Here is a 72,089-nt window from a genome sequence, read left to right as displayed (position 1 = left end):
AAAGTTCCAGAGTCCAAGGATCACACCAGAATATTAACAGAAGTTATTTGTTTTGTTTCTTTCTATGATGTCAGGACAAACAAATGATAGCCATTAGGGAATGGCTACCTGTACTGATGTCCACTGTCTGTCAGGTCCTTATTTTTCTGGGGTTTTTTTTTTTTTTTTTCAGTTCCTTCTCCCCCCATCCCCTGGGGAAATGAAATCCAACTATTTTATTTTAATGAGCTGTGTTTTCTAAATTTGTTTTTTTTTTTTCCTGTTTTCATATAATATTGAATACAAAACACAGCACATTCACTTTTTCCCGAGGAACTGTAAAGATGATCTCTACAGGGATAACGTGGGAAAGCCTGAAGCTCAATCAAATGATGTTGAAAACTCTCAGAGGGAGTAGAGGCTTGATCTGAGTGGTCTACAACATGTACTGCAATTTAACAGCAGAGATGGTTGTCTTAATAGTATGATTTAAACAAACTTCCCAGTCCATTCGAAGAGTACAGTCCAGGAATAAATCAAATTTCTGAATGCATTTTATGCTATGTATGTGTATACCTTGTGATCCTCCAGTGTTTGTGCCAAATATTCTCTCAATAAGTCCTTTAATGCATTTCTTAATACCAACTGGACTGGGTAAGAACCGAGCCTTCAGTTGCTGAGTTACCTCTGCTATTAAAAGATTGTGCTGTATCTTCTTCCAAAACTTCATTGTTCACACTATAGCAGCTTCTATCTCATGTTTTCTGTCATCATCTACTTTCTGTCTTGTTTCTTTCCTTTCTGGGTTGGATTCACCTTGTTTGGCTGCAACTGTTTGAATCTTGACTCTGTGTAGTTTGGATGTGAATTGATCATTAACTGTAAATATGTGGCCACTTTCTATCTCCTTGGACTTGGGTTCTTTTGTGAGGACCCGCTGGGTTGGTTTACCACAGGTGAGGCACTGGAGGGCTCTAACAAGTTCTCTTTCAGGGATATCTGTCTTTTGTTGAATTTCCTCTAATGTTTATCTCTCTGTGTTATTTAAAAGCATTAATATGGTCATCTAGAAAGTGGAGACTTGCAGTATGTGCTTCCGTGTATTAGAACCAGTTACTTGTGCACCACTAACACCCACCTCAGATCCATCCTCTTTTTTTAACTGGATCCTAAAAGGTGGCATTGAGATCTTCAAAGCCCATGTGATGCTGGGGTGTGAGCCGCCAACCACTGGTTAAATTACTTAAAACAAAACAGATGACCACTGTGCGAGCTTTTGGGTTGATAACAAATTATTTGCAACATTTATAATGGAAAAAACCTTCTTTAATCTGGAGCTTTTGGGTTGATAACAAAAGAATTTAATCTAGGCCACTGCTGCTGGTGGCAGCCTACATATAGAAAGCACACTGAAGATGGTAGCACCTTCTCTTTTTAAGCTTGCTACACTAAGGCTAGCAAGATCATTTATGTTTCTGGCATTAGAGGCTCCTCCTTTCAAATTCTGGTACATGCTGAGGACCAGCTGAGACACACAGAGACTACTGTATTCTTCCACTTGCCATCGGTACACAGTCTTTGGTTTACTAGTTGGACACATCTGTGAGCCATTCTTCTATATCCACTTCATGTGTACATGGAGAGATTCATGCTATCAGTTCTGTTCATCTGGAAGACATTTCCTAATACAGATATGACTTTTCATCTTCCCTCTGAGGAAGGTGTGCTGGCTAAAAATAGTGCTGTACTGATCAGTATCCATTTCCTGCTTTTTTCCCAGGGTTCTCTGGTTCGTATTGAAAGGTAAAGATAAACCACATTATTCTCCATAAGGACCTTATTTGTCTCCATTTGGAAGACCAGGACTGGTTTTTATATAAGCCATGAATGCCACCTTCCAGAGTAGACCACAGGTCCCTGAACGTAAGTTATAAGGTGCCAGCTCTAGGAACAGACAATAAAATTCAGAACAAGATCATAAACATCTGCCCCCAGAATCTAGTCTTAGGATACCCACAAGAAAGAAGAAATATCTTACCTCAGAATGTGCCATCTGTATTGGCCCTATTTCATTATATGGTTAAACGTTCATTACATAGAAATTGAGATGACTAACAACCTGTGATCCCTGAGCACCAACCAATGACATTTTAGATTTCCTAATTCTAGAGAGTTCCACCTATTCTCTAAAAGAAGGTGTGCATGCCTTTCTGTGGGGTCGCCATTTCATATCCACATGCTAATGTTTTTTTTTTTTTTTTTCTGTAGAAAAAGTGCTTTTGGTTTTGCATCATATCTTAGTCTATTGTCTTTCTTCGGCAATTTTCAGATCATTACAATATGGAACAGGTGAATATTAATCCCTGTTTTTTCTGATATGAGTGAGAAATCACAAAAACATATATTTTATTTTGCATCCAAAGTATCTCTTGAATTGTTACATCCTTGGGACTCTTCTGCCTGTGGGTCATAAAGTTCACTCTGTTCCAAGATGTATAGAGAACTGTTAAAACTATCTGATTCAAGGGAAGCAGAGTAGGAGATGAGGTGTAATGGGAGGGGGAAAGGAAGATGAGGAAAGAAAAACAAAAGAAGGAGGAGGAGGAGGAGCAAGACAAGGAGTAGAAAGAATAAATTTACTGCTGTGTGTAGGAGACAGAAAAATAGTTTATTGGAGCCAGGCCCATGTGACTGAAACAAAAATCTTGCACATTTGAAAAACGGTCCATTCCTACACTAGAATCCTGAGGCAGGAAAGCCTTTACTGTGCCTTCAGCTCACTCTAACCCCGAGGAAGGTGCTCATGTCACTCAATATTCCCCAGCCTTAAGGACCTCCAGGAAGACCTTCCAATCAGAGTAAGATGGAGATTCTCACAGGTGACTCCCTCCAAACTGCAGATTCGGCACAACCCAAGCCTAAGGGAGGTGCTATTGTCAGTCAAGATTCTCCAGCCAACCAGGCACATAAGAAGACCTCCCAAGCAGAAGGGGAGGGTGCTTCTGGGTGCTTTGCTGCATGCTACAGGTTCAGCTCCATTACTGAGCAACCTTAAGGGGTGGTTATGATGTGATTTGGCATGTGCTAGTGTGTGCCTTAGAGGACGGCCGACTGGCTAAGTTACTAAATCTCAATATGGTGTGCATGTGACCACTGCCCTATTTTGAGAGGTAGTCAGAGAAGAAGAAGTGTAGGTAGTGGTCCCTCACTTGGGTGGGGTGGAAACTAGCAGCCAATCTTGAGGTTGGTTCCATGTGTTCTTAGCCACTAGATGTGCTCAGGGATAGCATCTGAATAACTTGGGTATGGGAGCTGGATCTGCACAAATCATTTGGAGCAAGGGCTTGCATGTAGAATCATCCTTAGCAGGATGCCAAATTTGGGAAGTACTCCTTTGGGTGGTAAATTCTAGACAATGTTCTGTGGCCATTTAGGAACTTATAGGGGCAAGATCCAAAGTATTTTACTAATGCCATTGCCTCTGCTAGAAAATAGCCTCCTCTGTTTCAAAGTCAATATTGCTATGTGTTTTAAGTATAGATATCTTACCCAAAAAAGTATTATTTGCATTACTTTTAAAGGAATACAGCCTAATCCATTGTTTCAATTTTTCTATGTTTCCCAATCATTAATATTTTCGATGTTTTTTTCAATTGCTTTGATTATTTGTCCCTATTCACAGCAATACCTCTGTACAAATCAATGTAAATGGATCAATCTGAACCATATACCCACAACCAATAGAAGTGCAACAGTAAGATGTATTTATATAGGTTTCATTTTCACACATACATAACAAGGAAGGCATTGTGGAGCAATAAGTTAGGATGAAGAGTGGAGAAGTAAGGGGGTAAATTGTTGAAGGATATTTGGTTATAGATTCATAGAAAACCTAATTGGTTGTAAAGTATCCAAGCTTATGTAGATACTGTGTTTTCAAAAGCAGCTAGGTGTGTTCTGGAAAGATGTTATGTGGGTGTCCCTGTGAAATACAAAGCCACAATAGGATGAGAATGCTAAAGAATGGAAAGTTTTGCCTATTTTAATGCAAATGACTTTGGAGGATTCATGTCCTTTTTGCTGCTTTTTTTTTTTTTTTTTTAGTTTCTCCACAAAACAGTGAGAATTTGTACCCCTAAACAGATGCATCTTGGATCCCCAGTACTCATCCACCCACAATAATGGCCTAGTTCATCCTGCCAAGAGTATAGTAAGGGAGCTAAGATCTTTTATAGCAGTTACACATTTGAGAGGTCTCCTAATGGGCATTTTCTTTGGACTCTCTCTCTATACTTAGCACAGCATCATGGAAGAAGAGGCATAAGAAACAGCAGGAGAAAGATGAACCAGGATATTAGGAAGAAGAGCAATGGAGTCCAAATTGGTTTCAAAGAGATCAAAGAAAAGTAGGATTGCTAGGAAAGAGAACATAGCTAGAAGGAGACTCTGAGCAGCTAGAAGGTCAGTCGTAGAATAGAGCTTATGAATAGATGTTTTACATATAGTTAAGAATGAAGTTAACTCACTAGGTTAGCATGTTTTTACCAAACCTCCCACCTCATTTGTCATTATTAAGAATATGTTATTAGAAAAATGTAAAAGGTAAAGGTTATAGAAAGTGATATATTATGTTTTAACTCAAATGTATAAAATTTATTTTAAAAGAACAATATTGTATGTAAGGAGATGGTTTAGTTATGAGCACTGAATATTGTTACAGATGATACAGGTTTTATTCCCTAAAATGATGGGCCTTAAATTAGCTGTTTTAACTGCAATCCCAAGGGATCAAATGCTCTCTTCTGTCCACTGCAATACTGAGCACAGACTAGTGCCAGGAAAACACATACTTAAAATAAAAATAAAATATGAAATATGGAATTTTCTACATGGATGTCACAGCCTCGTGACACACAACATTCAGGATAAGGTACAATGTACTTCTTTCAGGTCATACAGAGAAGCACATTTTCCTGTCCTCTGAACCACATTGCTCAGTAAGAAAAGCATCCTATTGTGAGGTTAGACTAGCACAGCAGACTGTGCTGTTCTAACATGTTAATGTAAGAACAATAACCACAGTACTGTTAGGTGATGTTTTCTTGATTTTTTTTTCTGTAGTTTTGATCTCTGTCCTTTGTATATGGGAGAGTTGTAGCATTGATATATCTGTTGTTCTGTCTTGTAGATCATACATTATGGAATAGAAGATAAGTTTTATTCTGATAATCTCCATCTCCCTCAGTAACTAAACTTGCAATGCTCAGTCCCCATTTAAATTGTTCAAAGTATAATCTGGGGTCTTAACCTAAAAGAGACTTACAGATGATGGCATATGTGGAACTCAAACTGTGTTCTAGGCTGGCCTGCTTTGGGCATCATCAGAGGTGAATGAGTGAACCCCCTGTATGTAAGGAGATGGTTTAGTTATGAGCACTGAATATTGTTACAGATGATACAGGTTTTATTCCCTAAAATGATGGGCCTTAAATTAGCTGTTTTAACTGCAATCCCAAGGGATCAAATGCTCTCTTCTGTCCACTGCAATACTGAGCACAGACTAGTGCCAGGAAAACACATACATGAGAAAGGATATTAATTCTACACCAGCTGTGCCTGGAGCATGGAAAACAAGTTTCTGAGACAGTTTCCCATTGAGTCAGGCAGCAGTCATTCACCACTCTTATTTCCCAGGGCTACGACATTGCTCTCCTATTGATGAAACCAATGAAATACTTGCAATTAATTCTCTACTGCCACTGTGTCTTAAAATTACTTTCTGAGACATGTTTGTAATCAAATTTTTATTGCAGTAAGAGGAAAAGGCTTTGTATGAGGGGTAGAGCTTCAGCATTCACACCGGAACTGGAGGAAGTTTATGTGCACTGTATTAGGGGCAATAGAGTAGGCCATCAACTGCTGGAGTTGCCATCATGAGAAAGACCTAATTATGGAAGAAAGGTGATTTTACAATTTTTCACCAGGTATTAATTCATGTTCTGTGATAAAGACTGACTAAATGGGTGGGTGTTGCATTTGTGAATGTCAGTTAAGACAATCAGTACGCAATTTGCACTTAGGATACTGTTGTATGGATATGTATGGAATCTTCAGGGACATCATTAAGTCTGATCAAGACTTGGAATGTAACCTATTGGGTGTTAAGTTACAGGTCTCAGCAGCTAACAGTCCACATAGTGTAAGTTCAAATAGTATTGGATTAATGTTCTTCCTGCTGTGAGGAAAGGGGTTGCTTTTTTAAAATGTAAGTATGGTTGACTGGCCATTATTCTGCTCCACCGGAAAGACAATCATGAATCTCTGAGTGTATTTTTTGGACAGTTCTGGCCACAGGAAGCACTGGTACTTAAAACATCACTATCTAGTGTGCACACACAAGCTTTTGCTGTGCATTCCAACACATGTAAGGAAACTTGATGTATGTTTTCTAGGTCTGAATGTTGTATTCCATCATTCAGTATCATTAAATAAATTTTACAAATAGTTTAGGAACTAGTAGAATCCTTGTCCTGAACTTTCCTCATACTTACAAGAGAAGAATCCTTTTAATTTTTTCTTACTACAAGTATAGCAGCACAATCCTGAAAAATTCAATTCTGTGGTCCACCGAAAGTCTCTACAGTACAGAGGTGTTTGATGTATGCATGGTGATTGGCTGTGGATAGGTCAGATACTACATCGTGTGCCATAAGGTGTAGAATAGGAAGCAGACGAATTATTCTTCAACATTTTTTATGTGGGCATCAGATGTGTTGTGTTTGACTGAGACCCCTAGGGCCCTTTAGGGGTGTTATAAAGCCATAGCTCAGCTCTCTGATCATTTCCATTTTCAGTGAGAGATCTAGGGAATGGGGACTCTCTGTATGAAAGAAAGATCAGAAGTAGGTGGAGAGTGGGTAGGAATGAAACAACACAGTGGTCACTTTGAGTTCTTTTTTTACTGGGAGTTTTGAGACTGTTTTTTTTTTTTTTTTAAACAAGTACAATCAAAGATAACATTGTTGAAATTCTCATGTTTTCTGTCTGAGTTTCCTCATGGCTTTTGATCGAGATATGAATATATTTGAATCTTTCATTCTTGGCTTTTTCCCTGTACACAGCACGTATGGACAAGGGCAGTGGAAGATGTAGCAGTGGCGGTAACCATGATTATAGGGAACTCAGATAACACTCACTGGGAATGATCCACATGCCCCTGACTTGGGTTCCACAGATTAATTTCTTCACTTCCTTATTAATTTGAGTTTTTGTTTTTGTTAATGTGTGACAGTTTTTTTCTCTATTGGATTAAAGTATTCTGTGAGCTGTGCAGGTCACTCTAGAGAATTTTGCAGGGGATGACATGAGTTGAGATACCAACACCCATATTAACTACCTACTGCTTCAGACCCAGAGGATCTCACACCATCTTCTCTGTGTGTGTGTCTCTCTCTCTCTCTCTCTCACACACACACACACACACACACACACACACACACACACGGAAAGCATTCTTTCACAAAAAAACATAAAAATATGGACAGACATGTTTTCAAATGCTAATGCCTTATAATGCAATTAAAGCAAAAGAAGCAAGTTTATGTGTAGCAGAGAAATCATACTTTTTTCTTTTTTTGTTTAATTTTTGTTTATCAGATACTTTCTGTGTTTACATTATCCCCTTTGCCCTCCCCACTCCCATTCTCTCTACACCTCTACTTGTCTTCAGCACTAGCTCCCAATCACCCTCTCCACCTTAGTGTCTTAGCATTTCCCCACATTGAGAAAACATACCCTCACTGAACCAAAGGCCTCTTCTCACATTGATGCTGGACACTGCTACTCTTTGCTACAGATGCAAATGTAACTATGGTCCTCTAGATACATACTCATTGGTTGGTGTTCTATTCCTGGGAGCTGTGGAGGATTTGGTTGGTTGATAATGTTGCTCTTCCCATGAGACCCTTGCTATTTTTCTTACTCTGGTATTTTATATATTTTTAAAGTTTCCATTTTATAAATATAGTACATGGGTAACACATGATCAGCAACCATAGACAACAACATGGGTTTGGAAAAATCCTGATAGATATTCTATATTCTTCACATAAACAAGTGAGATCAACCCTGTGTCTTCCATATTTTAAATACCAGAATGCTTAGTCTCTTCAATTTATTGGAATAGCCTTCATCCCCAAATCATCTCACATTATTGCCAAAGGAGAGAACCATATGAGCAGGATGAGTGCTGGCATGACCATGATAGATTCACAGGTCTGTGTTTGTATTTCTTTTTGCCAATGCTGCCATTTATGGTGTGTCATTAATTAAAATACTGTTGCTTCCCTAGGACATCATAAACCTTCTCCTCTTTTTTTATTTCCATAATTTACTATATTATAAATTTCTTGAGTTTTTATTAGTTTGGCAACTCTCTTTGGGAAAAAAAGGATTGGTTTTCTCTTCTTGACCTGAAAGTGTTCACTTCTCATTTCTAAGAAAATCTCTATTTTCCAGTTTTTGTGTCAATTTTTGGATTTTTAACACTTAAGTGACTGATGTAATTTTGGGTTTTTTAAGATGTGTCTCTTTTATGTATGTGAATACTGTCCTTGTCTTCAGACACACTAGAAGAGGGCATCAGATCCCATTACAGATGGTGTAAGCCACTGTGTGTTACCTGGGAATTGAATTAGGACCTCTGGAAGAATAACCAGGTTTTGGCATTCTTAATACTTTCTCATATATTATTATCTCTGTCTCCTAATTTGCTTAAGTTCTCAGCATATCAGAGCCCAAAATTACCTGAGGAAACTAAATTTGGGGGGTTGTCTCAATCAGAATGGCTTATTGCTATAGCTATGAGAGATTTTAGTGATCAACAATTTCCTAATGAAGGTTCTTACACAGAGTGTGCAAGAATCCCTTAGGAAGTGGGCCTGGGCTGGATGAGCAAGGTAGCTGAGCATGAGACAGTATCAAGATAAAGAGCAAGCCAGGTAACAAAGTTTGCTCATGGATTTTGATTTTATTTTTGAATTTAAAATTCTATAATAAACTTCCCAAATAATGGAATATGGTCTGAAAGAAGCAACAAAATAAACCTGTGTGGTCCTTGAGACATATGGGTTTTAAAAATTAAACACAATAGTTCAGATATGCAAATTAGACAAAATAAAACAGTAAGCAAAACGTGACTTTGCAGCTGAATAGAACCTAGGAATGTCATTTGCAGGTATGTTGAAAATATGGTATCTTTGGGCATTGGAATTTATATTTTTAATGCACTATCCTCAGAGTACCCTGCAGATTGGTGAGTTAAGGGTAAAGCATGCAAAGGAAATCAATGTCAAAGGATTTCACTGGAAAATAGACTCCATAAAAATTAAGCTACAGGTCATTTTGGGGATATTTTGGCTCCAAATTCTTCTCATTCTGCTTATACCCTGGAATATTGAGTAGGGCACAATTAAAAAGATAGAATAATAAAGATATAACATGTTTTCAAACTTTAGAAGATGTGGCAGTCCATTGACGGTCACAGTATACTCTGGACATTGAGCAAAGCATAGGCTATTGTGACTTTAAGTGTCCTTATCATGGAATGACCATGAGTCTATAGTGACCAAGGTCAGATCATGGTTAGGTAAATGAAAGACAATCCTGATAGTATGTTGTCTATAAACACTTGTCACTTCTTGGTGGCTTTGATGGGTTTCCTATGCTTGGCCTAGGGAGTGGCACTATTAGATTGTCTGACCTCTTTGGAGGAAGTTTGTCACTCTGTGGGTGGGCTTAGAGACACTCCTTCTAGCTACCTGAGGATGCTCAGTCTCTTCCTAGCTTCCGTTGGATGAAGATGTAGAACTCTCAGCTCCTCTTGCACTTTGTCTACCTGGATGCTGTCATGCTTTCACCTTGATGATAATGGAAAGATATATTTCAATGACCCAGTTAAATGTGGTCATTTATAGGGCTTTCTTGGTTATGGTGTCTGTTCACAGCAATAAAACCCTAACTAAGACAATAGCCTGCCCAGCTAAGAATATGGAAACTTTGTAAACAAAGATCTACTAGATACAATTTCTTATTGGATGAGATTTGAGTTGCTATAGACTTAAATCCTGTCCTGTTTTTTGTGATTATTCTTTGTTGCTTATAATTCATTCTTTAGCTTCCTTCTCATGTCCTTCCTTGCTGTAATGCTTTACCCATAATAGACTCTGTCCTTAAATTGCATAACATACAGTAGAAGCAATAGCTAGTTATTCAATCCTAAACTATGTTGCTTACCTAATTTTTTCATTGTTTTACTTTTTTTTTGACTGTCCTAAATTGTTTATTGGATATGAATTTTACAAATACGTGTATTAGCGGTAACGGTGGAGCTGGAGAGTGTCGCGCCTTCTCCAGGCTGCACGGCGAGATCCACCAATAGTGTGGTGGAACTTGTGACCCTTTCCAAGGCCACGGCTCTTGCGGCCAGCAGATGTCAGCCCGAGCATCTCCCTGTGCTTGTGGACTGGTTTGGTGATCCACTGGGTGTCAGGATTTCTTCTGATAGCTTTATGGAATGGATCAATGAGGAGAACCTCACAACATTTATATGTGGAATCTTCACCAACCCAGTAGGAATTCAGGACTCTCAAAGCCCCACAATGGCGCCCAGCTCTCTCCTCAGCAACAGACTGAAGGCTTCGGGCAAATTTCAGCTGGTTAACACCATGGTGGACAGGCTTGCCGTAAGTTGCACCCTTAGGAACTGGGCGTTTGCGACCACCACGTCAGACACGAATCCTGTAGATAACATAACCTTGCTTAGCCTTGTACCCCAGCCTTCGCGCCTTATCTGGCCGGGTGGGGCGGGGAGCCCGGTGCAGCGCGGAGAGCTGGCGGTATTGCCAGCAGCGGACCCTCAGAAGAAAGCGCATCACGTCGGACTGCTTCTTCCTCCATAGCTCCTGGATGTACTTGTATGCGCCCATCTTGGCTCACCTGATGGCTGCCGCCAGAGGAAAGGCATTTGTTTTACTTTTTATTTGTTGTTTTTGAAGACACCTGGCTGCCCTCAGAGTAGGATGTTGACAAGGCATGTCATGATTTTTTTTTATTGATGTAAGTAATCAGATGAGTGTTTTGACTGTAAGAATGAATATACACCTCAGGTGTGCCACGTCCTCACAGTAGTCAGAAGATGTCCTGACACGTCCTCAAACTGAAATAAAGGAAAGCTGTGAGCTCTCTGTAAATACAGGCAATTGAGCTCACCTCTCTAGGACCAGAAAGAGCTCTTTACATAGCATGCAGTCTTTTAATTCTCCTGCCTTATATTTTAGACAGACACACTTTTAGTCCCTACACTGGTTCCCTTGTATCTGTGGATGAAAAGTCACACAACGTCACACATACACACTAATAATTTTAGCCTTCCTTATGTCTCAGTGACTGGGCTTTTCAAAGTCTCCCACAGTTAGTGTGTCCTTTAGTCCTTGCTCAACACTGTATATGTGCCCATAGCTTAGTTGTCCAGTTACCTTTTCTTTATTCAGTGACTTAAACCTGTCCTCAGCTTAGTCCAAATCTGTCCACAGCTTAGTCTGGTTACCTTCTCCTTGATTCATACCCTAAATATGGTCTCATCTGAGTTTGTTTCTAATCTCCCATCCTGGGAAATGACCAATGCCCACTCCACCTGACATTTCACATGTCTGCTGACTCTCCCTCCAAAGCATAGCAAATCTCTCTTTCCTGCCTCCTGCTTCTCTTTCCTCACCTTTGGGAACCTGGAAGTCCAGCCTGTTTAATTTACCAATTGGCTGGTGTCAACTTTATTGATTAGTCAAAAACAACTGGGAAAGACCTTCTGAGTTTATACGCAGATTCCCACTCATAGGATCAGAACATCCACCTACACTTCACTGCTGAGCTGTCTCTTCTGAGCTACGTTGTTTACATCTAATCAACCTTAACATTGCTAATAATTTCTTCTATTCACTTGCAACTGTTAAAACATATGTTCCCTTTCATAATATCTTATTAATGTAATACATTCAACCAGCGCACTTCAGGTTTATGTAAGATGGGTGCATAAACAGAATGTATGTACCATATGTAGGAGTCTATGTAGGAACTATGAGTTCTTTCTGTCCTTCCTGTTTGGTTGATTAATTCTCCAGGGATACAGAATCTTAATGTAGTGGTAAGCACTATTGATCTTGTAGAGCTTGTCGCTTTGATACCTATTATTTATATTTCTCTCCTCTTTTATGTTGCAATTAGTATTTCTCTAGAAAGGCTACATCCTGTTCAAAGGGCTGAGAAATGACAGGGGTGAGCCTCATTTTTAAGTTTCCAACTAAAATAACCTGGTAGTTACATTAGAACTTCAGGGTCAGGAAATAGTGGGACAAGCCCCAGAATTATAGAACACGTTGTCTATGGAGAATTCATACCCATTGTTGTCTCTGTTGTTCTTTTTTTGTTCACATGTACAGGATGATGTAGAATGCAGTGACTTGTGAGGATGTGCATGTGAACTTTACTCAGGAAGAGTGGGCTTTGCTGGATCCTTTCAGGAAGAATCTCTACAACGATGTCATGCAAAACACCTACAGGAAAGTCTATTCTATAGGTAAGACTGTAATTCCGTTTTCTGTTTTAAAATTAGAGAAAACTGTTTCTTTCCTTTGATGTGCTTAAACCATTTCCATTGAGATGGATGCAGAACCTGCTGAGTAAATCATGCAGGACCCTAAGGTTTACTTAAAATAGTAACTCGCCTTTTGTAAAATGTGTATACATTTTATATATATATTTACATTTTCTGTTACTGTATTTTAGGCTTCAATTGGGAAGACCAAGATATTGAAAAACTTCATCAAATATCTAAAAGACACACAAGGTAATTTTCATGTGCAATCTCATACAAATATGCCTCTGCAGAAATTTTAATGTATTCTTAAAGTTAAGAAAAAGCCACAATGTAAATAAACACAGCATTAAGTGTATTGATGATTTTTATATTCTAAATAGCAATGATCCTCAATATCCTATTTCTGATTCGATTTTGCAAAGCGTTCCATTCTGAAAGAGGACATGGGGAAAAAAAATGCCTCACCATATACCACTGTTTGAAACATAGCCCTATTAGAGCAAAACTTTATCACTGGTAATTTGCTTTTCTTACTGTGTAAAAGCTATTGACATTTAATCCTTAATAGGTATATTCCCCAAATCTTCTAAGAAACAAAAAGTCTCTATTAAGGCTAATATTACTCATATATTCGTAGTGACATTGCTAAGTTTGGTGAGATGGGAGGCAAGAAGGATGTTGTGCTATAAACTTAATCCCTTTGTCACATGAATATTAGGAATGAAAACTCAAACTTATTGAATGCAGCGTTCAAATTTTTATTTGTTAGTCTTTCTTTTATAGGTATATCATATATCATAATGGATACAGATGATGTATACAATAGAAATATTGGAAAAAACAATATCCTTCTCTCTTTATTTCTCAAAACAACTAAAAGATATATAATGGTTTTCAGTTGGAATAGGCTTTTTAGATGTGATACAAGTTTCCAGACACAGTATGCTCCAGAAGCACAAAAGAAATCATACTGGAGAGAAACCCTACAAATGTGAACAATGTGATAATGATTTTTCATGAAACAGGTCTCCAAAGGCATAAAAGAACACATACTGGACAGAATCCCTCCAGATGTAATCTATGTGATAAAGTCTTTTCTCAAGAAAATAGTCTCCAAAGCCATAAAAGAACACACACTGGAGAAAAACCCTACAGATGTAGTTTATGTGACAAAGACTATCTGAAGAACAGGTCTCTCCAGATACATTAAAGAGCACACACTGGAGAGAAACCCTACGAATGTAATCTATGCAATAAAGCCTTTTTTCAACAAAGTCATCTTCAAATGAATAAAAGAACACATACTGGAGAGAAACCCTACAAATGTAATCAATATGATAAAGCATTTTCACAAAATAGTTATCTGTGAAATCATAAATGAATATATAGTGGAGAGAAACCCTCAAATGTAATCAAGAGTTTCTGGGGACTAAACTACCAACCAACGAGTACACATGGATGAGCTCATGGCTCCAGCCCCATATATACCAGACAATGACATTGTCTGGCATCACAGGAACCCTTGGTCTTGTGAAGTTTCCTTTCCTCAGTGTTGGGGTGTGCCAGGGTGTTAAGGCGGGAGTGGGTAGATTGGAGTAGGAGCATCTTCATAGAAGTAGGGAGAGGAAGAAGGGCAATGGGAAAGGGAATATCATTTGAAATGTAAATACATTATGTTATCCAATAAAAAAAAAGTCCCCAACCAAAGAAATCTCAGGAACAGATGGATTTAATGCAGAATTCTATCAGATTTTCAAAGAAGACCTACTACCAATACTCTTCAAACTATTCCACAAAATAGAAACAGAACAAACCCTACCCAATTTGTTCTTCAACATCACAATTACCCTTATACCTACACCACACAACGACCCAACAAAGAACGGGAACTTAAGACTTACCTTATGAATATAGATGCAAAAATGGTCATTAAAATTCTTGCTAACTGAATCCAAAGAACATGTCAAAACCTTCATTCTCCATGATCAAGTAGGCTTCATACCAGGGATTCAGGGATTGTTCAATATTCAGAAATCCATTAATGTAATCCACTATATAAACAAATTCAAAGGGGAAAAAATGCATGATCATATCACTGCCAACATTTTAGAATTTTTCACTGATTCATCTTCTTATGAGGGGCACAATGACCATACCACTGGACAGAAGAACATGTAAAGTTGGAAAAACTCAGACTCCATGGGTCAGAATTGAGCATGGTAGGACTGGAATCTTATTTGAACTATCTTTATGTGCTCAGGGCCACATAACCATGACATCCCACTAAGAGGACCATGACAATTAGTCACATAGAAAAAATACAAGATTCCTTCCATATGCAAATAGAGCATCATTTACATCAAACTAAACAAATACAGACCATCTAAATCTTAATGAACTCAATGTTGACACAGTCCTTGTCTACCTGTAATAAAGCACACAAGTTATTTCACTGAAAAAATAAAATTAAAATAGAATACTACTTTGTCTCCCTTTGTAATGTGGCAGTTCAGTCTCAGAAGGAAACACTTATGTGTGGGCATGTTGTTGCTAGATAAGGCTTCTTTCTTTCTTTCTCTTAATGTGGGTAAATGGTTCAGTTTAACTTGTTAGGGTAGTTAAGATACAGGCTTTATCACTAATGCTAGTAACAGAAATCTTCCATCATATACAGCCCTCCTGCCTAAAACTCCACTGTCTTCCAACTAAGAGTGGTATTGTTTCAGTTTATCATTGCAACTGTTATAGTTCACAAAAACTACAGCAGAGTTCTGTCCTTATTCTACAGACCTCTGTGAAACCGAGGCTCACACAGTGAAGTTGTTTCTGAATATACTTAAGTGGAACTGTTCATCTTACATGTGGTGTAATTCTAATGCCTTATTTTTTTTTTTTAAGATTTATATATTTATCATATATAAGTACTCCGTAGTTGTTTTCAGACACACCAGAAGAGGGCATCAGATGTTATTACAGATGGTTGTGAGCTACCATGTGGTTGCTGGAATGTGAACTCAGGACCTTTGGAAGAACAGTCAGTGCTCTTAACCACTGAGCCATCTCTCCAGCCCTCTAATGCTATACTGGTTGGTTTTGTGTCAACTTGACACAGGCTGGAGTTAATCACAGAGAAAGGACCCTCAGTTGGGGCAATGACTCCATGAAATCCAGCTGTAAGGCATTTTCTCAATTAGTGATCAAGGGGGGAGGGCCCAGCCCATTTTAGGTGGTGCCATCTCTGGGCTGGTAGACCTGGGTTCTATAAGAAAGCAGGCTGAGCAAGTCATGGGAAGCAAGCCAGTAAGTGACATCCCTCCATGGCCTCTGCATCAGCTCCTGCTTCCTGACCTGCTTGAGTTCCAGTCCTGACTTCCTCTGGTGAGGAACAGCTATATGGAAGTGTAAGCTGAATAAACCCTTTCCTCCCCAACTTGCTTCTTGGCCATGATGTTTGTGCAGGAATAGAAACCCTGACTAAGACAGATGCCTTACTAATTGAAGTGGAAACCACCTAACCTAGGCATGATGGTACAACCCAATATTCATGATGCTTAGAGAGTGAGGACACCAGTTTCATGATTTCACAGTCATCCAAGATAAAAGTGGCCATCGGGGTGTGCTGCTATGCTAAGACAGCCAAGGCTAACTGCGATTGCCTCAGGCCAATATCCATAGTCTTCTCTGTAGATTCCGAAGTTTAGGATCCTGTCTGCAAGGATAAAATGATACCATTAATAATATGTTCTTGCCCATTGGATGGGTCTCAATTTGGGCCAGTCATTGAATAGCTACTCACCCCTTCTCTGCTCTTTCCTCATTACTATTTGTCTTATAGACAGGACAGAATTTAGATGGAAGATTTTGTGGGTGAAATGATGTCCTTATTTCTCCACTGGAAGATCTGCTTGAGTACAACCAGTGATCAATTTCTGATCCACATATCCCACTCCTAAGAGTTTTAGCTAGGGTCTTGCAATAGTCATCCTGGGGGCTCCCTCTGTCCCAGGTTTCTCTCAGGACCTAGAGATGCCTTCTGGATCCCTACACACCAATTTCCACTATCTCCTCTGCTTTCCCTGCACCTGTCTCCCCCCCTCACCTCCAGCTTCCTTCCCCATTTCTTCTCCCACCCAGTTCCTTTCCACTCTCCACCACTGAAATCCTATGAGAAAAATTCAACCAGCCTTCCTTGGGCCCTCTCAATTATTTGGTTTCTTTGGGTCAGTGGATTTTAGCATGGTTTTCCTATACTTTACCTGTAATATCCACTTACAAGTCAGTGAATACTATTTATGTGCTTTTGGGTCTGGGTTACACCACTCAGGATGACATATTCTTCCATTTGCCTGCATGATGTTTTTGTTTTTAATGCCTGAGTGTTCCTTGTGTAACTGAATGACATTTCCTTTATCCATTCTTCAGTTGAAGGATATAAAGTTGTGGATTCTTGATTTTCTGTTTATTACCAAAAAAGCTAATATTAACATAGTTAAGCAAGTGTCCTGGTGGTTTGGGGGAGCATCTTTTGGGTATATTTCCAGGAGTGATATAGCTGGGCCTATAGGAGAAATGAACAAAATTATTTTCAAAGTGGACGTACACGTTTACTCCCCCACCAGCAATAGAAAACTGTTTCCTTGGCTCCACATTCTCTCGAGCATTGGCTATTTTGTGGGGGAGTTGATGCTAGCAATTTCAATAGGTGCAAGATTGATCCTCAGACTTATCATTTGAATTTCCCTGACGACTAAAGACTATGACCATGTCTTTAAGTATTCCTTGGCCATTCACAATTTTTCTGTTGAGAATTCTCTTATTAGCACTATACACTATGCTTTAATTGGGGTATTTAGATTGTTGGTGTGTAAGCTCTTGAGTTCTTTAGAAATTTTGAACATTAACCCTTGATTGTAGCAATTGCCTATCTCGCCAGCAAGAAAGACTCGCCACAACAGGATCCTTCTACAGGCATTTATTGCGGGTTTGATTGCAGTGGCGAAAGACCCCGAGCCCAGAAATCAACCCTCCTTATATATGCTTAGGAGGAATGTGTCACTACCTGATTGGTGCATTCTGTGCGCCCTAATCAGCATACTCGGGACTAGAGAATGAGTCACCATGAGTCAGCAAAACAGGCATATGTGCATGTGCACTTAGGTTGTTTATCTCAAAACCGGCCATCCTCCCTTCAGGCGGTGGCTTCCCACACTTGATCAGATGAAGTGTTAGTGAATATTCTGTCCCAATCTATATTTTTTTGTTTTGTCTCCTGACAGTGTCCTTTGCCTTACAGAACTTTTGCAGTTCTATATAGTCCTCTTTCTCAGTTGCTAATCTTAGTGCCTTAAACGTTGCTGTTCTAGTCGGCAATGACTCCTTGACCACACTTTCCTCTATGAGAAATATTGTAACCGATATTATGTTGAGGTCCTTGATCCAGTAGTACTAGAGTTTTGTGTAGGGTGATAAGTATATACCTATTTGAATCCTTCTACGTGTAGATATCCAGTTAGCCTAGCAGCACTTTTTGAAGATGATTTCATCTTTTCCATTGTATTGTTTTGGTTTCTGTTGCAAAAGTCAAGTGTGCATAGTTGTGCATTGATCAACCTGTATGTTTTTGTACCAACACCAGGCAGTTTTTTCACTTTTCATCTATAAGGCAGCCTGGGTCAGGAACAGTGTTTCTTTCATCCAGATGTTCTTTTATTGTTCAGAATTCTTTTTCACTGTGTCAATCCTATATATTCATGTGCATGGGAGATCTTTCTATCTTATATCTTCTTCAGTTTCTTGTTTCAGAGACTTAAAGTTCTTGTCATACAAATCTCTCATTTGATTGATTAGCGTTACACTAAGATATTTTATATTATTTGTGAATATTCTGATGAGTGTTTTCTCCCTGAAGCATACATGAAATTATTCAACTTTGTTTTGTGTGTGGGCATCAGAAGGGTTGTGTTTGACTGAGACCCCTAGAGCTTATGAGGGGTTAGAAAGCCATAACCCACCTTTCTGATCACTTCCACTTTCAGAGAGAGATCTAGAGAATGGGACCTCTCTATCTAGAAGAAAGATCAGGAATAGGTAGAGAAACAGAAATATAACAACTTAGGGGTCTCCTTTATTTTTTCTGGCAGTTTTGAATCTATTTTTCTGCTAAATAAATATAACCATAGTTAACACTGAAATTGTAATTCATCCTAGATGAGAGTCCTCAGGGCTTCTGATGAGGACTTGAATGTATTTGGGCCTTTATTCCTGGAATTTTCTCTACACACAGCAGGTATGACAAGGGCAGTGGAAGATGCAGCCCTAGAAAAACGGTGATTATTTGGTCTCATATCATGGTTACTAAGGACGGTCCCCATGACTTTAACCTAGTCTTATAACTAGTATCTAAATACTGAGTTTCATGTTTCCTGGATTAATTTATTTGCTCCTTTGTTAATTTAAATTTTGGTGTAAATCTGTGAGAGTCTTTTTTGTAATTGGATGAAAAGGAGTCTGCAAGCTCTGCAGGTCACCCAGGAAGCATTTTGCTTGGGGTGAGCTGAGTTGAGATACCAACATTCATGTTAACTACCTACTAATGCAGATCCAGATCATCTCACACCTTCTCTCTGGTTTGTCATTCACACACACGGGAATATTCTCTCTCACACATAAAAAGATACACATGAAAATAGGGACAGCCATGTTTTCAAAAGTGCTTCTATCTTATAATGCAATTAAAGCAAACCAAGCAAGTTTATGTATATAATAGAAATAATCCCGTGTTTTTTAATCTGTTATTTTGTATTATTATAAAGTTTCCATTTCATAAATATGGTACACACTTAAATTGAATAATGTATAGCTGTGAGCCTCCTGTAAATATAAGCAATTGAGCTCACTTGTTTGTTAGACAAGCAAGACCTCTCTCCATTTAATTTGATGTTGGCTGTTGGTTTGCCATAAATTGCTTTTATTATGTTAGGTATGAACTGGTTCAGAGGTACATCCTAAACACTGTACTCTGTTTCATTCTCTTTCTTTCACATCCAACTCCCCTCCCTAACAGTTCATCCACACCCCATGACTCTTTGTAAATGCGGATTTCCCCAGTCTCAGAGTGACTTCTGTTTGAGGTTGGGGTTCCTCAGACAACACCTAGAGTAATCACCACTGAGAACTAACTGAATGTTTTGCTGGTATCAGGAATTCAGAACGTGGTTCTATGCAGAACGTGGTTCATGTTGGTAAGTACTTTTCTCTCCTCACAGGCAGCATAAATTACAGCAGGGTACAGCAGTCATTTCTGTCATTCTGGCTACAATGCTGCCAAAGAAGTCCAGAGCCCAGTCAAAAATTACACTAGAAAAACTTCCATCCTGTGAGACATGCTCTTACTTCTGGGATTTTTTTCTGAGAGAGAGAATATCTCTATAACATAGTTGTCCAGAAACTCACTGTGCACCAGGCTGGCCTCAAAGTCGGAGGGATTGGCATGCCACTGTGCTGGGATTACTGGTATATACTGCTTAGCCTGCTGAGATGTATAAAAATGAATTATCTTTGAATAGGAAAATGTAAGGATAAGGAATAATCAAAACAGAACCATTATGGTTTTGATGAATTTATTGAGTTTTACAATAATGATTTAAACTGGTAAATCATTTCTTATGTTGTCAATAATTAAAATACTTTCTGGGGCTGGAGAGCTGACTCAATGGTTAAAAGCACTGCTCTTCCAGAGGTCCTGAGTTCAATCTGCAGCAACACATGGTGGCTCACAAACATCTTTAATGAGTTCTGATGCCTTCTTCTGGTGTGTCTGAAGACAGCTACAGTGTACTTATATATATAATAAATAAATCTTTTTAAAAAGATATTTCCTGTGCTTCATTAATTTCTTATATTTAAACATGTTTGAAGTGTTTGTGAGTATATGTCTGTGCTGTGGTGTTAATGTGACAGTCACTGAACACCTCATAGGCATCTATAATCTACTTCCACTAAGAATTCTAGAAATAAAACCCAAGAAACATTTGGCTGCAAGTGACCTCATTGTTCCTTATTTGGGTTTACAAATAAATTATGTAACTACTGGTGTGTCAGCATATATATGCCAGGACCTAGGTGTAGAAATCAGAGAACCTTTCTACATAATATTGGTCTCTCAGAAACTTAACTCCGGTCATCAGGCTTACCAGTAACCAAATTTATTGTTTTTAGATAGGGTTTTGCCTGTATGAGTTTCTTCCTATTTCTTAACATCAAGATAATATTTAAAGTCTTTAAAATATTTAGAGGGTGTTATAGTCAGGGTTTCTATTCCTTCCCAAAACACTATGACCAAGAAGCAAGTTGGGGAGGAAAGGGTTTATTCAGCTTACACTTCCACATTGCTGTTCATCACCAAAGGAAGTCAAGACAGGAACTCACACGAGGCAGAAACTTTGGAGGCAGAAGCTGATGCAGAGGCCATGGAAGGATGTTGCTTACTGGATTGCTTCCCCTGCCTTGCAGAGCTTGCTTTTTATAGAATCCAGGACCTCCATCCCAGAAATGGTACCACTCACAATGACTGGGCCCTCCCTACTTGATCACTAATTGAGAAAATGCCTTACAGCTGGATCTCATGGAGGCATTTCCTCAACTGAGGCTCCTTTCTCTGTGATAACTCTGGCTTGTGTCAAGTTGATACATAAAATCAGCCAGTACAACTGACTCCTTGTCAACTTGACACACAAACACATCACTATTAAGCCTCAATCCTTACTTTCTTATTGATCCCCCATATCTAAATAACTTTTAAAAAGTTAGTCTTTACATATTACAATTTCAATCCATTTAAAATATCCAATATCTTTGAAATTCAGGGTTTTTTTTTGTTGTTGTTGTTGTTTTTTTACAATTCAAAGTCTTTTAGCTGTGGGTGAAAGTTAAAATTTCAAGTTAGCCCCCACTAACCCTGCCTTGAGGACAAGTACGTCTCAAGGCTGAGAACAAAAACTGCAGACCACCTGGTCTTGATAAGGTCTAACTCTGCAGTCCTGAGAAAAACTAGTATGAAGGTCAGTGTGCCCCAAAACAGAAAGGTCTGGAGTTGATTCATAATCCAAAAGCAGACAGAGTGTGCCCATTTGAATGAACCAATGAAATTGCTATGTGCTTGTTGCTAACTACCTATGTAATTTTTCCTATAAATATGTCCCCATAATTGAGTTCAGGGTCAACTCCTCTATCTCCTGCATGAGATATGTGTCGTCCCCAGTGCTCTGGCTTTTCCCCCTCCCCCAATAAACCTCTTGCTTGATTGCAGCAAGATTGGATCTCTGTGAGTTCTTGGGTTCGAGTTCTCCCGGTACTAGAGTGAGGGGCTTCCCCAATTTGGGGGTCATTCATGGGCTCCACAAAAATATTTTCTTAATTCAAGAGGGAAAGATATCAGGGCACAGTCACAATCATAAAGCAAAACAAACTCAATGTCTGGGATCTTCTGGGCTCCTCCAAAGGGCTGCTGTCACTCCTTTAGCACTCTAAGCTCAAGTTCATCCACTCTACTGACACTGCTGTTCTTGGTTATCATGACATTAGCATCTCCAACATACTGGGATCTTCTGGTGCAACTAGGCTTCACTAACAGCTGCTCATAGTCTCTCTTCATGGTAGTGAAAGGATAGAAAATACAGCCTAACCCTCCTATGACCTCAAGGAGTTAGAAGTTTAGAAATACTCCCTCACTCTGGAGGAACCCTAACTCCCACTCTTAAGAAGCCCTAAATACCTCAAATTCCAGACCCTGCTCTCTGCCAATAAATAGGTAAAAGGTCACTTCTTGCTGTTTCAGAGCCTGCTTTCTGTATGAAACTGGGTCAAAGGGCATAGGACAAGCCCTTGGACACATGATTCTGGCCTAATTAAGTTAACAGGAAATGAGCTAACAGCTTATCTGAATTCTATAAACTGCTTGCACTATAGACCCACCCACCCTGCCCTAGTGACCTATCGAAACTGCAATTGTCACCCCACCCATAAGCCCACACAAATTCATACCTTCAAGATGATTGGCCCCCAGAGCGTGGGCTTAGTTAAAATGATTGGCCTAGAACCTATTAAGTGGTACAATTTGATTGGCCCACACCTCGAAGGCTCTTAATATTATGAAGTAATTGGTTTATGCTGTGTGGGCTTTGTCGGAAACCCTATAAAAGCTGTCTCAATCCTGCACTCAGAGTCCGCAGTCCTCTACCCTTGCATGGTGTATGACTGTGGGCCCCAGTGCGCTTGGAATAAAAATCCTCTTGCTGTTTGCATCAAGACCAATTCTCCAGAGTGACTTTGGGTGTCGCCTCTCCTGGGATGAAGCATGGGGGTCCTAACTTTGAGGGTCTTTCAATGGCAAGTGTCAAATCCCTTGCATTACCCCTTCAGTCTTGGGCTGTCAACTGCAACTGAGTCTGCACCTTCACCAGTGGCCTTCTATGGCCTCTCATACTGCCAAGCCTCAGCTGCTCTTCATGACCCCTGCATGTCTTAAAAGCCAGTACCATCTGGGTAACTCTTTCACATTACCAAGTCCAGCTACAGGACTAGGTACAACCTTTGATATCTCTGGAACACAGCTTCTTTGTACTCTCAGAAAACACTTCCCAGAAGATTTCACCTCAGTGATGCTGGTCCTTCTTAATCACCACTAATTTCTTAGCTCTAGCTGACCAGCATCAATAGTCCCAGTAATGCAAAGGTTTTTCTTTAGTAGTTCTGGTATCTTGTTAATCACAGCTGATTCTTCAGTCCCAGCTAATCAAATCCACAGAATCTTCACAATCAAAACAGCAATGGTCCTGATAAATCTTTACTCTTCCCTCTGATACTTCACAAGCCAGGCCTCCATCTTCTGCACTATTCTCAACATTATCTTCCAGGCCCCTACAACACATGCCACTGAGCTCTTAACATCCCAAACCTGTCCTCCCCAAAACATTGTCAGGTTGTCACAGGAACATTCTACTCCCAGTACCAATTTGTCTTAGTCAGGGTTTCTATTCCTGCCCAAAACACTATGACCAAGGAGCAAGTTGGGTAGGAAAGGGTTTATTTTGCTTACACTTCAACATTGCTGTTCATCACCAAAGGAAGTCAGGACAGGAACTCACACAAGGCAGAAACTTGGAAGCAGAAGCTGATGGAGAGGCCATAGAGAAATGCTGCTTACTGGCTTGCTTCCCTTGCCTTGTTCAGCTTGCTTTCTTAAAGAACCCAGGATCACCAGCCCAGGGATGGCACCAACCACAATGGGCACAATGGGCTGGGCTCTCCCCACTTGACCACTAATTTAAAAAATGTATTACAGCTGAATCTCATGGAGGCATTTTCTCAACTGAGGCTCCTTTCTCTGTGAGAACTTCACCTTGTATCAAGTTGACTCACAAAACTAGCCAGTACACAGTGCTAGAGATGTGGCTAAACAATTAAGATAATTTTTCCCAGGAACAAGCTTAGCAGGTATGCAACAACATCCCATAATTCCCACTACTAGAAGATCTAAAAGTTTAATTTTCTTGGAAATCAGCATGTGCATGCATATACTCAAACAAAGACATACAACCATCTCAATTAAATTAGCACAAGTAGTAAAACTAAATTTTCCTCATGAATGTTCTTCTATATGCAATGCATTCATTCCTATAACACAGGGCTTGAAGCATCTCAAGGCCTACCCAGAGCTTTTATTCATGAAGAATTGGCTCATGTAACAGAAAGCAAGTATGTGGGCTTTAGGTCAGGGAAACCAATCCTTCTCAGCTCAGTTGGTGGTATCATTTAGGGAAATTTAGAAAATGCTGTTCTACTAGAGGAAATATGTCACTGGGGGTGGACTTGAGATTTTACACCCTCACACCATTTCTAGTTCTCATACTCTCTTTGATGCAACAGGTTGAGAATGTCTGCAAGTTTAACACTTGTTGCCATGACACCATCATGATGATCCCATATCTCTCTGGAACTGTAAGTCAATTGAAAGGTTTCTGTAAATTGCCTTAAACATTTTACCACAGCAAAAGAAAAAACACCAACACACTCCCATTACATCTATTATAGCTGAGTGAGGGTTTTTTTCATGTAATAGAAGGGAATTGTGAAATCTAAGCCAGTTACCTTATAGTTAAAATACTTAGGTTTTTGTCCATATGAGTTTGAAGATAGAAAAAACAGAGACATAATTACCTTTGATCAGATTGTTGACACTTGTCAAGAGATTTTTTTTCCTCAAAAGTAATCTTGTATAATTTAATGTGAGTAAGTTGGCTAAAGGCTACTGTAGTATACAAAATCTTTAACTGATTGTCAACATGCGAAATGTTTTACTCTTGTATAAAGAAAGCAGGAAGTGCAAAACTTTACCACACTCACTACATGCAAAGTGTTTCTCTACATTATGGCCTTTTCTCGTGACCTTAAAAACTACCAGTCCATGCATAGGTTTTACCACAGTGCTTATATTCATAAGGATTCTTACCATAATGTTATTTTATATATTAAAAGATAACTGTGACATGCAAAGGCTTTACCATATTGAAAGGCTTTCTCTCTAGTATATGTTCTTTTACGTACTCAGAGATTACTATGATATGCAAAATCTTCCACTGTGTTGAACACATTCACAGAGTTTCTCTCACCTCTGTGTTCTATGTTCTGAGATATATGTGAAAATCCCTTATTATATATATAAAATTTGTACGGTTTCTCTCCACTATGTGCAGTTTTATGTATTCAATCTTCATAAGATGTCTCTCCTGTATGTGCTCCTTTCTGCATTATGAGACATCTGTGTTGAGCAAATGCTTTACCACACTTTTTTATTTTCAGAGAAGTTTCTAGCCAATATGCCTATATTCTTGAGAATAAAAACTATGGAAATTGATAGACTTCACCACATTAAGTATATTCATAGGCTTTTTTTTACATCATGAATTCTTCTATGCCTTTGAAGACGACTATAACATGCAAAGGTTTTACCACATTGACAACATTCATAGGGTTTCTCTCCTGTATGTGTTCTTTTATGAATTCTGAGATGACTGTGTTGTGAAAAAGCTTTATCACATTGATTACATTTGTAAGGTTTCTCTCCAGTATGAGTTCTTTTATGCAGTTGGAGACTACTGTGCCGTGAGAAGGCTTTATCACATTGATTACATCGGTAGGGTTTCTCTCCAGTATGAATTCTTTCATGCATTTGAAGACTCCTGAGATACGAAAAGGCTTTGCCACATTGGTTACATTTATAGGGTTTCTCTCCAGTATGTGTTCTTGTATGCATTAGGCAATTATAGTGTTGTGAAAAGGTTTTACCACATTGGTTACATTCATAGGGTTTCTCTCCACTATGTGTCCTTTTATGTCTTAGGAGACCAGTGTGATTTGTAAAGGCTTTATCACATTGATTACATTTGTAGGGTTTCTCTCCAGTATGAGTTCTTTCATGCATTTGAAGACTCCTGTGATAGGGAAAGGCTTGCCCACATTGGCTACATTCATAGGGTTTCTCTCCAGTATGAATAACTTCATGCCTTTGAAGATGGCTATGATTTGCAAAGGTTTTACCACATTGACTACATTCATAGGATTTCTCTCTAGTATGAATTCTTTCATGGCTTTTAAGATGACTGTGATTTGCAAAGGCTTTACCACACTGATTACATAAATAGGGGTTCTGGAGAGTTGGTGTTCTTTTATGTACTTGGAGATGACTGTGATGGGCAAAGACTTTTACATATTGAATAACTTCACAGGGTTTCTTTTCAGTATGAATGCTTTCGTGCCTTTGATCATGACAGTGGTATGCAAAGGCTTTATACTGAGGATATTCATAGGTTTTCTCTCCAGTATGACTTTTTTCATGCCTGTGAAGATAAATTAGCACATGTGAAAGCTTTACCATTCATTACACTGATGAATCTTTTCATCAATATGAAATAATTTTACAGTTTGTCTAAATGTAGAAAAGAATCAACACAAAGTTGTATCACTTTGTTTAAATTTATGGGATTCCCTTTCATTATGGGTAGTTTTTCATCTTCGAAGATACTTGTGATGGTAAGAGCATTTATTACATAGCTCAGATTTATGCATTTTTCCCCTAAGGAAGGTTTTTTTTTTTTAATATTTTAAAGAAGTTGGAAGAACTGAAAGTTTTGCCACTCTGACAGCATTCCCAGATTTTCCTGTGGTTTGTGTCACTCTACATTTGCAAAGTGAACCAGAACAAATAGAGGACTTTCCACATTGCTAGCACTCAAGACTATGTTCTACAGTGTGAGCTTGTGGATGTATTCCTAATGAAGTTGGAAAAACATTTAACTGTAACCTCGTTTCAAACCCAATCAGTGTACTCTAACTGGGGACTACTATGAATCCTCTACTTCCTCTGGGGTAAAAAAAGAAGTTCATTGCTTCTGTCAATATCCGTTATTAAAGGAAGACTAGAAAAGAAAAGGATTCCATATTGAATCCATACAGTTTGACTTTTTGTTCTTCATAACACATGTGGTATGTGGATAAAGGCTACTCCACAACAACCTTATTCCCACTCATAAACTGCCCCTCTCAGTGCATTTAACAACATCACTCCAAGTATGTAACACCAGCTTTATAATACACTATTTGCTTAGTGGAGGTTCGTGGACATGTATTTTTCACCTATTCAATATGTATAGCTTTTACAGTATAAGGATGGTATTAGAAGAAATCAATGAAAGAGCGCCTTTAAAGTGTAGCTCTAAAAGTTCTATCATTCAAATGGTGATACTGATAAGGCACTGTTTCCATGTCTCATTTCTTAAAGGAATGCCTCACAAAGAAAATTCAGATACCTGAAATTGAATAACATGGTTTTGTGAGAATTTAATAATCATCAGTACACTTAAAGGTGTTCTGATTTACATGTTTTCTTTTCCTTAAACCTTCCAGGGCAATATAAAATTCCTTCAGAGGCATATTTTTATGGGCTTGCACATGAAAATTACCTTCCATGACTTCTAGAACTCTGATGATGTTCTTCAAAATTGTGGTCTTCCCAATCAAAGCCTATAATACAGTGCCAGAAAGTATATGATATAATATTGGAAACTATTTAAAACTTTTGTTATTATTTTCTGTGAAACTTAGAGCCATGCCTGATTTTTCCTCATTCCTCTTCCTCCTTAGTTGAAACTACAAAAGAGCATCAAAATACAGAAACAGTTGTCCCTTATTTTAAAAAGGGAAAGAAAATTCAGTCTTACCTATAGTATTGAGGTTCCTGTAGGTCTCTAGCATGACATCTTTATAAAGCTTCTTCTGGGAAGGATCCAGCAAAGCCCACTCTTCCTGAGTGAAGTTCACATGCACATCCTCATAAGTCACTGCATTCTAAAATATTCCAGAAATGTTTTTTTAAGACATGGCAATAATAACACTGAACATACACACTTCATTGACAGTATGTTCATATAATTCTGGTGCTTCCCCCACCAATTTCCTGACGCAGAAGTTCTAACCAAACTACCACCACATAATTTTAGAAAGAAACTAAAAATGAGGTTAACCCATCATTTCTGTGCCCTTGGGATGGGATTAACATAAAGAGAAAGGGGCAAGCCATAAGAGAAATAATACTTAGCACACATCAGAGAGATTATAAGAACAATTTCTAACTACCAAAAAGAATCAGCAAGATGGCTCTAATGGCTCAGGCCCTTTATCCCTGCATTTAGGACACAGAAGCAAAAGTATCTCATTTAGTTGGATGCCAGCATGGTGTATGCAGTGCAGATAAAAGGGAGGAGAAGAGCGAAGGACAAACTACAGATCTACCGGCAGAAGATGCAGAGACAGAAAACCAGAGTCCAGCCTATGAACAGAAAGCAGCCCAATCCGACTAAGCATCCATCACGTCTGACAGCGGTCTCTGCGTCCCTTCTTGTACAATCCAGAGGATTATTTTTATCAACTCTTTTATAAATTCGAGATTTTTAGTAGCTCTAGAAACATTTTTAAAAGGTGAGGGAATCCTACCTCATCCCATTTTTAAGTGTAAATTTTTTAAGAGGTTAAATCATTTGCTGGTTGTTTGTTTTAAAATAGCAGGATACTGAATCAGGAGAGGCTGTGACTGTCTCGGGGGTCACCATAACATTCCGTAGAGGGGGCTAGTTTTATATCCTATAATAACAAAGCATACTAAATGGCAGTTTGGGGTCTCAGCCGTGCATTCGTGTCTGGAATATTTTCAGTGATATCTGCTCCCGTGTTACTAGTAGAACCGTTTTGTAAGAAAGCCAGTCTTTGGTCCTTGACCTGTCAGAACTTGATGCCTGTGGTCATGTCAGTCCATTTTCCTAACTGTTGTGACAATGTGCTGAGAAAGATGGAAACTTTGAGTATGTTCTGTGTGTGGCATAAAATTGTGGGTCAGTGGAACTGAGCATTATGAGCATTTGGTTGTTATGTGAGGTCTTAGGGAAACTTGCCACATTTGAGGCTGGAACATCACTGGAATGAGTTCAAAGAAAAAACAAGATGTAGCTCTTTGTTTGCATACATGGACTCAATGTAGCTCTTCAGAGTTTGGGTACCTGGGATAAGAATTGGGATGACTGTGTACTCCTCGGCCAGTAAAATCTCAGTTATGAACAAGTTAAAAAAAAAAAAACAAAGCAAAAAAAAAAAAAAAACAAGCAAATAGAAACGAACAAAAACAAAAATACTAGGCTAGCAAAACAGCTGAGCACTGAATCGCTGCTACTGTATCTTATGTGATTTACAGAGTCTCCAGTGGTGAAAGCTTAGGAAGGAGGCTGAAGGATCAGTTTTATCCACAACACAGCGGACTCAAAGAACAAGAGATGGGTTTTGTCTATAAACACTCAACTCCCATCCTGAGAAGAAACTGCATCTAGAAGGGTTCTTCTACAAAAGCTTCCATATTTTCCCAAGGGAAGCCACCATGGAGAAGCAAAGGTTCAAAGACATCATCCTATCTGGGAGCTTTCTGATTCTGATTAACTGCATGGTAATGCTGGTCACAACAGGTGCAGGCTCATTCCACAATGAAAATACATACAGTTCAACTTGATTGATCCTCAAATTCTGCAGCAGTCACTATACTGTTCAAATATCCAAAGTCTCTTTCCATACTTGAGGTAGTCTTCACAAGTTGAACTGCTATAACTTGTAAAGTCAGAAAACATTATATTTTTTATAACATTCAATGACACAGTATTCCTTCCCTTTCCAATGGACAAGAATAGGTACATAGGAAAGATTATAGAAAGACAAGTCAGTCCGGTCCTCCGCTTCTCCAGGTTTCCTCGTGCGCGGCATCGCCGGCATGGCGCATTACAACTTCAAGAAAATTACGGTGGTCCCGTCAGCCAAGGACTTTATAGACCTGACGTTATCCAAGACTCAACAAAAGACTCCAACGGTTATTCATAAACATTATCAAATTCATCGAATTCGACATTTTTATATGAGAAAAGTAAAATTTACTCAACAGAATTACCATGACAGACTGTCACAGATCCTGTCTGATTTCCCCAAATTGGATGATATCCATCCGTTTTACACTGACTTGATGAATATTCTGTATGACAAGGATCACTACAAGTTGGCTCTAGGTCAAATAAATATTGCCAAAAACTTGGTGGACAATGTTGCTAAAGATTACGTGCGACTTATGAAATATGGTGATTCTCTGTACCGATGCAAGCAGCTGAAGCGTGCTGCCTTTGGACGAATGTGTACTATTATTAAGAGACAGAGGCAGAGTTTTGAGTATTTGGAGCAAGTACGTCAACATTTATCCCGCTTGCCAACCATTGATCCAAATACGAGGACTCTGCTTTTGTGTGGCTATCCAAATGTTGGGAAATCCAGCTTCATCAATAAGGTGACAAGAGCAGATGTGGATGTTCAGCCGTATGCATTTACCACCAAATCTCTGTTTGTTGGGCACATGGATTATAAGTATCTGCGCTGGCAGGTTGTAGATACCCCAGGGATTTTGGATCATCCCTTGGAGGATCGAAACACCATTGAAATGCAGGCCATCACAGCCCTGGCCCACCTTCGAGCTGCAGTTCTGTATGTGATGGATTTGTCTGAGCAGTGTGGACATGGGTTGAAGGAGCAATTAGAACTCTTCCAGAATATCAGACCCCTGTTTATCAACAAGCCTCTTATTGTTGTAGCAAACAAATGTGATGTGAAGAGAGTAGCTGAACTTTCTGAAGAGGATCAGAAAATATTTCTAGACTTGCAGGCTGAAGGATTCCCTGTCATCGAGACCAGCACACTGACTGAGGAAGGTGTCATTCAAGTCAAAACAGAGGCTTGTGATAGGCTTTTGGCTCATCGAGTAGAAACGAAAATGAAAGGAAACAAAGTGAATGAGGTTCTGAACAGATTGGACTTGGCTGTGCTGAACAAGAGAGACGATAAGGAGAGACCCCCTTTCATCCCAGAAGGAGTGATAGCTCGAAGGAAGAGAAGAGATCGAAGAGCCCAAGAAGAAGAGGGAACGGGATCTTGAGCTGGAAATGGGAGATGATTATATTTTGGATCTCCAGAAATACTGGGACTTAATGAATTCATCTGAGAAATATGATAAGATACCAGAGATTTGGGAAGGCCACAATGTTGCTGATTATATTGATCCTGCTATCATGAAGAAATTAGAAGAATTGGAAAAGGAAGAAGAGCTAAGAACAGCTGCTGGGGAGTATGACAGTGACTCTGAGAGTGAAGATGAGGAAATGATGGAAATCCGACAGCTGGCAAAGCAAATTAGAGAAAAGAAGAAGTTGAAAATCCTACAGTCCAAAGAAAAGAATACACAGGGACCCAGGATGCCTCGAACTGCTAAGAAGGTTCAGCGGGCAGACTTAGAGAATGAGATGCGCAGCCTTGGCATGGACATGGATGATAAAGACAATGCCCACTATGCAGTCCAGGCAAGGAGATCTCAGAGTGTCACTAGGAAAAGAAAATGAGAAGAATCTGTTCCACCCTCTTCCGTGGTCCGGAGTCGGAGCCGGAGTTGCTCTAAAACCCCTCGTGATGTTTCTGGTCTTCGGGATGTCAAGATGGTGAAGAAGGCCAAGACTATGATGAAGAAAGCTCAGAAGAAGATGAATCGCTTGGGGAAGAAAGGGGAAGCAGATAGACATGTGTTTGATATGAAGCCCAAGCATTTGCTCTCTGGGAAGAGGAAAGCTGGTAAAAAGGACAGGAGATAATGTCCTCTTCAGTTGGGATAGTGTAACCAGACGCCTGATTATTTCTGGGTGTGGTGTGGCTTGTTTTGTAGAATTTGGAAACATCATCTGTTAACCAAAAGAAACAATGGAAATGAAAAAAAAAAAAAAAAGAAAGAAAGACAAGTCACCCAGTAAGGCAAACACCAAATCCTGTGGCTCTGTCTCGGGCACAAAGAGTACCAATTATAAAGAACTCAGATGGCCCTATCCCTACAATCTCTCATATATCTCTCAGTTTGGTTAGTTCCACTCCCTATATACAGCTGTCTAAGGGAGATGCCTCATAGCTTGTGAATACCAACATCTTGGGATTTCAGTATGAACCTGAGACTGCATCTTCAGGGCTCTCTCACACTCTCTTAACTGGGGCTCTGACTCTGCCAAACACAGGTTGTTGGAACAGTGCTGAACTGAAACCACAGAGCAAGCGTCCATGACTTTAAATTTTGCATCACTCTTGTTTCCAGGATCGAAACAACATGGGTGATCCTGCCACATTTAGCTTCTAAACTGGGATGGACCCCACCATGCTTGGACCACAGTTGTAGCAGGCTTCGTATGAAGTTGCTTCCTGGGAATAGTAATCCTTTTGACTACTGTTTCTACTAATTGAAAGGTCAGCAAGACAGAGTTTTACTATTATGGTACCTTCTTAAACTTCCAGTTCAGAATAAGTTCCTTCACTTTAAGTGTAATGATCTCCTTTAATAACAGTTTAATTTCATGTATATGAGTACACTATTGCTGTACTGGTGCTGACACACCAGAAAAAGCATCGGTTCCCATTACAGATGGTTGTGACCCACCATGTGGTTGCTGGGAATTGAACTCAGGACCGCAGGAAGAGCAGTCAGTGCTCTTAAAGGATGAGCCATCTCTCCAGCCCCCATTTAGTCCTTTTTCCCCAACAAAGAAAAGGCCTTTCACATATTAACAACTACAAAAAAAAAAAAAAAATCTAAATGAAGAAACTGTCCCTGGGAAACTGAAGCTTTAGTATTTAGATGTTGGGTATGGAACAAGGCTGGAGGCCTGTGGACCATCCCCACTCTCTGTTAACTGAGACCCTAGTGCTGCATCTTCCTCTTCTCTTGTCTACAAGCCCTATAGAAATCACCAACCTGTGCCCCATGTGCTCTTCTCTTTCTGCCCCTTTTCTGTGTCCAAACCCCCAACTCTGGGCAGATACGTTCTGCTCAACCAACCCCATGCCATGCCAGCTGACAGACAGGTATCCACCAAACCACCACATTATTTGTTACCCTGGACACATTCTTCATATTTGCTCCTCTAGTACTGGAATACAACAGCAGAGGAAATTTCCCATCTCCACCTGAGGATCCCTAAGGTTATCTCTTCCTGGTGTCCCCTTCCCCAAGCCTCCAAACCCAGCAAGCATTACCTTATGGACACAACAGCCCATCAGGATAGTAAAAAAGGCCACCCTCACCCAACACACTCTCTGAAAAATGCAGACAATAAATAGAAATCCAGGGTAAAACTGTTATCCAAACATGTCAAAACCAGAAATCAGCACCTAGATCTATAATCACCCCAAACACTGAACACAGATGCATAAAGGTCAGCTAGGGACAGTAACAGCCAAGAAATATGTCACCAACAGAGCCATGGCATCCTACCACAGCAGGTCCTGAATATACCAACCTAGCTGAAGAACAAGAAAAAAAAAATCTGTAAAACCAAGTACATAAAGATGATAGAGGTCCTTAAAGAGAAAATAAACAAATAACTTAAACACATGAAAACACAAACAATTGGAGAATACTAATCTCCAAGAAATTCAAGTAAGCACAAACAAACAGGAGACCAACAAATATTTTAAGTAAAGCTGAAATTCTAAATAAAGCTGTAAAAACAAATAGTTGAAGCAAACAAACAGAACTGTTCAAGACTGGAAAATAGAAATAAAAGCAATTAAAAATAAATAAACAAAATATCAAAGAAAAATCACACACTGACTGAAAGAATCTTGCAACTGAAAATTTAGGACTGCAAAGATCAGCTACAGAGGCACAGTTCACCCAAGGAATCTAGATAGAAGAGACTCTCAGGCATTGAAGATTCCATAGAAGGAATTGATACATTAATCAAGGAAAATGGTAAATCTAAACATTTCTTGGCACAAATTATCCAAAAAATCTGGAACATTATAAGAAGACCAAAACTACATATGATATGAATAGATTAAAAAAAGAACACCAGCTCAAAAGCTTAGAAAATATTTTCAGCAAAATCACAGGAAGATAAATTTCCTAACCTAAAGAAAAATATGAATATCAAGGTATAAGAAGCACACAAAATACCAAATAGATCAAATAGATTGGACCAGAAAAGAAAGTCCCCCTCACCACATTATAATCAAAACAGTAAAAATACAAAACAAAAAAAGAGTATTAAAAGTTTCGAAGAAAAAAGATCAAGAAAGATAAAAACAGACCTATTAGAATTAGGCCTGTTTTTTTGTTTTGTTTTGTTTTTAATGGAGACTTTAGAAGTCACTGGGGCTTGGACAATGTACTGCATACTCTAAGAATCCAGATTACAGATCACTAGACCCAGAAAGCTTTCAAAAATCATGAATAAAGAAAATGAGACACTCCATGATAAAGTCAAATTTAATCATATCTATCTACAAATACAACCATACAAGAGCTACTAAAAGGAACATAGTAAATAAATAATCTCACCTTACCAGAAAAATACAAAAGGGAAATACAAACACTCAAACACACACACACACACACACACACACACACACACAAAGAGTTCACTGCTTACACCACCACAAATAAAAAATCATAGAAATTAGCAACCATTGCCCATTTCTATCTCCCAGTATCAAAGGCTACAGTGCCCCAGTAAAAAGAAACAGATTAACAGAATGGAAGTAACAACAGGGTCCATTCTTCTACCACATACAAAAATATAGTTCAATGTCAAGAATAGACATTACCTTAAAATAAAAGGCTGGAACAATATATTTGATGCAAATTGACCTAAGGAAATAGGGGATATAGAAGTTGAATATCTACCAAAATAGACATCAACAAAATTTGAATCAAAAGAGATGAGGAAGGGGGGCTGGAGAGATGGCTCAGTGGTTAAGAGCACTGACTGCTCTTCCAGATGTCCTGAGTTCAAATCCCAGCAACCACATGGTGGCTTACAACCATCTGTAATGAGATACCCTCTTCTGGTGTGTCTGAAGACAGCTACAGTGTACTCACACAAATAAATCTTACAAAAAAAGAGAGATGAGGAAGTATACTATATATTCATATACACATTATTGTCTCAATGGGTAGAACTTCTGAATGATAAATCAGCATAACATAGCCAACTTAAACAGACATACACCTAGTAAATGGAAGAACTCATAACAAGACCCAGAACCAAAAAAGCCCAGTGAAGGATGATTTTTGTGCAGAATTCAATCAGATTTTCAAGAAAGACTTAATGTCACTACTGCTCAAAGTATTCTACAAAATAGGAGCAAAAGAAATCTTACACAATTTGTTTATGAATCCAAAATTAACCATTATACCCAAAGCATATGAAGACTTGACAAAAAAGGCCAATTTCCTTCAAAAACATGGATGCATTACCATATAAATAACCTGACAAAAATAAGCCACAGAACTATCTCACTAGACACCAAATAAACCTACATCAAATTCCAACGCTGCTTCATGATGAAAGTCTTAGAGAGAGTAGGGATACAAGGGACCAATCTAAATATAATACAAAAAAAAAAAAAAAAAAAAAAAAAACCAATGACAGCAGTTCTATAGCCAACATCAAATTAAATGCAGAGAAAACACAGAAGTTTCACTAGAATCATAAACAAGACAAAAAAGTGTCTACTCTCTCCATATCTATTCAATATAGTACTTTAAGCTCCAGCCAGAGCAATAGGACAACTGAAAGTAATCAAGAGGATATAATTCGGAAAAGAAGAAGTCAAAGTTTCCTAATTGGCAGGTGAGATATTATATATAAATGACCAAAAAATTCTACCAATCCTCTACAGTTTCAATAAAGTGGCTGGATACAAGACTAATTCAAATAATATCAGTAACCCACCTATATCCCTCCTATGAAAAATGACAGATTGAGAAAGAAATCATGAAAACAACACCCTTCACAGTAGCCTCAAGTAATATAAAATATGTTGGAATAACTCAAAAGAAAGCAAGTAAAAAAGCAATCTATAGATTCAACACAATCTCCATTAAAATTTCAAAAAGAAAATAGTTTACAGACCTTGAATGGACAATTCCCAGCTTCATATAAAACCAAGATACCTCAAATAAGCTAATAGCTAAAATCATATTCTTGAAATAAGTTCCATTCTTTACTCAAATTCTAAATTGCCCTGGTGGGTGAATCTCCCATAAATGGCCAGTGTGAACTTTTAGTGATCATCTAAAATGATTACCTGGCTACTCATTGCCAATGTCAACTACTGTCACACAGGAAAGGCCTCACCTTCCTTCCTCCTCCTCCCTTGTGTTGTGACAATGTCAGCTTCAAGGGTTGGTTGTCAGTGAAGTCAAGTCTTAAACAGGTTCTTCTTTATCTGTATTTACTCCCAAAAGGGCAGAGACCACAGAACACACTCATGCACTGGTCTTTTGTCCTTCCCACTGACTAGTTAGGGCATGGCACAGGAGGTGTTACAGGACTACCTTCCAGGAACTGGGTGGCAGAGGCAAGACTGGGTGTTCAAGGTAATTCTCAATTATGAGTTAGAGAAGATATTGCTATGTACACAGACAAATAATCAAAGCACTTGGGAAAAAGAAATGAGATTCTTAATGATCAGTAAATGTTGGAGAATTGAAACAAATAAGAGATTAACCAGTAATGCATTTTAAAAATTGAAATTTAAAATGTAATGCCAACAACTGGTATCTGGGGGAGATAAATGTAATTGCAAAAATGCATAGGCATATTGACTTAGAAGAGCAGGCCATTCCCTGGCAGAGGAAATAGCAGTAATGAGATACTCTTTGACCTTTTGCCTTTGTGGACCATTAGCTGTTGAGTTCTGTAACCTGACACACACAGCTGCATCCAATGGCTTGTGTCTCACTGCACATACCAACATAGGACTGTGCTCTGACTGGAAACTCAGTACTCACTGGATCAACCCAATCTCCCCATATTGTGTGTTTACAGAAAAATATATGAATTAACACATGCTAGGAAATTACAAAATCACCTGCCCTGAGCGAATCAGCTCCTTCTTCATAATGGGGAGCCCTGCAGCAAAGTGCCTTAAACTTGAGTTAGTCTGTGATCTCGCTACTGCCTACCCTGGTTCCCTCTGCTCTATGCACAGGGCAGTGTTCAGAGAGGACACTGCTCCTCCTGTTGTGGTCTGAGGGCAGAAGCCATGCTCCACGTGCAAATCCTTCCCCTGTTACTGCAGTGCACAGTTCATACCATGACTCAAATGGGTAATTTTACAACTCTGTTGTGAGCTGAAAATTCTACCGTTCTAGAATTAGTATACTTTCCCAGGCAAGAAATTGCTCAACACACAATTAAAATATTAATTAAGAAAAAATTAATTAATTAACAATAGTACTCATCTGGTTCTGGTTAAGTTTGAAAGACAAGCCAGGTCAGAAGAGATTTTTTTGCATTACACATATGCTGTCATCTTTTCATCAATTTTAGGTTCTCACCTAAGGTTATATCCTCAACCATTTAAGGATGGAGCGGAGACAACTCCAGGTCTAGCCCCTTATGCAGATGGGAGTTTTACACAGCAAATATATTTCCAGGAATTCTCTCTTAAGTACACAAGTGCCTGGAAATAGCAGGCCCTTCAGCAATAAAAGAATCCTAAGTGGAAGGTCTCAGAGGAGGCAAAGACAGGAAAAGTAGAAGATAGAAAGTATAAAAAGCTGGGGTGGGGTGGCCAGGAGCTAAGGCTTTGTGCTAAGTAAGCTTCCAAAGAATAGCAGCATCTATATTACCTTCAGGGGAGGGGGAGGGGTAGAAACAGGAGACTTCCATTAAGAAACAACCACACAATGGGACAAACTAAGGAGGAATCTAATCAAATAGTGCTGAGAAGGGAAACACAGGATATCTCACCAACATGGCTGGTCATGCCTACAGTGGTCTGGGTACTGAAAATAAACACCATGTGGTAGGAAGTGCTGGTTTCCAAAGAGCATGGCCCCAGATCATTACCAGCGTTCCCAATCATATGCCTGGTTTTAGAAAAGGAGCTCTGGGATTTTACCAATACCTCATGGTGTTAGGAAAACCCTACAAGGTTGATAGCTTCTTGGCGACCTGGTCTTTGATCTAGGGAAGGGCCTAGTGGCTGGTGGTTAATCGGAGTTGTCTCCTTTGGTCTGATCTGGAGCCACGTTTCTGTACAATCCTGGTGAAGAATCATGTGTATCCTAGCATCCCACTCTCTAAGGGGCCTCGTTACCATATTACTAACCTGTAACCTGTTTTAGAGACAATCCTCCCTCGGGCAAATTCCTTGTGGTGTGACTTTCTATTTCCTAAGCATTGAAAAATCCCTTATATCACCGATTCTGCTCTTCTCAGCACAGCTCAAAATCAGAGCGCTACCCAGCCCAGGACATGGGGTTTATATCCACCACAAAATTAACTTCAAATGGATCTTCCATTTAAAGTTAAAAGTCAAGGGCACAACTTGTAGAACATACCAGAGAATCTAGCCTTCTAATTCGGCATCCTGGCAAGGATGTTTCTACACACAAGCCCTTGCTCCAAATGCTTTGTGCAGATGCAGCTCCCATCATGAAGTTATTCAGATGCTACCGCCAAGTTCATCGAGTGCCTGGGACCCACAAGTGGCTGCATCTGGCCACTGGTTCCCACCCAGCACAGGGTAGGTTCCACCACCCCAGCTCCCGCTGCGAACCCCTCTCGTCCACCTAGTTAGAAACAGCCGCCATACGCTCACCATGCTGTGACTCGGGAACTTGCGCTGCAACAGAGAACAGAGCACATCACGTCAACAACAGCAGCCTGCTCAGCAATGGAGCTGAACCTGCAGGAGCATGGCAGAGAGCAGCCGGAAGAACATTCCTCTTCTGCTGATCGAAGGACCTGCCTAAAGGTCCTGATTGGCCAGTGACTCTTGAGTGACATGAGCACCGTCCTTAGGGTTAGAGTGCTGCAGGCACACACTATAGAGTTTCAGTGCCCTGGGTTCTACAAAGAGCTGACCCTTCCAGTAGCACCTGTGCCTGCCTTTCCATAGCCTTTCTGTCTTCTAGCACTCAGCAGGCATTTCCTCTTCCTCCTCCTGGAATCAAGGCGGATAGCTTGTTCAGCCCATTATTCAGCTTGCAGCTGAGTGAACTATCAAATCCACAGGCAGACTCTTCTAACAATTAAAGGGAGATTTTAGGACACAAAATATATTTGTTTCTGTGGCTTCACACTGGTATCAGGAAAACCGCAGCAAGTATACACCTGCCACCTAGGGGCTCCAGATAACACTGGGAGAAAAGCAGGAAGCAGATGGAAATTACTGTGGAGCAGTATTTCGAACCAGCACATCTTGGTCAATGGGAAGAAACTCAGCTGTACTAGTTAAAATTCTATCAACAGAACTAATAGCACGGGTCTCTCTGTGGATGCAGAAAACAGATATATAAAAATGGCTCATAAGATGTGGTCCAATTGGTCAAACAATGGCTATCTACCAATATGAACTTGAAGAATCCAGTACTGGTTCAGGCCTTGTGCCTGGGATGTCTCAGCTGGTCTTCAGTATATATCAGAATTCCAAAGAAGAAGCCTCTTATGCCAGAAAAATAAAATGATATTGCCAGCCAAAGTAGAACATGCAGGAAAAAAAAAAAGAGAGAGAGAAAACCTGCCATGTTCAATGTCCTTTAAATATGTAGGCTAAACTCAAGTTGGATCTTATCAACTCAAAAGATCGGAACTAAAGAAAGGCTTTCCCATTTCTAAAACTGAAATTATGAAATAATCCTTTACAATACCCATCCATTTGGCTTTATTTAATTGAACTAGTGTAACTACAGTAAAATAAAGTGTTCAAACTAATGTAAACTACAGTTTACAATAAGTTCAGTTCTTTATCCAGATTCTTGATTGTCTGGTCTGTGGACCTGAGAAATGGTCAGTCTAGACAATGATCGATCAATCATGGAAAATTGATAATCCCACTACTCATTGTTACTGTCAGGTTCTGCCAAGGCTCAAAAGCTTGCACCCCCCCTGCTTACCCCTTTTTTTTCTGAACTGGGACCACACCTGCCTTAATATTAGGAAGTGACCTTAACTCTGACACAGGTCCCTCTTCATTTGCAAGTCCCCAGGAAAAGCCAGAGAGTTTGGAGGACACTCATTCGCTGGTCTCATTTTCCTTCTCCCTGACACCCAAAGCCCATCCTGGACAAGTTGCAGAACTGCCTTCCCAGGAAATCACAGTAGCGGCAGGATTGGATGTTCAAAGTTAGTTCTCAATTAGATGGGATGAGCCAGCCTGTGCTATGGGACACATTGTTCTAAACAGAAATATACAATCAGGCAAATCCCATCACCGGAGCAAGGGTCGGCCAGTACGAACTCGAAGACCCCTTAGAGTCCTTGGTAGCAGCGGTGTTGGCGTCAGCAATGGAGGAAGAACAGAAGAAAGGGATGTGGCAGATGCGGGCATCGGCAGGTTATCACAGCTGTCCTGAAAAGGACGAAGAGGTGACATCTGAGGACACTATGAACTGCTCTGATATTTACCATTCTGATGAAGAGTATTTCAGGAAACTCAAAGACCTGAAGGCTGCCCATGTAGAAACCATGGCAAAATTAGAGAAAATGTATTAGGACAAGCTAAATATAAAACACATTCAGGCAGCGCTCGCGGGGGACGCAGGGGACGATTCTTCTAGATCTGCATCAGAAAAGAGCTGCTCACATCATGCCTTCTCAGTGACCTCACTTTCAGAGTCTCACCTAGACGAGTCGCCCTCCTTGTCCACAACTACTGATGAGGAGTTGCCCAACCTAGAGACAAAGATTCCCATGGAAATCAGAGCGACCTATGCCAAGGAGCTCATAAACAACATGTGGGACGACTTTTCTGTTGAAGATTATACTCAGTATGACTCTGACCTCCAAACAGCCAAGAATAAAAGGAAGAAACCTAAATCCTGGACGCCCAGGATCGGAGAGAGAAGGCGTCGAGTGCTCGGTCAGATCTGGAAATGAGGCAGAAGCTGCTGAAGAGGGACGGGGACGATGCGGAGTGTAAGAAGAAATTCCGGGCCAATCCTGCTCCTTCCTGCGCGCTGCTTCCCCTGTATGAGGATCTAGTCAAGCAGAATAAGGAGCGTCGGAAGAAGGCTCGGGAGAGGAGCAAAGCCGAGCTCCTGGCCTCCCAGAAGCCCTTTAAGTTCGTTGCGAGGAAGGAGCAGAAGAAAGCAGTCTGTGAGAAGAAGCTGAGAGACCTGTTTAGGGCTAAAAAGAACAACGAAGCCGTTTAAAGCCAAACCCGTGCCTCGTTTTATTTACAGGCAAGCTGCGAATGACAAGTCAAAGGAAGAAGAGCTCTCTGGGGACAGCAGGATGCAGCCAAAGGCCAGAGATCTGCTCCGAACTTCGCCTCGGCCCAGTCGGTCATCCTGCAGACATTTCAGGGACCCCAGAAGTCCTGCAAAGCCAAGGGGCAAACACAGGCGGAGGTGCCTGAGCCCCGGTGATGGAGACTTGGAGAAATGGAAGGAACCCTTCTCTGAACCCAGCTTTCTGAAATGCCCAGTGCTTTGTGAACAGTGCTGTTATTACGAGGCCCTGTGTGACTCTGACAAAAGACAGAAAGTCTTGGCAGACATCAGAGCAGATGAAGAAAATCTAAGAGAAACATGCGGGCCTAATCTGTCTCCTAGGCGTAAATCACCCAGAAGAAGCGCGCACACAAAGCCCAGGCCTCAGGAATGCAGCCCTCCGATGCCCGCCACGTCTTCCCGAGGTTGGGAGCAAGCCATTAGGTAAGGCACCGGGATGGTTGCTGAACTGGCATAGGAAGCCCTGTGGGTTTTAGCTTGGTAAATCTGAATTTACTTAATTATGTGGAAGGTATTGTATGACATGGTAGAGAATTGTTTGCTAAGAACGTTCTTCTAAAAAACAAATATATATATATATATATACACAATCAGCAGCACTTGTGAAAAATGAAAAGAAATTCTTAATGACTGTGCAACACTGGAGAATGGAAACATGAAATCAGAGCAGTGCGCATTTAAGGAAAATCAAATGGAAAAAAAAAGGGAACCAATAACTGACATTTTACAAACATAAAATAATTGAAAAAACTGCTAGGTGCTCAGAAATCTCCCATCTATGTGCTTTTACCTACCTAGTCTAACCTTTCTCTTGAGCTCATTGAAACCCATGTGGGCTCCTTTGTTCTCCTTCTTCAAAACCTGTTTCTTCTGTGTTCTACTATTTCTTACCCCTCTTTCTCTATGATGCCCTTCTAAGCCACAAGTATAGATAGAGTGCAAAGAGAAAGTTCACCAAGAGAGCTCTCAAAGGTCCAATTGCAATGAAAGAAGACTACATCTCCCCCATTACACCTTTGGCAGGCTGAACTAAGTCATTGGAATGGGGGGTGGTTACAGTAGGCTAAACCGGTAGTGGTGGAGAACTATTTTTGCAGTGGGGCGTGTCAAAGCCATCCTGTTGACTTTGCCGCTGGGTATAGAACAAATAGCCCAAGGCCTCTCCCAAGAAATTTGACTAAAATAATCAGAAACTTCCCATTCTTTATCATCCTTCTCTATTGAGACTCTGGCTTTCAGAGTCACTCCCAAACTACATCTTTTTAAAAGGATACCTGTAACTTCATTAGGCAAAGGCAACATCTTTGTAAGCTTATATATTTTGTTACGAATTAGGTTTTCTATAAACCATAATAATATCCTGTAACAATTTACCCGCTTCCTTGTCACTTCTTCATCCCACTATTTTCCCACTAATTTCCTTATTATGTTTGGAAGTATGACTTCCCAAATATATTAATAAAACTTGTTGAGTGCATTTATATTGGTTGTATATATATGGTACCAGGACTGATCCTGTGGCATTGGATGGCCAAATAAGTAAATCATCCTTGCCTGCGGTTCCTTCTATCATTTGCTGGAGAAAACCACTCTTTGATAAACAATAGGATATTGGGAGCATGAATCACCTATAGATCACTAGGAAAATAAGGGTGGGAGAGAGGAAATAGAGAGAGACTTGGAGGGAGCAGTTCAGGGTCAGGTATGAGGAGGGCTAGAGGATATGGCCAGATGACCTAGAGAAGGAATGGAAATTTGCAACCAACTAGGGGTATGTAGGGGGCCTCTCTAGGAAGAGAGAGAGACCTGAGATACGGGAGGCACCCATGAATCAATGGGGGGTGTCCTTGCTGTGACTCATAATTTGGGGTTATGGAGCCTGGAACCAAAATGAAGAGATAAAGAAAGCAACCCACCTAATAAACTTTCCACCTAACATTTATCCTGTCTAAAGAAATTAATGGATTGAAGATGGAGCAGAAACTGAGAGGATCACCAAAAAATAAAACAGCCCAACTTGAGACCCATCATATCTTCAGTCACCGGTCCCTATTAATGATGTTCTGTTAAGCTTGCAGAAGGAGCCTAGCATGGCTGTCCTCTGAAACACTCCACCCACCAACCGCTTCTGAAAGAGGCTTACACCCACAGCCAAACAGTGGATGGAGCTTGAGAACACTTATAGAAAAACAGGAGGCAAGAATGCAGCCACCTAAGAAACAGGATGTCCAACAGAATCAACTAACCTGGAACTTTGGGCCTCTCAGAAAATGAACCATCAACCAAAACACATACAAGAGCTGGACCTAGACATCCAAGCAAGTATGTAACAGATGTGCAGTTTGGTCTTCATGTGGAACCTGAATAAATAGAGTGGGGGCTAATCCAAAAGCTGTTGCCTCCAAGTGGGATGCCCTGTCTGACCTCAGTGTGAAAGAAAGTGGCTAGCCTCCCATGGTCTTGAAGTGCCAGTGTAGGGGGGATACACATGGAGGCCCCCACCAGCTCAGAGAAGGAGGGTGGGAAATGAGGAAGGGATTATGGGAAGGGGTGACTGGGAGGAGGACAGTGAGCAGGAATGAAAGTGAATAAATAAGAAAATTATTTATTTTTTAAAAAGCAAGGAAGTGTTTTGTGTGTCAACTTGACAAAAGCTGGAACTATCACTGAGAAAAGAGCTTCAGCTGATAAAAGGCCTCCATGAGATCCAGATGTAAGGCATTTTCTCAAATAGTGATGGGGGAGGGCCCAGCCCATTGTGGATGATGTCATTCCTGGGCTGGTGGTCTTGGATTCTGTAAGAAAGCAGGCTGAGCAAGGCAGGGGAAGCAAGGCAATAAGTAACATCCCTCCATGGCCTCTGCATCAGCTCCTGCTTCCTGACCTGCTTGAGTTCCAGTCCTGACTTCCTTTGAAGATGAACAGCAATGTGTAAATGTAAGCTGAATAAATCTTTTCCTCCCCAACTTGTATCTTGGTCATGATGTTTTGTGCAGGAATAGAAACCCTGACTAAGATAGCTGCCATTTTGTCTTGTTGACTTTATCCTTTGCCTTACAGAAGATTTTCAGTTTCAAGAGGTCCCACTTATCAGTTGTTGATCCTAGAGCCTGAATCACTGGTGTTCTGTTTAGGAATTTTTCTTTTGTTCCAATTTTTCAAGGCTATTCCCCACTTTCTCTCATATTAGATTCAGTGTATCAGGTTTTATGTTGAAGTCCTTGATCCAGTTGGACTTGAGCTTCATGCAGGGTGACAAATATGGAACAAGTAGAATTCTTCTACATGTGGACTGCCAGTTAGAACATCATTATTTGCTGAAGAATGTTCTGGCTTGTCTAAAATTAAGTATCCAAATATGTCTATATTTATTTGTAGGTCTTTGCTTTTATTATATCGATCAACATGCCTGTCTCTACATATATGCAGGCTTTTATCACTATTGCTTGGTAGTACAACTTGAGGTAAAGGAAAGTGTTTCATCTAGAGGTTACTTTATTGTTCTACTTTTGGCAATCCTGGTTGGTTTTTTTTTTTTTTTTTTTTTTTCCATATAAAGTGGAGAATTGTTCTTCCAGTATCTACAGAAAATAGTGTTAGGATTTTGATGGGAATCTTATTGAATCTGTAAATTGCTTTTGGTAAGATGGCCATTTTCACTACATTAATCCTACCAATCTATGAGCATGGGAGATATTTCCATCTTCTGAGTTCTTCAATTTCTTTCTTCAGAGACTTGAAGGGCTTGTCATACTGATCTTGCACTTGGGAGTTAAAGTTACACCAGGAATCTTATATTATGTAGGGCTATTGGTAAGGGTGTTGTTTCCATTTTTATAACTAAGCCTGTTTATCATATGTATAAAGGAGGGCTACTGATTTCTTTGAGTTAACTTTGTATTCAACCACTTTGTTGAAGTTGTTTATCAACTGTTAAAGTTCTGTAGTAGAATTTTGGAGTTGTTCATGAACACTATCCTATCGTACACAAATAGAGATACCTTGATTTTTTTTTCCTTTCCAATTTGTATTCACTTGGCCTCCTTTTATTGTCTTATTGCTCTAGCTAGAATTTCAAGTACTACCTTGAATAGATGAGTGTGGTTGGGGCTGGAGAGATGGCTCAGCAGTTAAGTGCACCAACTGCTCTTCTAGAGGTCTTTAGTTCAATTCCCAGCAACCACATGGTGGCTCACAGCCATCTACAATGTGATCTGATGCCCTCTTCTGGTGTGTCTACATAAAATAAATAAATATTTTTTTTAAAAAACATGAATGCAGTCAACCTTGTCTTGTTGCTGATTTTTGCTTCAAGTTTCCCTCTGTCCGAAATCAGCTTGGGTAAACAACAGTAGTCCCCCCAGGCCAGAGCGAGGATTGAAAGAAGAAAGACTAGTTAGTTAAAGCTGCAGCATGACTTTGGCCTGACTTGAGGCCTAAACCTCTTAGCCGAAGCAAAGCTTGGTTTAATCCTTCCTCTTTTTAAATCATTTTAATTACATGCAAAATGGTAACGTCTGTTCTGAGACTGGGATCAAGTGAGATAACAACCAAAGATCCTGTAAACATCTTACAGAAGGTCAAGTAAAAAGGTCAGAGACAAAAATGGATACTGCTGTGCCTACATCCTGAAATCTGCCCTGCCCGGAGCTGCATTCCTAAGGATTCTGCCTGGAGCTTCAAATACAACTGTACTTCTCTATGCCACATTTTTTAAAGCCCTGCCCCAAACTTCGGATGTGGTTGTACTTCCTTATGCCACATTCTTGAGAGACTTTCCCTGAACTTCAGATGCAGACGTACCTACTTATAGCCTTATCCCAGGGGCTCTGCCTAGAGCTACAGATGCCAATGTGCTTAATACTAGCCCTAACAGGGCACAGCACACAAGCCAGTTTCCTGCTTACGATCAGCTTCAAGGTGTCCTGAAAAATTAATATTACTCTGCCACCAACTGATCAAAGGTGCCAAAAATGCTCTCCACGCCCTTAAATTAATGTTGGCTATTAATTTGCTGTCTATTGCTTTTGTTATGTTTAGGTGTATGCCTTGAATTCCTGTTCTCTCCAAGACATTTAACATAAGGGGAATTTAGAATTTGTTGAAGGCTTTTTTGGCATCTAATGAGCTAGATGAATGAATATGTGCTTTTTTCCTTTGAGATTGTTTATGTATTGGGTTAGGCTGATGGATTTAAACATATTGAACCATCCCTGCATCCCTGAGCCAAAGCATACTTCATCATGGTGAATCATGTTTTTGATGTGCTATTGGATGGAGTTTGCAAGAATTTTATTAAGTATTTTGTGTCAATTTTCCTAAATGAAATTGGTCTTCTTTTTGTTTATTCAGTCTTTGTGTGCTTTAGGTATCATGGTAATGAGGCCTCAGAGAACGTAGTAGGTAGTGTTGCTTCTGTTTATATTTTGTGGAATACTTTGAGGAGTACTGGTATTAGCTCTTCTTTGAAATTCTGGCAGAATTCTGCACTAAAACCATCTAACCCAATACTATTTTTGGCTGGCACATTTTTAATTACTGCTTCTTTTTTCTTAGGCATTATGAGTGTGTTTTGATAGCTTACTTACTATTGATTTAACTTTGGTTTGCTGTATCTGTCTAGAAAACCATCTATTTTGTCCAGATTTTCCTATTTTGTCACATATAGGCAATTGTATTGAGATCTGATAATTTTCTAAATTCTCAGTTTCTGTTGCCATGTGTCTTAGTCAAGATTTCTTTTCCTGCAAAAATATCATGACCAAAAAGCAAGTTGAGGAAGAAAGGGTTTATTCAGTTTACACTTCCAAATCGTTGCTCATCACCAAAAGAAGTCAGGTCTGGAACTCAAGCAGATCAGGAAACAGAAGCTGATGCAGAGGTCATGGAGCAATGTTACTGGTTTGTTTCCCCTGGCTTTCTCAGCCTGATTTCTTATAGAACCCATGTCTACTAGCCCAGGGATGGCACCACCCACAATGGGCTGGGCCCTTTCTGTTTGATCACTTGTTGAGAAAATGCCTTACAGCTGGATCTCATGGAGGCATTTCCCCAACTGATGTTCCTTTCTCTGTAATAACTTCCCCTTGTGTCAAGTTGACACAAAACCAGCCAGTACACCATGTTTCTCTTGTTTGCCTATATTGTTCATTATCTCGAAGAATAAGCTCTTTGTGTTTTGATTCTTTGTATTGTTTTCTATTTCTAAGTGGTTTCGATCAGCCCTGAGTTTGACTATTTCTAACCATGTACTCCCTTTGGGTATGTTCACATGTTTTTGTTAATTTCTTTCTTCCCTGACCAAGTTATTATTGAGTAGAGAATTATTTCTTTTCCATGATTATGTGTTCTTTCTGTTGTTTCTATTACTGTTGAAGTCTAGCCTTAGTCTGGTGATCTAACTTCTTTTATCTGTTGAGGCTTGTTTTGTGTCTGGTTATATGATCAGTTTTGGAGAAGGTCCCATGAGGTGCTGAGAAGGTTTTGTCTGCGAGTGACATGTTCTGTTGAATCCATTTGGTTCATGTTTTTTGGCTGCATGTGTTTTGGCCGCATGTGTTTTTGCACAGTATACGCTGAAGCCAGAAGGGGCAGCAGGTCCCTCACAGAGACAGGTAGCAACAAGGCATTTTGGAACCAGGACCTTTGTCCATTGTCACCATGTCATTGCAGCAGAAAAGTACCTATTACCAGGTGGAAGCATATTACAAGATGAACAGGGGCCACAGAAGGAATACAAGAATAGCTGACAATTTTCTGTGAATGGAGTTGTCACACACAGAACAATGTTAATATCTACTAAAAATGCTTCAAAGTATAATCAAGAACCACAACTGGAGGTCTCTCCAAAAATACTTGAATGAACATGGTAAATCATTTACTTCCTTCAAAGTTATTATGAAGATGATATAAAACACGTGGGTAGAATTTTTCTCTTTTATAAGTTTTATCCTATTTACTGACATTAAGTTGATATAAAAAGAAAATATTCCCAGTTCTAGAGACATGGCCAAGCAGTAAAGTTCATTTCCAGATCAAATTCAGGTTCTTGACAACTTCTGACAATTCCTGCTAAAAGAAGATCCAGTGGTTTAATCTTCTTTGAACTCAGCATGCACATCCTCTCAGAGAAACACATTGAGATCTCAAAATAAAAATTAAGAGAAGTTGATGAACAAATAAAATTTTCCTCATGAATGTTCTTCTTTTATAAGCATCCATTGCTGTGACTCGTTTGTTTAGGCATCTAAAGACTTATCCACAGAGTTTTGTTTGTTTTGTTTTTCATCACGAATTGGTTCATGCAACACAGGACAAGCATGTGTGCTTGAAGTAAAGATATCAATCCTTATCAGTTGGTGATATCACTTGGGAAGGTTAGGAAATGTTGCACTGATGGAGGAATTGTGTCACTGCGTGTGGACTGGAGAGTTTAACTCCTCACACCATCTGTAGTTCCCACATTCTCTTTAATACTGCAGGTTGAGGATGTCAGATCTGAGTTCCCTTTTATCACTCCCACATCTGACACTTGTTGCCGTGACAGTCAGAATAATCCCACATCCCTCTGAAACTATAAGCCAAGTTAAACACTTTTAAAAGTCATCATAAATATTTTAACACCAGCAACAGAGATGGTACTAATGCATAGCCATAACGTTTTACACCTGAGTTATTTCATGAAATTAAAGAGAATTGAAAAATCTAAACAGTTTACATTATCACTGAAATTAATAAGACTTTTTCCATGAGTTTGCAAATACAAACAAAATAGAAGAGGACATCTGTATACTTAAGAAGACTCTTGAGTCAGAGTTTTTCTTAAGAAAATATAATCATGTGTAACTTAATATAAGTTTAAAGATCATACCAAATTCTTTGGTGAATCGAACCAGATTTGCTTCAGAGCACCCACATATGAAAATGAAAAGCGAAGTCCATAAATCTCTGTTTCCACCTCTTTTCCCATCATGTGAGTCTGTCTCACATTCTTCAGAGAATGATTAGATGTAAACCATCTTTTGTTGAGCTTCATCAGATTCTGATCTGGCTCTACTGTGAAGACAATGTGGTCTTTAAACTGCAGTCTTACTATGCTGTCCAACCTGGGCAACTTTTCAACCGGGTCCATCGTCTTTGTTCCATTTCCCATAGAGAAAGGAGGCAATCTATGCATGATGAAGTCCTTCTTCATATCTGATGACAGCAGTTCTTTTCTGTCCTGGAGCTGGTCTGCAAGAGTCCTCAGAAAGCCACTCAACTTCCCTGTTACCTCAGCTGGGATTTCCACATTCACGAGCATCTGCCTGGGTATTCCAGTCCTTAATGCCACATCTTCCTTTGCAACGTCAAATACAAGACCCGAAATGAAATCCAAAAGGTAATCTCCCCATGAATTGTTCTGGTAGGTGCTAATAGTCAGGTGAATAAAGTGGGCCAGGCCTGAATGAGTTTCTGCCTGACTAATGGTCACTCTGAGGAAGTACAGCAAATCACCCGGCTTCAGCAGGAAGTCATGTGTCCGTGCGCCAATCTGGTCTTTGGGCTCCACACTGTACTCATGTGCTGGGGGCACAGCTGGGGAATACAGGTGCCAGTGTTTCTTCCTCTGCAGCTACAGGATAAAAACCTCAACATCGTTATAATACGAAAGAAGGCCCTGAGATCCTGCTGTAGTCATGCACACATTGGAGCCTACTAAGGAGCCAAAGTAACATCCCAGCTTTTCCTGGATCCTCCAGAGCTCAGCCTTGCACCTCTGTGGTTGGTGAGACTGAATTGTTGCCCTCTTCTGATCAAAATCTTTTCTCATCTGAAAAAACTGTACTTTGCCATTCTTATTTAAAACCTTCTTCTTCCCATGGATGCACCGGCAGACATTCACATCTCTTCCATAGTGTAGCCCTTGGTTGCAGAGACTCTTCAGATCTGAGAGACCGAACAGAGACTGGTAATACTCGGCCAGTGAAGGGTCATCCCTCTGAATGAGAAGGGCTTTTGTTCCCAGAATTCCTTGAAAAAGTCTCTACTTTGATGGGTGAAATTAAACTTTCAAAGAAACTACTGAAGCTGTCAAAGTTTAATACAGAAAGCTTGTCAGGTAACTCCTCCTTCACCTGCTTGCAAGGAACGGGCTCTTCCTCATTCTCGTCCCTCATGGGCTTCAGTTTTTTCGGCATTGTCCACAATTAGGGAGAAAATTCCAACCTGGCACGGCCTGTTGCGTGCTGCCTGCAAGTTGACAGGGCTACAGCCAGAAACTGTGTTCTCTGTAACAACATCTAATGCTCATAGCTGCTAAGTCATATCTCCAGCTACTATTTTATTTAATATTTATACTTTTGAATAATAGATTATTACATCCATTCCTATATTTACTTTTTCCAATGTATTATATTTATTCCCAGTACTGGAATATAAAGCTGGAACTGGTGAAAAAACCTGCAAGCCAGGTGAGGTGTCTTTATTTTCTTAACTAAGTATAAAATATCTATTTATAAGCTTGATCTACAACTGAACTGCCAGCTGTACTGGGCTCTTTTCCTGTGTCCTTTCCCCCAGCATCTCGCCCTTTCTCTTGAGCTAATCCAAAGTCATGAGGATCTATTGCAATCTCTTACTAAGAGATTTATCCATAAAGCTTTTCCAGAGAGAGGGGGGGAGGGAGGGAGGGAGGGAGGGAGGGAGGGAGGGAGAGAGAGAGAGAGAGAGAGAGAGAGAGAGAGAGAGAGAGAGACCGAGAGACCCGAGAGACTGAAAGAGAAGTGAGCATTTACCAAGAGAGCTCTGGAAGGTCCAAGTGCAACAAAAGTATTCTCTAGATCTTTCCCTACAGCCTTTACAGGCTGAACCAGAATACCTTTATGGTGGTAGGAAATGGTAGCCAATAGTAGTGGTCAGAAACATTTTATCTTTACAATGATACAGTTCATGGGCATCAAGGACACATTGGCTCAGGTCATAGACCAAAGACCACAAGACATCTGCCAAGCATTTTGCCTTAAAATTGGCAGGAAGATTCCTTTCTCTTTTTGAAAATTTATTTATTATATATGAGTATACTGTAGCTGTCTTCAGACACACCACAAGAGGGCATCAGATCTCATTACAGATGGTTGTGAGCCAACATGTGGTTCTTGGGATTTGAACTCAGGATCTCTGGAAGAGTAGTTGGTGCTCCTAACCACTGAGCCATCTCTCTAGTCTGAAGATTCCTTCCTTTAGCATTCTTATCTATTGAAACTTTGATTTTGAGAGGCACATCCAAACTGCATCTTTTCAGGATGAATCCATCAAATATGTTATCCTTCTGAGCTTGTTTGTTTTCTTTACAGGTTTTCTATGAACCATAATCAAGTGTCCTACAATAACCTCCCAATTTTTTTTATCCTCTCTCCATCCCAAATAGGTCCAAGCTAATTTCAACTTGTTATATACATGTGCAATATGTGTTCAAATATATGAATAAAATTTTACGAGTGCATTTATATTACTTGTGTGCATATGGTTCCAGGACTGACCACATTGCACTGCATAGTCAAATAGGTAACTGATTCCTGATTGAGGCTAAGTCCTCCCAATGCAGGAGAGTTCTCTTTTTAATAAGCAATCGGATTTGAGGAGGCTGAATTACCCACAGATCACTATGAAAACAAGAAATACGAAACACAAAGGGGCCTCTTTTCCACAAAGGAGATAAAACACCTGCATTCAATCCGAAAGGCTGCAAGTGGATTTTGTTATTGATCTGGTGACTTTTTTTTTTTTTTTTTTTTTTTTTGCAATATGTGGAGGCTACCATGTGCTATAAAGGCAGACTTCACCCAGTTTCCCCAGAATGATTTTTCTCAAACTCTTTCCTTCCTGATTTGTTACCTACCTTAGAAAACATGTCACCTGTACTTTGTAGCCTGCAGACCTCTATACTATTTGTCAGAGATCACATTAGATTCTAGGACTTTTAGCTATAGAACCCATCCTCATGGTCACATGTATTTTAAAAAAGCATTTCTATAGGGACATACCTTAAATTTTATCGTGTACCTGGAATTAGATGTATTGTACTGATTATTGCCTGGAAATCTTTTCCTAAATTGTACTCTGTTTTAAATATCCTGGCAATGATTCTCCTGGTATTGAAGTCTAGTCCAGGTTGACAAAGGCAATCTGTATGTGCATTCTCATATATTATTCTGGATCATTTCCCTGTCTGATAATTCCAGCCCTTACAAAAGTGGAATGTTTTTCAGATAGTAATGTTGCCCAGTTTGCATAAAATACCATCAACAATGGAAATGATTTATGATTTGGAGATCACAAGATTAGAGATGAATAAGAGGAAAAAGAAGTGGGCCTTTCACTTGGAATCAAAATTTAACATTATGATTAATTAATAAAAAGAAGGAAAAAAATGGAGTCAACTAGGTTGTCACAAATACAATCTTGATTTGTGTTCCTTGTTTGAAATAGGGTCTCATTTAGAACCACGGCTGTCTTTGATTCGCAAAACATAGTATAATGTATAATACATTTTCAGTAAGTAATAAAGAGCAGTATATATTTAAGCCTGTGCAACTGGAACAATATTCCTAACATGAGAATCTTCTAGAGAAGAGGGATTTGATGTTGGTTTTGTTAGACATAAAGGAGAATGTTCTTAACAGAACTGCTTCATCATCACAGTCTAAACTTGGCAATCTTGGCATCGTTTCTACCCTCAAAGTGATTGGTCTGATGCTAACAGCTCTAGACCTAATGCAGTGAATTAAAGGCATATCCTAACCAGTAGTTCTGGGGGAAAGATATCAAGTACAGCGATACAACATGGCTTTAACTAATGTTAGTTGTTATGTGTGTAAGACCTTAACTTACTGCTACTGCAGTTTATTCTGCACGCTAATATACAATCTCATGTTACAATCAGATTTAATGTTCAACTCTGGACCATGTTTTATTTTCCCTTTTTATTTTCTAAAGTCATGGTTAGTGGAATGACATCTATGTGACCATATGAATGTATTCTCTGTCACTAAACTCTGTACTAATGTCCTCTTTCTATTGCTTTACATATTACTTTCCAACAGTTTCTTTCACACACTTATTGTAGGTCACTAAATAAATGACTGTGTAGAATAACATTTTTAACGTCTTACACAACTACAACACCATTAAAATGTTGCATTTTCAAAAAGAGATGAAAATGTTGAGTATGCACAATTTGCAACATGAATTGAAAAAAAAAATCTCAAATACTTTATGACATGAAAGCTGGTTGTAAAGTATGTGCCATGGGGAAAAACTGCATTTTCAATAGAATTATAAAGAAACAGCAAGCACAGTGATATCACATGAACCAAAGCTACAGCAATCAAGACTGTCAGCAGTATTTGTGAAAGAAAAGGGGATGGGGAGTGAAAAAAGAAGAAAAGCACATAAAGTATACTGAAGCTTTCATCAAAAGACCTAAGAACTCTGCCAAATAGAATGAAAATTTGACCCATATTTCTTATGATTTTATGTGCATAGAAATTAAACAAAGACTTCACAACCCCCACAAAAATAACTCAAACTGACCCCTAATCTGTTATATTTCTGACCCTTCAGCTACTACTGAACTCTTCCTCACAGAGGGGGCCTATGCTCTAATATACATCCCTCTTGAGAAATGGAGATTATCAGAGATGGACTGTGGCTCTGCACACCCTCAAGCCCACTTATCGGGCTTTCAACTTTTCTCGACTGAAAATTAGGGTATCCCTTCGCCGCCACGATCCCACATGTGGGTTCATTTCTGGGTATTCCATTGATCTACTTTCCTGTCTCTGTACCAGTACCATACAGTTTTTTAAATCACTATTGCTTTATAATACAGCTTAAGGTCAGAGATGGTGATTCCCCTGGAAATTCTTTTATTGTTAAGAATAGCTTTCATTATCCTGAGTTTGTTGTTATTCCACACAAATTTGCAAATTGCTTTAACTCTATAAAGAACTGAGTTGGAATTTTGATGAGATTGCATTGAATCTGTAGATTGCTTTTGATAAGATGGCCATTTTTACTATATTAATCCTACCAATTCATGAGTATGGGAGATCTTTTCATCTTCTGAGATGTTCTTCAATTTCTTTCTATAGAGACTTAAAATTCTTGTCATACAGATCTTTCAGTTGCTTGGTTAGGGTTACATAGAGGTATTTTATATTATTTGTGACTATTTTAAATGGTGTCATTTCCCTAATTTCTTTCTCAGCCTGTTTATCCTCTGAGAAGAGGAAGACTACTGATTTGTTGGAGTTAATTTTATATCCAGCCACTTTGCTGGTGTTGTTTATCGCCTGTACTAGTTCTCTGGTAGACTTTTTGGGGTGACTTAAGTATACTATCATATCACCTGCAAATAGTGATATTCTGACTTCTTCATTTCCAATCTGTATACCTTTGACCTCCTTTTGTTGTCTAATTGCTCTGCCTAGGACTTCCAATAGTATACTGAATATGTAGGGAAAGAGTGGGCATCCTTGTCTAGTCCCTGATTTTAGTGGGATTGCCTCAAGTTTCTTTCCATTTAGTTTGACGTTGGCTACTGGTTTGCTGTATATTAATTTAACTATATTTAGGTACGGGCCTTGAATTCCTGACCTTCCCAATACTTTAACATGAAGGGGTGTTGTATTTTGTCAGTGGCTTTATCAGCATCTAATGAGATGATCATGTGGTTGTTTCCTTTGAGTTTGTTTTATAGTGGATTATGTTGATGAATTTTCATATCTTGATCCATTCCTGCATCCCTGGAAGGAAGCCTACTTGATCATGATGGATGATACTTTTGATGTGTTCTTGGATTCAATTTCTGAGAATATTATTAAGTATTTTTGCATCAATATTCATAAGAGAAATTGGTCTGAAGTCTTCTTTCTTTTTGGGTCTGTGTGTGGTTTAGGTATAATTGTAATTATGGCTTCATAGAAGGAATTGGGTCGTGTTCCTTCTGTTCTATTTTGTGAAATAGTTTGGAAAGTATTGGTATCAGGTCTTCTATGAAGGTCTGATAAAGTTCTGCACTAAACCCATCTCTTTCTGGGCTTTTTTGGGTTTGGAGACTTTGATGACTGCTTCTGTTTCTTTAGGATTACTGTTTAGATGGTTTATCTGATCCTGACTTAACTTTGGTATCTGGTATCTGTCTAGAAATTTGTCCATTTCCTCCAAATTTTTCAGTTTTGTTAGGTATAGGCTTTTGTAGTAGGATCTAATAATTTCCTGAATTTCCTCAGTTTCTGTTGTTATGTCTCCCTGGGTAGTTTCTATATAGTAAGAGAATTTGTTCCCCAACAATGGTCAGAAGTAGCTAAGAATGGGAGTCCAAGGATCTAGCAGTTGCTGAGTCCCATAAGGATTCCTTCTTCGAATGCCCTTCGGTAGAATTCCAGCAGAAGGTATGTGCTACATTAAAGGTGTGTACCACCAAGTCTGGATCTGGGTTTTGTTTTGTCCCAGATGACCGTGAACTCAGAGGTCTCCTCGATTTACTCTCCAGTGATTCACAGCCACTATGCCTCAAGATCTCTGTGCTGATATCTAAGTTAAAAACTTGTATCTCCCAGCCTCAGAATCAGGATCTCAGGGGACCCTTCCAATTCTGCATTACAGTTCATTCCAGATGCAGTAAAGTTGACAACCAGGAATAACACGAAATAGGCTAACCCTGGATGAATAAATAGGACCCTTCATTCTGCTAGATATAGGACACACACCCATGCAATAGACCCTCCCTCAATGTAAAGATCTGAAGAAATATTTTCCAAGCAAAAGAACGCATCAAACAAGCTGGAAAAGCCATTTTAATATCAAATAAAATATTTTAAGCTACATATGATCAAAAGAGAGAAGGAAGGACACTTATTAATCTTTAAAAGAAAAATCTGCCTAGATGATATCTGAATTCTGAACATCTATACATCAAATGTAAAGACACATATATTTGTAAGAAAAACTTTACTAAAGCTTATATCACACATCAAACCCACAAATTAATAGCAGGAGACTTCAACACCACCAACTCACCCATAACAGGTCATTGGCAGAGCAACTAAACAGAAATAATGAAAATATAAGAGTTTATGAATAACAAGGATCTAACAGACATGTACAGAACATATCACCCTGACAAAAAAAATTATAGTCTTCTAAGCACCTCATGGAACCTTCTTCAAAATGAACTGTATACCCAGTCACAAAGAAAGCCTTAACTGATACAAAAACACTGAAAATCTATGCATCCCATCAAACGCCCATTGGTTAAAAGTCAATTTTAACATGACAGAATACAAACACTACCAAGGTTTTACACTTGCATACAGATACCCTAAAGTGAAAATTTTACCACATTGACAAAATTTATAGTGTTTCCCTACAGTGTAGATTTTTCTCATGATTTTTAAATTGGAACATGCACAAGCTTTACCACATTGCTTATTTTATAAGGTTTCTTCAAAGTATGTGTTCTTGTACTCATTAGGAGATAACTGTGCTGGGCAACAGCTTTACCACATGGATTATATTCAGAGGATTTCTCACCAATACACAAAATATTCAGGACAATGAAGACTATGAAAACATACAGCTTTCACTATATTATCTGATTTAAGATGCATTAACAAGCTTTCTTTATTTTAGTTTTACACTCAAGATTTTATTCCACTCCCTGTCCACCATTCTAATGTTCCACATCTAATACTTCCCATCATCCATCTCCAGGAGGATATTCCCACCCCTCCATACCTCTCAACTTCCTGGGGCCTCCAGTCTCTGGAGGGTTAAATGCAACTTCTCTGGCTAAACTCAGACATGCGAGTCCTCTGCTGTACATATCAGTTTGTGTATGCTGCCTGGTTGGTGATCCAGTGTCTAAAGATCTAGGGGTCCAGGTTAATTGAAACTGCTAGTCCTCTTACAAGGTCAGTCTCAGCCACCTCCCCCTATTCCCTAATTACCAACTTCTGTGGGTTGACTGGGTGCAAATATCTGCATCTGACTGTTTCAAATGCTTGTTGCATTTTTTGGAGGGCAGTCATGATAGTCCCCTTTTGGTGAGCACACCATAGCCTCAGTAATGGTTTCAGGCCTCAGGCCCTTGAGCTGAATTCTGTTTTGGGCCTTTTCCATTTCCACCCCTGCAGTTCTTTCAGACAGGAATAAATGTGAGTCAGTTTTGATTGTAGGATAATAGCCACATCACTCACTTGATAACCTGTCTTTCTGCTGAAGGTGGACCCTACAAGTTCCCTCTCCCCACTGTAGGGCATTAAAGATAGGGTCCCCCCACTTTGAGTCCTGAGGGTCTCTTAATTCCAAGGTCTCTGGTACTTATTGAAGGGTCCTCCCAACATCCTATCTCCCAAGGTCGCCTATTTCGATTCCTTCTGTTGGCCCTCAGGACTGCAGTACTTTTCCCCTACCTAGTACTAGATTATGTTCCCCTCCCTCCATCCAGTCACTTTTCCCAACCAAATCCCCCCTCCCTCCTTTTTGTGGTTGATTTCTTCTGTCTCAAGTGGGAATGAGGCATCCTCACTAAGGCCCCTCAGCTTGTTGAACTTTTTGAGTTCTGTGTACTGTATCTTGACTATTCTGCATTTGTTCATTTGTTTGTTTTGGCTAGTATCCACAACCCAGATGTCCCATGACAGAAGAATGAATACAGAAAATGTGGTTCATTGAAGAATGGAATACTACCCAGGCATTAAATGAGGAAACCCTGAGTTTTGCAAGCAAATAGATGGAACTAGAAAATATCTTGAGTGAGGTACCTCAAAGGCATGCACATTATTAACAAGATATTTATACAGTATGAATTCTTTTATGCTTCTGAAGATGACTATGACATATAAAGGCTTTCCAACACTCATAGGGTTTCTCTTCAGTATGTTTTGTATGCATTCAGAGATAATGGTGTTGCAAAAAGGCTATCTTACATTAATTACATTGGTAGGGTTTCACTACAGTATTTAATATGAGATTGCAGACCATTGTGTTGGGAATAGGCTTTATTACATTGATTATATTTGTAGGGTTACTCCCCAGTATGTTTTCTTTAATGAACTTTGATACTACTATGTTGGCAATAGGCTTTGTCACATTGATTACTTTTAAAGTTTCTCTCCAGTATGTGTTCTTTTATGTATCTGAAGTTTACTGTTTTGGGAATAGGCTTTGTTACATAGATTACATTTGTAGGGTTTCTCTCCAGTATGTGTTCTTTTATGCCTTTGAAGATGACCTTGTTCTGAAAAGGCTTTATCACACTGATTGCATTTAATGGGTTTATCTCCAGTATGTGTTCTTTCCTGTATTTGGAGATTACTGTTTGAGGAAAAAGCTTTATCACACTGATTACATTTGTAGGGTTTCTCTCCAGTTTGAATTCTACCATGCATCTTCAGATAACTATGTTCTGAAAAGAATTTATCAAATTGATTACATTTGAAGGGTTTCTCTCCAGTGTGTATTCTTTTATGCATTTGAAGATTACTGTTTTGTGAAAAAGCTTTATCACATTGATTACATTTGTAAGGTTTCTCTCCAGTGTGTGTTCTTTTATGTATCTGAAGATTACTGTTTTTGGAATAGGCTTTGTCACATAAATTACATTTGTAGGGTTTTTCTCCAGTATGTGTTATTTTATGCATTTGGAGATGATTTTTTTTGAGAAAAGGCTTTATCACATAGATTACATTTGTAGGGTTTCTCTCCAGTATGAATTCGTCCATACCTTTTCAGATGACTGTGTCCTGAAAAGGCTTTATCACACTGGTTACATTTGAAGGGTTTCTCTCCAGTATGTGTTTGTTCTTTTATGCATTTAGAGGCTAGAGTTTTGTGAAAAAGTTTTATCACATTGATTACATTTGTAAGGTTTCTCTCCAGTATGTTTTCTTTTATGTATTTGGAGACTACTCTGTTGGGAATAGGCTCTATCACATTGATTACATTTGTATGGTGTATCTCCACTATGAAATCTTCCATGTATATGAAAAGTCCAGAGATGTAAGAAGGCTTTACTACATTGATAACACTTGTAGGGTTTCTCTCCACTATGTATCCCTTTATGCCTTTGGAGAATAATATGTTTTGAAAAGCCTTTATCACACTAAATACATTTGAAGGGTTTCTCTCCTATATGAATTCTTTCAGGCATGTTCAGAGTCCTGTGATGTGAAAAAGCTTTGCCACAATGGTAACATTGATAATGTTTCTCACCAGAATGGGTTATTTCATGCACTTGGAGATAAAAATGTTGGGAAAAGGTTTTACCACATTGATAACATCCATAGGGTTTCTCTCCAGTATGAATTCTTTTATGCCTTTTAGGATAACTGTGATTACATGCATAGCCTTTCTCTCCAGTATGTGTTCTTTCATGTTGTAGGATATTATATTGACATACAAATGCTTTACTATATTGAATACATTTATAGGGTTTCTCTCCAGAATGAATTCTTTTGTGCCTTCTAAGACTACTGTGCTTTGGAAAAGCTTTACCACACTGATTACATTCATAGGGTTTCTTTTGAGTTTGTGCTCTTTTAGGTATTTGGAGACAAGTGTAATGTACAATGTCTTCAACATACTGAGTAACTCCATGGGGTTTCTTCTCTGTCTCAATCCTTGCATGCTTTTGAGGATGACTGTGAGCCTGTAAGGCAAAGGCTTGAGCACATTTAGTATATTCAAAGGTTTTCTCTGCACTCTGTCTTCTTTCATGCCTGTGAAGATAATCAGCACATGGGAAAGCTTTTCCACACTGAAGAATACTTTCATCTGTTTAATTTAAGGATCTAGTTGTCTAACTATAAGAAGGAGTCAGATCCTAGGCTTTTAATCACTTTGTTTACCTTCACATTGTTCCTCTTAATTATGTTTTTTTAATCTACAAAGATACCCGATATGGCATTGAGCTTTTATTACATAGTCCAGCTTTACATATTCCTTTTCTAAGAAAGGTTTTTCATATATTTGTGGGGAAGTAGAAGAGATTAGACCTTTACCACATTATGTTATTCCAATTTCTTCCTATACTTTGAATCATAGACTTAATTCTGTGCTTATTTACACTGTGGGCTTTTTAAAAAATTTCAGCACACATTAAAATTTCTGCAGAGGCATATTAGTATGAGCATGCACATGAAAATTACCTTCTTTGTCTTCTAGATATTTGACAATATTCTTCAATATTTTGGTCTTTCCAATTAAAGCCTAAAATAGAGTAACAGAAATCATAAGTATATGCATTTTGCAAAATGTGAGTCACTATTCTAAGTGAACCTTAGGGTCCTGCATGATTTACTCATCAGGTTCTGCATCCATCTCAATGGAAATGGTTTAAGTACATTAAGAGAAAGTAACAGTTTTCTCTAATTTTAAAACAGGAAAGGGGATTCACAGTCTTACCTATAGCACGGAGGTGCCTGTAGGTCTCCAGCATGACATCGTTGTAGAGCTTCTTCTGGGAAGAATCCAGCAAAGCCCACTCTTCCTGAGTAAAGTTCACACGCACATCCTCACAAGTCACTGCATTCTACATCATCCCGTACATATGAACAAAAAAAGAACAACAGAGACAACAATGGGTATGAATTCTCCATAGACAACGTGTTCTATAATTCTGGGGCTTGTCCCACTATTTCCTGACCCTGAAGTTCTAATGTAACTACCAGGTCATTTTAGTTGGAAACTAAAAATGAGGTTCACCCCTGTCATTTCTCAGCCCTTTGAACAGGATGTAGCCTTTTAGAGAAATGCCAATAATAGACATAAAAGAAGAGACAAGCTCTACAAGATCAATATTGCTTACCACACTTAAGATCCTGTATTCCCGGCCAGAATTAATCAATGAAACTGGAAAGACAGAAAGAACTCACAGTTTCTACTTAAAATTCCTACAAGAATGGTACATACAATCTGTTTATGTACCCATCTTACAGAAACCTAAGTGCACCAGTTCAATCTATAAAATTGACAAGATGTTACAAAAAGGGAATATATGTTTAAACAATTACAAGTGAACAGAAGGACTATTAGTATTGTTAAGGTTGTAATATTAGTATTACTATTAGTAATGTTAAGGTTGATTAGATGTGAACAACATGGGGCAGGAGAAACAGCTCAGCAGTGAAGTACAGGTGGTTGTTCAGATACTGTGATTGGGAATCTGCATGTAAACTCAGAAGGTCCTTCTCAGTTGTTTTTGATTGATAAATAAAGTAGACAACTGCCAATAAATAGAACAGGTAGGACTTCCAGGTTCCCAAAGGTGAGTAAAGAGAAGCAAGAAGACAGAAAAGAGAGATTTGCTATGTTTTGGAGGGAGAGTTGCAAACCATGTGAGGAGTCTAGTGGAGTGGTCATTGGCTGTTTCTACAGGTTGGATATTAGAAATATAACTAAGCTGAGAGCATATTTAAGGCTTTGAGCAAGGAGAAGTTAAATGAATTAAGCTGAGGGCAGATTAAGACATTGAGTAAGGAGAAGGTAACTGGGCAACTAAGCTATGGGCAGATATAGAGTGTTGAGCAAGGAGTAAAGAACACAGTAGTTGTGGGAGGTTTAGAAAAGCCCAGCCACTGAAACATAAGGCAGAATAAAATTTTACTGTGTCTGTGTGTGAATGTGTGTGTGTGTGGGTGTGTGTCTGTGTATGTGTCTGTGTGTCTGTGTCTGACTTTCACCTTCAATCCAGGGATCCAGGAAGGTGTCTGGAAGTATGCCTGTACTGAACTTAAGGCAGGGTAGTTAAAAGGCTACATGCTACATGAAGAGCTCTGTCTGGTTCTATAAATAAGTGAGCTCAATTGCCTATATTTACAGGGGGCTCACAGCCACCCATTGATCCACTTTCAGGAGGTGTCAGGCCATCTTCTGATGACTGTGAGGAATTAGAACACATGAGGTGAATATTCATGCATACAAACAAAAAACTCATCCTCTTTCTAACATAAATTTACAACAAACATGACAGTTAGAAAGATGTTCAGCAGCTGCCCTCCAATGACTAAAAAAATCTTAGCAGTGTTAATGTCATGAGTATAAACACCCTGGGAAATAGAATGATAATGTCTGTGAAATTTCAAAATTTAAGAGATAGGTGAAGCTCAACACAATAGCATAAGCTTGAAACATAAAGACACCTATATCACAGGACTATTTATGTCAATACAAAAAAAAAAAAAAAAAAGAGGCCAGGCATGTTGACCCAGATTTGATCCCAGCACTAGAAGACAGAATTTTCCTTTCTACAGTCAAGGCATGCCTGGTCAAAAAACCTACTTTGAGGACAACCAGGTTTTTCAAAATAAAAAAAAAAATTTAAACTATGAAAACATTAGGCAAGCCACATAGCTTAGCACTGAATAACCAGTCATTGCTTCTACTGTATCTTATGCAAGAACAGAGTCTTTTACAGGGAAAGCATTGCTGGAAGGAAGGGCATGTCAAGGATCCTAAAGAATGAATTACAGGTAACATAAAATAACCATAAAGAACAGGACATAGATTAAGTCTATAGACACTCAAATCCCATTTCAATAAGAAATTGCATCTAGTAGGTCATCTTCTACAAAAACTTCCATATTCTTATCAAGGAAGGCCACTGTTTTAGTTAGGGTTTTATTGCTGTGGAAATACATCATGTCCAAGGCAAGACTTATAAGTTACTTCATTTAACTGGGGCTAACTCACAGGTTTAGTCTATTATCATCAAGGTGAGAGCATGGCAGCATCCAGGCAGGCATGGTGCAGGAGGAGCTGAGAGTTCTACATCTTCATTCAAAGGACACCATGAACACACTGAGCATCTTCAGGCAGCTAGGAGGAGTGTCTCCAAGCCCACCCACAGAGTGACACACTTCCTCCAACAGGGCCAAAACTGCTAATAATGCCAATGCCTGTAAACCATCAGAGCCACCAAAAAAAAAAAAAAAAGTGGCAAGTGTTTAAAAACAACATATTATCAGGATTCTCTTTCATTTACCTAACTATGATCTGACCTTGGTCACTACAGGCTCATGGTCATTCCATGATAAAAATGCATTTAATTTAACTTCAAGGACCCTTAAAGTCACAGCTCAAATGTCCAAAGTCTCCTGTAATCCTCAAGTCAATCTTTGGACTGTCACATCTTCTAAAGCTTGAAAATATGTTATATATTTATCATCTATCACGCAAATCAACCCTTACTTTTTAATTGCACCCTACTCAATATTCCAGGACATAAGCAGAATGAGAAGAACTTGGGGCCACAATATCCCACAAATAACCTATACCTTAATTTTTATGGGTATATTTAAATTTAAATATATATATATATATTTACCACTGAAATCCTATGACATTGATTTTCTTTGTATGAATTACTCTGAACTTGCCAATCTGCAGAGTACAATACGGACAGTTTATTATGATAAATACAGATTCCAGTGCCTAAAGGTACCACATTTCCAACATACCTGCAAATGACAACATTCCTAGGTTCTGTCCAGCTGCAAAATCACATTTTGCTTACCATTTTATTTTGTCTAAGTTATATATTAGAACTGTTATGATTAAATCCTAAAAGCTAAGTGTCTCAAGTGATACAGAAGTGTATTTGGTTGGTTCTTTCAGACCACATTCCATTATTTGGGAAGTACACTATAGAAATTCAAGTTCAAAAATAAAACTGAAAACCATGAGCAAACATTGTTTCCTGGATTGCTGTCTTTCTTGGTACTCTCTCATGCTCATATAGCCCAGGCCCACTTCCTAAGAAATTCTTACACACTCACTGGAAGAGCCATCACTAAGTCAAGTGTTAATCACCACAATCTCTCAGAGTTAGCAATTAGCCATTCAGTTTGGGACAACCCCCAAATTGTACTTCCCTCAAATGATTGTGGGCTCTGACATGCTGACAATTTAAGCAAAACAGGAGACAGAGATAATAATATATGAGAAAAAATTAAGAACCCAAAACTAGGCTGGAGAGATGGCTCAGTGGTTAAGAGCACAGACTGTTCTTCCAGAGGTCCTGTCCCAGCAACCACATGGTGGGTCACAACCATCTTTAAAGAGATCTGATGCCCTCTTCTGGTTTGTCTGAAGACAGCTACAGTGTACTCACCTGTAGGAAATAAATAAATAAATCTTTAAAAAAAAAAAGAAAGAAAGAAAGAAAGAAAAGAAAAGAAAAGAAAAGAAAAGAAAAGAAAAGAAAAGCACTTAGTGCTTTTCCAGAGGTCCTGAGTTCAATTCCCTGGTACCATATGGTGGCTCACAACCATCTGTAATAGAATCGGATGTCCTCTTCTGGTGTATCTGAAGACAGTGGCAGTATACTCACATACATTTAAAAAAAAAAAGTCCTTAAGAACCCAAAACCTCATCAAACATTTATCTATTAAAAATTCAAATATTGACAATTGCTATAATTGAAAGACGGAGAAATTCCTAGAAATACGGAGTAAATTCTTACAGGTCAAGAAGAGAAAAAGAATCCTGTTTCTCCAAAGAAAGGTCCGAGACCAAAAAAATACATAAAAGAACTTATAATATAGTAAATTATTCAAAGAAAACTTACTAATGGCCATATCTGAAGAAAATCCTAGAAGAACCTGCATGCTGTCTTCAACTGGTGCTTCTGACTGCAAGGTCTGCTCAGTGTCCCTCATTAGCTTGAAACACTAAGCTAGGCCTCACGACTGTAGCAGCTCCCCTATTGGTGGATTCATGATTACAGTATTTAAATAAATCAGTAGTTCCACTTTATAAAAATGATAAACAAGCTAAGAAAGAAATTAGGAAATCAACTCCCTTCAGAGTAGCCACAAATAGTATAAAATATTTCAGGTAATACTAACCAAACAAGTGAAAGATTTCCCATGCTCATAGATTGTCAGAATTAACATATTAATAAGGTGATACTACCAAAGGGGAGCTACAGATTCAGTGCAATCCCCATGAAAATCCCAACATAATTCTTCAAAGACATGGAATAAGCAATTCTCAAATTCATCTGGAAAGACAAATAAGAAAGAAGAAAAGTAGTCTTAACAATAAAAAAAGAGCTGGGGGACTCATCCTAATCTCAAGCTCTGCTACAGAGCAATAATGATAAAAACTGCATGGTACTGGTACAGAGACAGATAGGGGATCAATGGAATAGAACTGAAGACCCAAAAATAAAACCACACAGTTACACACACTTGATCTTTGACAGAGAATCCAAAAATATACAATAGAAAAAAGAAAGCATCTTCAATAAATGGTGCTGGTCTTACTGGTTGTCTGTATGTTGAAAAATGAAAAAAGACCCATATTTGTCACCTTGCATGAAGTTCAAGTCCAAGTGAATCGAGGACCTCAACATAAAACCAGATACACTGAATTTAATAGAAGAGAAAATGGGAAAGAGTCTTGAATTCATTGGCAAAGAGAACTCCAATGGCTGATGCTCTAAAATTAAAAATTGATAAATATAACCTCATGAAATTGGAAAGCTTCTGTAAGGAAAAAGATATAGTCAATAAGACAAATTGGCAACCTACAGACTGGAAAATGAAGTCTTCACTAAGCCTACCTCCAATAGAGGGCTAATATCCAAAATATATAAAGAACCCAAGAAGCTAACCACCAAAAAACCAACAACCCAATCAATAAATGGGGTATAGAAGTAAACCGACAATTCACAATAGAGAAATCTCGAATCTGAGAAGCACCAAAAGAAATGTTCAAAGTTCTTAGTCTTAATCAGAGAAATACAAATCAAAATGACCCAGAGATCACCTTACACCAATCAGAATGGCTGAGATCAAAACCTCAAGTGACAGCACATGTGGGCAAGGATGTGGAGAAATAGGAGCACTCCTCATCTGTTGGTCGAATCACACTCTGGAAATCAATTTGCAGGGTCCTACGAAAATTGGAAATAGATCTACCTAAAGACCCAGCAATACAACTCTTAAAAATATACATATGAGAATGTCACACCATGACACAAGGGCATTTGATTCACTGTGTTCAGAGTGGACTTATTTGTGATAGCCAGAAGCTGGGGGAAAAAAAAAAAACCCCAGATGTTCCAAGAGGGAAGAGTATATATAGAAAATGCTCATTTACACAATGGATTACTACTCAGTCGTTAAGAAAGAGAACATGAGTTTTGCAGGCAAATAGATGGAAGAAGAAAATACCATCCTGAGTGAGGTAATTCAAAGGACATGCATGGTAGGTACTCAGTAATATGTTAATATTAGCCAAAAATAAAAATTACAGAATATAGTTCAAAGAACTAAAAAAAAGCCCAAGTGAGGATGTGTCAGTTCCATTAGGAAGGGAAAAGAAAGCAACCACAATGGGGGAGGCAGGAACATGAGAAGAAAAATAGATGTGGGTGGGGGCAATGTGTTGTGGTATTGAGTGGGAGAAAATGACTGAAGCCCTTACTGCAAACAGAATGATTGGAAACAGGCAACCTCAGGAGGTAGGAGGTTGGGAGGATTCTCCAAAATGGATGAGAGACCTGGAACACAAAAGACCCTCAGGAACCAAAGCAGGGATCCTACATCAAATGCCCGACAGTGGGGAAAAGGAACTTGTAGAATCCACCTCTAGCAGAACAACAGGGCATCAAAAGAATTGGATTGCTATCCCACAGTAAAATTCTGATTTATATTTATTCCTGTCCAAATGAACTGCAGGGATAAAAATGGAGAAGAGCCTGAACAAAAGAAGGTCCAGGAACAGGTCCAAAATGGGATCCAGCAAAGGGGAGACCCCTAAGGCCTGACATCATAACTGAGTCTATGGAGCGTTCACAATAAGGAACCTATCATGAATGCCCTACAACAGACAGCTGAAAGTATCAGAAGCAGATATTTGCACCCATTTAGCAGAAGCTGTTGACCCCTGTGGTTCAACTAGGGAAAAGCTGGAAGAGGAAGAGGAGGAGGATGACACTGTAAAAGGACCAGCATCTCAAATAACTTCAACCCCTGAGATCTCTCAGACACTGGATCACCAACAAGGCAGCATACACCAGCTGATATGAGGCCTCCAACACATATACAGGAGAGGACTCTTGGGTCTGTGCTCAGTCAGAGAAGATGCTCCCTATCCCTCAAGAGACTGGGGAGTCCAGGGAGTTTAGAGGCCTGGTATGGAGGGAACATACTCATGGAGAAAAACGTATTTTGGGGAGAAGTTATGGGATGTGGAACAGTAGGAGAGTGGACTGGTTGGGGAATAACATTTTGAGTGTAAAATAAAATTAAATAAATCAAATAAAAAAGTTATTCTGTATTGATTGGATTAAACTATAGTTACTTCGGTAATTTGGTGTATAGAAATAAGTTCAGTTCCTTACTCAGTTTGTAGACTTCACAGGTCTGTGAACCCTGAAAAATGGTCAGTTTTGATGTTTACTGATCATGTGAAATGATTACCTGACTACCTATACCAATGTCAACTACCTATACCAATGTCAACTACTGCCTCCTTCTTCTGCCTCCCTTGTGTTGTGACAATGCCAGCTTCAAGGGTTGTCAGTGAAGTCAAGTCTTACACAGGTACTTCTTTATCTGTAACTACCCGAAAAACAACAGAGATCTCAGAAAACATTTGTGCTCTGGTCTTTTTTTCTCCCCACTGACCAGTCAGGGCATGGCCTAGAAGGTGTTGCAGGACTATGTTCCAGAACCTGGGCAGCAGAGACAAGATTGAGTATTCAAAGTAATAATCAATTACACAGGCTAAAACAAGCCTGAGCTACAGAAGATATCGCTATGGACAGAGACAAATAATTAAAGCACTTGGGAGAACGAATAGAAATTCTGAGTGATTGGGAAACAGTGGAGATTTGAAACAAATAAGGGATTAAGCAGTATTTCTTTTAAAATGAAATGTTAAAATTATTACCAACAATGGACTTTTGGGGAAAATGAATTGCACTGCAAAACTTCATAGATAAATCAACTGTAATAAAGAGCAGGCCCTTTCCTGGCAGAGGTGATGGCATTAATAAATTACTTTTTAATCTTGCCCCTATGTGGACTGGTAGGGAAGAGACCTGGAACCTGATACACAGAGCTGCAGCCAATGAATGGGTTGTATCTCTCCAAATTGTATACCTACCAATCTTGTGTGTTTACATAATAATGTATGAATTAACACTTGTTAGAAAATTTCAAAATCACCCACCTTGCCTTAAATAGGTCCTTCTTCTTAATGGTGAGCCCTGCAGCTGAGGGCCTTAAACCTTAGTTATTCTGTGATGTAGGTATTGCCTACCCTGGTTCACTTTGTACCATACACAGGACACTGTTCCTCCTGTGCTGGTCTGAGGGCAGAAGCCATGGGCAAATTCTTTACCTGCTACTGCAGTGCACAGTTTTAGCATGAGTTAATTGGTTAATTTAAAACTTTATTGAGGTCCTGCCCTTTAACTTAAGAATTTAGAAACTTTAATGAAGATGAAAGCCAGGTCATTGATCTGGAGACCAATACACTGGAATCTGTGCAAGTTCCCCTGAGGCAACAGAGACTTTTATAAAGGGCAGAAAATAGAGCTGTTTAGAATTAATATGTCTTCCCAGGGGGGGGAAATCAGCCAAGACACAAAGTATTAAGATAAAAAATCTCCATAACAATAGCACTCATCCAACTCTGGCTAATGCTGAAAGAAGAGTCAGGACACTAGAGAGTTCTCATTCCACATATGATGCCATCCTATATCTCTTTTAGGTTGATAACCTAGGTTATACTGTGAACAATTTAGAGATGGTGTGGAGACTACTTGGTTTAGCCATTAACAGTTGGGAGGTTCACATAGAAAATACATTTCATCAGTTATTCAACTGTGCTAATACCATGACGAGCAGGCCCCTCTTCAGTGACACAGTCCTAATTGGAAGGTCTCAGAGGATTCCATAGATAGAAAAGTCGAAGGTAGAAAGGATAAATGTTTGGGTAGTTGGGTAGAACAGAAGGCTTATGCTAAGGCAGCTTCTGAAGAATAGCAGCTTGTGCACTCCCTACATGGGGGAAAATGGGAAGAACAGGGAGACTTCCATGAGGTCAGAAAAAACTACCATACAATGGGACAAACTAAAGAGGGATCTAATAAAACAATGCTGCTCACTGAGTACAAGGTAATCTCATCAATATTTGTGACCATTGCTACAGTGTGCTTAGTAACTGATATCAGCCTCCACATGTGGTAAGAAATGTTGGAATCTCTGGATCAGAAATTCCCCTTCCCAAAGGACTTGGCCCCAGACCATTAACAGCCCCCCACAAGTATGTAGCTCCTTCTAGTGAAGGAATTATTTTTTGTTATTACTAAATACCTCAAGAGCTTAGGAAAGGCCCCATGATGTTACAGACTCTGCCAAGCATGTGGCTGGGTTTGAGAAAGAGCTATGTAATTCTCTAGCCATGAAGGCCTCAGAGAAAGACTTGCTTGATCAGGCCAATCCTCACCACCACAGTGATTTCCCCTTTCAATAGGTTTCCCCAGATGCCTTGCCAATGTGACAGAATTTGATGTTCTCAAGAAGAAAAATCATCCTTTATGGTCACCAGAACTTAGTGATGTTTGTGACCTCACAATGCTTCACAGGACAGATTTTTAAAATACTGATCTTCATCTGGGGATGAGCCTAGTGGCTGTTTGTTAATCAGAATTGTCTCCTTTGTTTTGTACTGGAGCCATATTTCCTGAACAACCATGTGTATCCTACATTCCCAAACTCTAAGATTAACCTCAGTTACCATGATACTTACCTGTGGTATTTTAGAGGTAGTTCCTTCTTCAGATAAATTCTACTTGTGCATTGTTGCTTTAAACTCTCCAACCAAAACAAGCCCGTACAAAGAAAACACAACTCAATTAATATGAATAAAAGCTACACATGTCCATTGGGCAGATCAAACACTGAACTACTTGGTTCCCCAAATATGCGATCCAGGCATCGTACTTCAGCTCCATTTTCCTTCCACCTCTTCTTCCTTCATTCTCCTCTTCCCTCTCTTCTGTCTCCCTAAACCTTTTCAGCTTCACATTCTCTTCTCCTGCCCAACCACCTTCTCTAGCCTTTAGTTTACAAGTTAAAATGGGGAGAAGATTCCAATGAAGGCACCTAAGTATGAGAAATGCTCCTCATCCTAGGCAGCCCCTCTTGGGGAAGCAGAATTATTGTCAATATACAAAGAGCCCCAGAGCGATCCTCAGTGCATCTTACTATTTCCTAAGCATTGTACAATCCTTTACATCACAGATTCTACTCTTCTCATCACAGCTTAAATTTGGAGTGCACCCAGTCATGAGATTGGGTTTACGAGCCAGGCAAAATTAACTCCAAAGGCATTTTAAACGGCAAGGGCACATGTTCTACCAGACACTGAGAAACTAGATCTCCGAATTTGGCATACAACTAAGGACGATTCTACACGAAATCCCCTGCTCCAAATGCTTTGTGCAGATGCAGCTGTCATAATAGAGTTATTCATTTGCAACCCATGAGAATATCTGATGGCTCCAACCACAAGAAACCTCACTGATGGATGCTAATTTCCACCCAGGCCATAGGAGACCACCACCCGGGTCATGATCTTCAGTCCAGTGCTAATAAGTTTAGAGGCAGTGGTCACAGGCTCACCATGATGGGACTTAGTAGCTCTCAGCTAGCTGGAACTCCTGTAAGGCACTCAATGGAGAGGGCAAAGCACTAAACACATTAAAACCTACTCCTAGGAACCCACAGCAGGAAACGAAGAACCCAAAAATAATCTCAACTTCTGATTGGGAGGTCTTCCTGGAAGCCCCGATTAGCCAGTGATTTTGAATGACAAGAGCACCTCCCTCAGAGTAGACTGTTCAGAAGGCAGGCAGCAGCATAAGGTTTCCTAGCATTCTAGTCCAGGAGCTGACCCTTTTCAGATCTGCAAGATTTGTTTCAGTGTCACTTTTGCCTGTCCTCCAATTGCCTCCCTTTCTGTCTTCCAGCACTAAGCAGAAATTTCATCCCTCATCCTTTCCTCCTTCTTCTCTTCCTCTTACTCAGGCTCCTCCTCCTCTTCTTCCAGTTCAATTTCTTCTCCTCTAACTTCCTCCTCCTCTTCTTGTATTTGTTCTTGTTTATCTTTAACTCTTCAATTTCTTCCCCTGCTTTTCTACATCCACATTCTTCTCACCCTCCTTCTCTTCCTCTCATGCTAATCTGCATAGAATCAACATGGACAGCTTTTACTACAAGTTCATTATTCACGTTGGAGCAGAGTGAACTATGTGATCCATAGCCTGAATGGTTCCAAGGATACTAACAAGAGATTTTAGCATACAGAATATATTTGTTTCTGTGATTTCACCCTGACATCTGAAGAACTGTAGCCAATATTCATCTTCTACATAATGTAAGGGTCTGAAACTCTGAAGGAAATCCCAAGACTCAAGTAGTATGCAAAACAAATATTGCTTATTACCTAGAAACAATCATCATATGTGGGTCAACCATTCTTTGA

At 39.3% G+C, this 72,089-nt stretch overlaps 1 protein-coding gene and 3 pseudogenes across 4 annotated transcripts; 2 read left to right on the top strand and 2 right to left on the bottom strand.

Moving 5' to 3' along the window:
* Positions 1-10,333: 10,333 nt before the first annotated feature.
* Positions 10,334-10,982, bottom strand: LOC308436264 (large ribosomal subunit protein eL15-like; annotated as a pseudogene). Its single transcript has one exon. The product of its transcript is annotated as a large ribosomal subunit protein eL15-like (transcript).
* Positions 10,983-29,993: 19,011 nt separating this feature from the next.
* LOC308429330 (GTP-binding protein 4-like) lies at positions 29,994-31,991 on the top strand (the record flags this gene model as incomplete). The annotated part of the gene is given in 3 exon segments (XM_080928107.1): positions 29,994-31,153; positions 31,155-31,653; positions 31,657-31,991. Coding segments are annotated over 3 exon segments (1,905 nt in total). The 3' UTR covers positions 31,903-31,991.
* An 8,521-nt stretch (positions 31,992-40,512) lies between these two features.
* LOC308429347 (protein FAM161A-like) lies at positions 40,513-41,967 on the top strand (annotated as a pseudogene). Its single transcript has one exon. The product of its transcript is annotated as a protein FAM161A-like (transcript).
* A 7,437-nt stretch (positions 41,968-49,404) lies between these two features.
* LOC308434877 (ribosomal oxygenase 2-like) lies at positions 49,405-50,719 on the bottom strand (annotated as a pseudogene). Its single transcript has one exon. The product of its transcript is annotated as a ribosomal oxygenase 2-like (transcript).
* Positions 50,720-72,089: the final 21,370 nt, after the last annotated feature.

The sequence above is a fragment of the Micromys minutus genome (genome assembly GCF_963924665.1).
Source record: "Micromys minutus genome assembly, chromosome: 1".
NCBI lineage: Eukaryota > Metazoa > Chordata > Mammalia > Rodentia > Muridae > Micromys > Micromys minutus.
The sequence above is the reverse complement of the archived record's forward strand: the minus strand, read 5'-3'. Positions and strand labels throughout refer to the sequence as shown.